This window comes from Orussus abietinus, unplaced genomic scaffold, assembly GCF_000612105.2.
Source record: "Orussus abietinus isolate OABI.00-Male unplaced genomic scaffold, Oabi_2.0 scaffold484, whole genome shotgun sequence".
Classification (NCBI taxonomy): Eukaryota; Metazoa; Arthropoda; class Insecta; order Hymenoptera; family Orussidae; genus Orussus; species Orussus abietinus.
This window is the reverse complement of record NW_019394654.1, coordinates 1-63,083: the sequence shown is the minus strand read 5'-3', so window position 1 is coordinate 63,083 and position 63,083 is coordinate 1. Positions and strand designations below refer to the sequence as shown.

General features: G+C 51.4%; 2 protein-coding genes and 1 long non-coding RNA gene across 3 annotated transcripts; 1 reads left to right on the top strand and 2 right to left on the bottom strand.

Moving 5' to 3' along the window:
• Window positions 1-15,325: 15,325 nt before the first annotated feature.
• LOC105704277 (neural Wiskott-Aldrich syndrome protein-like) lies at window positions 15,326-16,682 on the bottom strand. The gene is made up of 2 exons (XM_023432948.1): window positions 15,934-16,682; window positions 15,326-15,572 (listed from the first exon to the last, which is right to left on the bottom strand). Exons 1-2 carry the CDS (start codon window positions 16,680-16,682, stop codon window positions 15,326-15,328), a joined length of 996 nt encoding a protein of 331 aa, XP_023288716.1.
• An 18,998-nt stretch (window positions 16,683-35,680) lies between these two features.
• Window positions 35,681-37,273, top strand: LOC105704276 (putative nuclease HARBI1). Its single transcript, XM_023432947.1, has 2 exons — window positions 35,681-36,653; window positions 36,731-37,273. The coding sequence occupies exons 1-2, from the start codon at window positions 36,608-36,610 to the stop codon at window positions 37,105-37,107; spliced, it is 423 nt and encodes a 140-aa protein (XP_023288715.1). The 5' UTR covers window positions 35,681-36,607; the 3' UTR covers window positions 37,108-37,273.
• A 63-nt stretch (window positions 37,274-37,336) lies between these two features.
• On the bottom strand, window positions 37,337-40,680 carry LOC111674046. The gene is made up of 4 exons (XR_002762242.1): window positions 39,321-40,680; window positions 37,785-39,233; window positions 37,583-37,676; window positions 37,337-37,481 (listed from the first exon to the last, which is right to left on the bottom strand). It is a non-coding gene; the product is annotated as an uncharacterized LOC111674046 (long non-coding RNA).
• Window positions 40,681-63,083: the final 22,403 nt, after the last annotated feature.

Genomic DNA, 63,083 nt, shown 5'->3' with positions numbered 1-63,083 from the left:
GCGGCCTCTCCCTACTCCTAGACTTCCTCCTTCTTTTCGCACTTTTCGCATCGCCTATTTCTTAGGTTATTGCGCACGCGTCGATCGCCGTCGATTTCGCTCCCGCGCAAGCGCTCCCCCTTCGCCCCGTTACATTATCTATCCCCTTAAGTAAAGCTACCACTCGACCCCGCTTCCAATCACATGGAAACACCCCACGACTCACACACTCATCCATCAAGGCTTTAATACATACTGAGATCGCACACCATACATACTTAATCATCCGTACTGTAATCCCATCCAAACCCGGGAGTTTACGCATTTTAGACTCCTCTATCGCACTTTCTATCTCTTCATACGACCATTCAACCTCATTCGCAGAACCAGCCTCATTCATATCACTCACGCTATCATTCAACCTATCCCCATCAGCCTCGGGGAAAACCGCATCCAAAAGGGCATTCGTACATTCACTCCAGGTACCCAGCACGCGTTCTCCTATCCATATTCCACCTAAATCAATCTTCCTTTTTCTACCCCTACAGTATTTATACACGTCACTCCAAGGATTTGCATTCCCAACCCTGTTCACAAATTCATGCCAGTCATCCTCTTTTGCTTTCAAAATTAATCTCATATCTTCTCGCTGTTACTTTCCATTCCCTCCATGCTACCTTACTACGCTCTCTGTCAATACCTCTTCTTAACCGCTGGTACCTTTTCCTCAATCTTCTCATTTGTCTTCTACAAACACCCAGCTCCTCAGTCCACCACGTTACCTTCTTCAACCTAATGCGCATCCTTCTCATACACTCATCGTTCGCTTACCTTATCGTTACCTTTCCACACTTTTCCTCCACAGAACATTCCAAATACCTCACCAGCCCAAAATCCTCCAATTTCGTTCTCAACACTTCCATGTATCGCTCCCAATCCACCTCATTATCGGTCCATCTATCACAAAATTCTTTATTCATCACATTCATTCTCCTCTCATGCACATATTCCAACTCAATCACATTATGATCACTCAAATCCCAGTCATTCCTGACAGACCATTCAAACCAATTTCTATCATTCTCATATTTACAAAAAGGTACATCTATATCGCTCTGTCCACGTCCACCACTAAAGGTATACAATTCACTCGGTTCATTTAGCACAATCAGATCATTCCTCATTAGCCATTCCTCCATAATTTCTCCTCGTTCACCAGTCACTCTTGGATAACCATACCTAGTCTTACAAAACCATGCCCCAGATACTGCATTCGCATTGACACAAAAAAACACATTCTGACTCCTTACACGTTCCAACACATCATTCATGTATTCCAAATAACTCTCAATATTCACAACCCACCTACAATAAACTGAACATGCATACATAGACCCAAATTCTCCTTGCAGCCATACGCATGCACCCAACTAATTCACATTACTCAAAAATACACATTCTAAGTTCCTGTCACACACAATCACTGCCACACCATCATTCACACTCAAGAATACTCTCATCCAGGCAGGTACTCCCTGAACCACACCATCCCTCACATTCGGTTCCTGCACATGGGCCACACTCACTCCTCTTTCGCACATATTAACACACAAATCACACACCACGGAGTACGACTTGTGACAGTTCAGTTACACAATTCGCAGCTTCCTCGACCCGATTTCGTTATCATCTTCGTTGAATTTTAGTCGTACACAATCCTCGCCCTCATCCTGTCAAGCGCCTAAGAGTACTCCGGGCATCCTACATCTATCACCCCATGCTTACTAGTTTCACCTCTAAGTCTACAATTCCTACAGATTGCTGCTTGCGGCCGCCGAGGCGGTCGCTGCTTCCTCGCCCTAGGGCATACGCTACCTCCTTCCCGCCACTATCCGCGTTAACCGCCGCCAGGGGAGATTAAGGCGAGGAAAAATCCAGAGGGCGCCCATGGGTTCGTGTCATGGATGGAGCGGTTTAGCCACGGGGCAGTTGGCGGGAGGCGCATGCGCCCCCCGTCCCCCGCTCCGCGCCCACGGGGAACCTCGGGGAGGCCCGCTCCTTGGTCCCGCCCGGACCTCGCACCTGTGGAAGTAGGGATTCTTGTCAGGATGTGGATGGGTGTGGTTTGTAGTGGGGTATTTATCTGGTGGCTTTGGAAAGTTTAGGAGGAGTTCGCCTCTGTCAATTCGTGTCCTGTTCTTGTCGTTCGTCTCGTCGGTCCTCTCCTTTAATGTATAGACACTCCCGCCAGAAGTCCGTGAGTGTCTTGTACTTGTCTCTGTCCCCTAACGTTTTCCTTATCCTATCCCCCCAGTCTTCGCCTTCCTCGATTATGTCCGTCAGTATCTCCCTTTGTGCCCTAAATCTTTCGCACTCTAACGTCATGTGCTCTGCGTCGTCGGTCCCCCCGCATTCGCATCTATCGTCTGCGGTCAGGTTGAATCTGTGTAGATTCTTCCTGAACTCGCCGTGTCCTGTAAGTATTTGTGTTGTGACGTGTCCCGGCTCTATCCATTTCGTCTTAAGTCTGTCTTCGATGTTTCTAAATATTTTCCTCGTCTCTCCCCCTCTTTGCGTTCTGTCCCATTTGTCCTGCCATATCTTTAGACCCTCTATGCTAATCTTGACCCTCGATTTCTTGTCACCTGCCTGTATTTGTGTTCCGTTGAGTTGCGCGTCCCTTCCCTTCCTGATCTGATACCTAGCTTTCTGTTCCTGTAAGATTATCTCAATCGGTTTGTTCCCGGAGATGACGCATAGCGCTTCCCTAGCGCTGCCGTCCTATAAGCCGCGCATGCTCCTATCAGTGCGTTCCTCTGTACCGTCGTCAGTTTTTGTGTGTCCTTTTTGGTGCATAGGTCCGCCCATGCCCCTGCCGCGTATGTGAGCTTCGGGATAAATGCACCTCTGTATATCGTACGTATCGTCTTCCAGTTTAGTCCCCACGTTATCCTGGCTATTTTACCGAGTCTGTCGAATAGTTGCCCTCCTTTTTCCCTGATTTTTTCGCAGTGCGTAGTCACTTTAAAACCCTCGTCTATGCTAATCCCCAGGTATGTGACTGTCTTTTTCAGCGGTATGTTTTTGTCCCCTATTTTAATCCTCGGCGGTCTCTGTGTCGTTTTCGTCTTTCTATTCCTCGTTTTGCGTTTCCTGTCCGGTCTGGCTCCTCCTCTCCTTCCTATCGGTAATCTTGCGACTTCCGACGTTTTGAGGAAGATTGCCTCTGTCTTTGTCCCTGATAGTCTGAGTTTAGCCCCCTCGCACCAGTCCCTTACTATGTCTACCACTTTCTGTCCTCTAGTCTCTATTTCCCGTCTGGAGTTCCCCTTGATTATCGCGATCAGGTCGTCCGCGTATGCTATCACGTCTTCGCCTATCTCCCTTTCGAGTCTTCCGAGGAGTTCGTCGAATACCACGTTCCACAGGGTCGGCCCGAGAACGGATCCCTGAGGGCAGCCCTTCGTGGCCTTTTTCATAATTTCCCCGTCTGCCCATTCTATCTTGACCTCTCTGTCCTTAAAGTAATCTGCCATGATTTCTATCGTTTGTCTATTGCACTTAATTTTCCTTAGCCCCTCGGCAATTAGGGGCCACCATACGTTGTCGAACGCGCCCTCTATGTCGAAAAGTAGTGCTAGTTTGTACCTGTGATTGCCCTCTTTTGTCCTGTTTCTTAGTTCCTGTATCGCGTCTTCTGTCGATTTTCCTGTCGTGAACCCGTATTGCCTGCGAGAGAAGCTCTCGGCCCTGCGGGTTCTTTCCTCGATGTGTGCCTTTATCATTTTTTCTAGCAATTTCCCGAGAACCGGGAGCAGGCACACCGGCCTGTATGACCGCGGGTTCTCTGGGTCCTTGCTTTCGCCCTTCAATATTAGTTTCAGCGTCCCCTTCTTCCACTCGGTCGGGAAGACCCCATGCCGGATGCATCCGCCGAATATCCTCGCGAAGACTCCCGGGATTGCCCTAGCTGCCTTTTTGAGTGCCGCTACCTCTATTCTGTCCGGACCGGGAGCTTTTTTAATGCTCATTGTTTTGACCGCTCTTAATACGTCCGTCTCTGTGATTGTCAAGTTTCCGCCTATTTCTAGCTCGTCCGTTGTTTTGTTCATCCTATTTCTAATTTCCCTTTGTTCTTCCGTGTCTTCCGTCTCGTCGTCGTCCGGTACATGTGTGTTTATGAGTGCTTCTGCTGTTTTCCTTATGCTGAATGTCTCGTGGTTTCCGTGCCTTATGGTCGTTAGTACCTTGTCTATCTTGAGTTTACCTGCCGCGTTTTTGTATACGAACCCCCATGCGTCTCTATTACCCTCATTGCTTACAAATTTTTCCCAGCTTTTGGTTTTTTCTGTCCTTATCGCGATGCTATATTCCCTTAATTGTTCCCTATACTGTCTCTTTTTAATCTCCCTTTCCGCCCTGTCTTTCTCCTGTTGATATGCCCTTCTTTTTCTGTATGTATCTTTTTTAAGATTTGTTATTGTGTGCGTCCACCATGGGTTCGCCCTTCTGTATACTTTTCTCTTCGGGATGCTGTCCTCGCTAGCCCTAATCAGTATTTCTGTCAGTTTGCCGGCTGTCTGTCTCGTCTGTTCCGCATTCTGTGTCGCTGTTTCCCGTATTTCCTCGTTTGTTAGCTGTATGACCCTGTTCTCGAATTTCTCCCAGTTCGCTTTCCGAATATTATATCTGCCCTTTGCCCTTGTGTCTTGAGTTCGTGCTCCGCTCATGTCTATATCCATTACAATCATGTTGTGATCACTACTGGTTTCCCCTTCCCTGACGTTCCATTGTTTGACATTCCCCTTCAGTGCCCGATTCGCGAGGGTGACATCGATATACGATTCCCCCCTCGAGGATCGGTACGTCGGGGGTTGTTCCGGGTCGTTCAGGATCTCAAGCTGAAGCGACCTGATAAGCCCCTCCAGCCTCTCTCCCTTCCGGTCCGTGGTTCGTCCTCCCCATAACGTCGATTTCGCGTTCGCGTCCAGCCCTATTATAATTTTTTCCCCTTTCAGTCCCCTTATAACCTTTTCCAGTTGGGCTAAGTGTCCCTCGATTCCGTCTTTGAATTTAAAATAGTGCGAGACAGCATAAAACCCACCGGTTCGTGTCCTAATCTCTGCGCATGCGCAGTGTTCCGTGCTTAGCTGTGGTATAAATGCTATATCCATATTTCTGTTACAGAGCGCTACGGCGGCCCATGGTTTCCCTGTTCTTGTCGCCGCGATTTTTGTCGTTATTCCTGTGCCGTAAAAAGTGTACGTCCCGTTTTGTTTTCTGGTATACGGTTCCTGTATTAAAATTACGTCCGCCCTTTCTTTACGTATGATATCCCTGAGTTCCCCTGTGACCTTCTGTGAGCGTCCCATGTTAATTTGTATGATCTTGACTTTACTCGTTTCTGTCCTTCGTCCGTCCGTCGTCTTGGAATTATCCATAGTTTATGTATTTTGCGGCTCTTTGCAATGACGCCAGGTACGCCGGGCACACTCTGCTATTACTCGAGTGGTCCGGCTGCCTGCCTGCCCTTTTACAATTGGCGCATGTGGAGACCTTGTCTTTTCGCGGGCAGTCCTTGTAGGTGTGTCCTGTCTTTGCGCAGTGTCCGCATGTATCCTTATCCTCCCTGCAATACTTGGCTACGTGTCCGTGAGCCTGGCATTTAAAACATCTAGACGTCTGCAGGAAGTCCGCTGCCTTGCAAGAGCTCCAGCCTATATATAACCTCCCTTTTTCTAGCATTTTTTCTCTGATCTTGGGTGACGCGTCCACGACTACGTTTACCGTGTCCCTTTCCCTGTTCCCTGTTCTAAACGCTATTCGGATTTCCTTTTCGAATTCTCCTGCTTGCAGGTCCCCGAAGTTCTGGGCCCTGGTTGCTTCGATTATTTCGGCGTCGGCGAGGGTCCGGGGGACATCGTATACGATGACCCTCGGCCTCTCCCCGGTCGGTCTCTCGGCTCTCAGTCCCGCGGCCCCGAGGTCCTTGTTCGCGAGGAACCTACCTAGAGCCTCCGGTGTGGCTGTCTCTACATAAATCGCCCCCTCTTTCCCTTTCCTTACTGCCTTGATACCTATCTGTGCCGCGCTTGGGTCTATTGCCTCGAAAATTTTCCGTTTAGTGTCCTCGCTATTCGCGTCCTTGGTCGGGATTGCCGGTTTAATCATAACCTCGTTACGTTTCGGTGCGCTCGCAACGTTTGCTATGATATTTGCGGTCCTAGTTGCCGACTTTCCCCTTTTTATTACATCCGCGAAGCTTTTCGCGCCCCAAGCGCCCTTGCCCGCGACGCTCGCCTCGGTTTCCGCGGTTTTTCCCCGCTTTTCCGCGATTCTTCCAAGTGGATCGACTATCGTCCATTTACCCTCCGTGTTTTCCTTAATTTTCCCTGCTGTACCTTTTTTCGTTTCTTCCGCGTGCTTTCCCGCGGCTAATTTTCCCTCTAGAAAGCTATTTCTTACTAGAAGGTCCCTGACTGTCCCGGAAATCGCCATTACCCTGGCCATAATGTATGCTGTCTGTGCCTTTCCTATTTTCCTCGTTTCGTCGAGACAGTAAGCGAGAATCTCGTCCGTCAGTATTCCTGTTCTAATTCCTGTTTCCCTAATAGTCCTTGTCTCTTCACTTTTCCCTGTATCAGTGTTTTCCCTTGTATTGTCTGCCGTATCATATTCTGTGTTCCTCGTCGCGTTTTCTGTGTCAGTCCCTGGTGTTATTGCTGTCGTTTCCGTGCCTATGTTTGTCGTCTGTCTTTCCCTCGATAGTCTAACCGTGAGTATTTTTTCCTTGTGGAGTGCCGCCCTTTTCGATGTCGCGTCCGTGTCTTCTGCACTCGCGTCCGGCGAGTGCGCCCTCTTCGCGTTTCCCTCCGTGTACTCCATGGTCTCGCCCTGTCTGTCGTCCGTCTTTTTCTTCGTTACCCTCGGGAGCTTTATTTCCCAGGATTCCATTTTTCTTTGTCCTAAACTTTTTCCCCTCCCGTCTGTCTTCGTACTCTTTCTCTTGCTATCGTCGTCCCCGCTCGTGGCGCATTCGTCAATCTGATTTACCCTCCTGATCCACTCCTCTTGCCTTAATTGCTCCTCTCTTATCCTCCTCTTTTCTTCTTTCCTTCTCCTCTTCTCCTCGTTCACCGACGAGTCCGATGACGGTGAGCCCGCTAGTTCCCTATCCCTTTCTTTATTCCCTTTCGGCTCCATATCCCTAGGCTCCTCGCGCTCAAGGTTCCGGTCGCGCGACGTGTCGCGCGGGTCCGGGCCTGACTTTCCTATCTTGCCTACCCTGCTAATTTTTCCCTTTTTTTCCTCCTCGCTGTTCTTACCTATCTCGCTCTGTGCGCGCTTCAGAGCCCTTTAATTTGCCCTATTATTCGTATTTTTACGACCACGCAGAGCGGAACTGCGATCTTATTAATTTTCGCGCGTCCCTCCGGCGTCTTACCGCCGCGGGGGTCCTGCCAGTCGCGGTCCTAACTTTTTTATTTTTTAATCCTCGCGGTTGTGGCTAGCACAGCTGTGTGCGCTCTTAAAAGCCCTTCAATATGCCCTATCGTTCGTATTTTTCCTATTCCTCTAGCCTGTTCTATCTCCTTTACTGTCCCGGACGCCCGAGTGGCGTACGTGACCGGACGCGGTGACGTCACCGCCCGGTTTTCCCCCTGCCGCGCGCCGACGCGCGCGGCAAGTGAAGAATCGGTTTTTTGCCCGTATCTCGCGAACCCCTCTAGCTATCCTAACCAGCCGTAGCTCGTTCTACTCTCCTTTTCGAGCCGCGTCGAATGGCGTATAGAACGCCTCCCCTCGACTTCCGGGTCGATTTTTAATTCACTTTCCCGATCCGCGTCACTCCGATTGAATTTCTATTTTCACAAAAATTTTCCTAGAATCCGTTCCCGAACTCGGATTTTGTTCAAATTCACACGATTATCTGCGCTAGAATCTGCCGCTAATTCTAAGCCTAAGACCGATTTCCTATCTCCAACCGTTTCCGAGAGAATGCAGTTTGAAACTCACCGAGTTTCTCCGGTCGGCGTCCCCGCGCATGCGCAGTGACCGCTTGGCCGCGTCTCCTCGGCGTCCTTTCGGCGTCCTCGTTTTCTGCACTTTTTCATTATTCACTTTATCCAAATGAAAGATACACCAGTCGATTCAGAATTTTATCCCGCACACGAAGGTACCGAATTCAAACCGACTCGACCAAAAATTCCGTACGAAGTCCTCGAAAAACACGGAGCGTCCTTCCGCACGTCCGCTCGCCTCGAGTGCTCGCTTGGAACTTCTACAATTCCTACAGTCTACATCCTTTCGGCACTCCTTCTCTTAATGACCCGGCTCACAGCATTTTCTACACAATTTTTCCTTCAGCCTGCAATCCCGAGCCATATGCCCATACCCATGACATACAATGCATATCCCACATACACTCGTCTCTCATTCATCAGTTTCCTCAGCACACTACCGTTCACCTCAATCACAACATTACTCACATTCGAGTCCTTCTTTCCCATTCTATTGACCACTCTAACTCGCGCTTCGTACTCACTCCTATCTATTTCATTCTTCACATTCCTCTCATAAACTTCCTCGAGCAATCTCTCTGTCGTTAATTCACAAGGTACGTCGTATAATATAATCTTAGGCCCAATCCTCTTCGGCACCACCGCTGTTAATCACATTTTTGCCATCCTAGCGCTACTCTTAACCCTTTCACACTCTTCCTTGGTCGCAGCTTCCAAAACCACGCCTCCACCTTTCGCACCCCTGATCATCCATACTCTGACGTTCCTATCCTTCATGACTAGTCCCTGCACTTTTTCCTTCACTTCACCATCATTGTCAGCTCCATCCTCACTCTTAATAACAACAGCGTGTCCCCTAGCCAAACCTCGATCAATGAAGCCATCCACACCTCTCCTCATACCACTAGACATATCTACTCTGCTACCAGCCACAACCGACGCATAGGTTCTCACATTCGCTCTTTCACATTCATCCATTCCCACATTCGTTCTCATTCTCTTTTCACCCACTTTACTCACATATTGCTTGCACTCTTCCAGCCTCCCTCTCAATCTCGCATTCACACACAAAACCTCATTAAAAATTTTCTCATACTCGGCTGCTTTGCTCAATATTATTTTACAACCAACCTTGGAGACTTTACTAGATTCATTCAAGACATACGCTCACAATTCATCACTAACTGCACTTATACGCTCTATACACGTTTTCTCATTCATTCTCTCCTCCTCAGCTTTATCACCCTTCTTCTCCACCTTTTTCCTTTTCTTCCTCCTCTTGTCTCCTTCATCAATACCTCCTCTCTCACTCAAGCCGGTAAAACTCAGTGCACTAGCTGTATCCCCAGCCGACACACTCCCAAAAGTCGTGCGGCTGCTCGCCGGCGTGCTACGTTTGCCCAAACCTGAGTCAAGCGAGGAGTCGAGCTCCATCGGCGAGCGGAAAGATCTGCCCGTTCCCGGAACACCCGACCCACCGGTACATACCACTCCTACCTCCTCCTCTCCCGACCTCCCCACCTTCCCACACATTCCCCTCCGAAACCCCAACTTTATTTTTATTAGTATTCATATTCATATCCGGCCCCGTTTTACGGGGGCCTCGATAAACGGGACGAACTACACAACACCCCGAGGGTAACGCCCTTTTCCCGGGGAGGGCCTGATACAACAGGGTTAGCCAGGTGCCATGAGATTGGCCGCTAACGGCCGGGTTACCCCCCGACCATCCATCCTTTCGTCACGCACCATGACTTAGGATTGGGGGTAATTTTCTATAGAGGTTTTCTTCCTCGCGGCCCGGGCGTTTAAGCCTAGCCCCCCCCCCCTCCCTCTTCGCGTACCCACCGCCGCAGGACCCCCGACGGACTAGCCGCCGGTAGACCCGGCCCACGACGGCGAGATCGTTGCTAGGAAGGGAGGGATTACGGTATGAAGGCTCGCACTTTGGCTGTCATCCCGTGCCTGTCCGGCATGGTAGTACCTGCCAGCGGAACAAGCCCCCCGCCGGTATAGCCACGGGAATCATACAAGCACACAAGCCCCCCCCCCCCCCGCGGCAAGGCGGCGAGCATGGGGGGGGAGTATATAGGGACATTAATTCCACCTACCCGGCACGGGGATTTTAAACCCGCACCGAACGTGCGTCACCTCGCGCATTGGGCATAGACGCAGCCGCAAACGACATGGTTCTCCCCCCACCATCCAGCGGCCACCGCTTCCGGGAACGGATCTGGAAAAATCAGGAGCGCACCCGCGGGCGCACGGATAGGGGTGACTTCGCCGCGACCGCGCCCACGGGGAACCACGAGGTACACCCCTGGCGCTCCGATCTCGAGCGCTTGCGCGAGGTATGCGCGGACCCGGGCCCGGCCCGAAGTAGGCGGAGCTCGGGTGCGCGCATTGTAGTTGGGACCGCGCCGGGTCCCCCCTAACTGCCCGAGACCACAGGTGGCTCGCGAAGGTTGCGGGCCCTAGGCCCCGCTCCAGCCGGGACCGACGTCCCGACGGGCTAGACGGTCCGGTGCCATGAAAGGTCTAGTCGTCCTTTAGCCAAAGGACTTCTTTTGCGATGTCGGCGAGCAGGGCAAAGGCCTTCGGCGTCGCGACCAAGAGGCGCGCCGCCTCGGGCCAGCCCGCCCCACTGACGAGATCCGAGAGCGCTTCCCTCTGCGGAGCGAATCGCGGGCAGTGGAGCAGGACGTGCTCGACGTCTTCGACCCTTCCCCCCCCCCTCCCCGCAATCGCAGTCGCCCTCCGGGGCCAGGCCGACCGCGGCGTGTCCGTTATGCGCCGTGTCCGCTGAGGAGCTGCGTCACGTAGTAGGAGGGCGCTACCCATCGAGCCCGGAGCCTAGTCTCCACGTCCGGGAAGAATGAGTGTGTGACGCGGCCCTTGATGGATGAGTTCCACTGGCCCTGCCACAATCTGATTGAAGCAGCCTTCAGTTTGGGGACGGCTTTCCTGCTCCCTGGCTGCACGACAATATCACCGTGCGCGGCGACCTCTTCCGATCGGTGGTGCAAGAGCGCCGCCCTCTCCTTAAGGAGGATCTCTATAGGGGAAGCCCCCGCGGCCACGCATAGCGCGTCCCTTGAGGCGGTGCGATAGGAACGCACCACGGGGATCAACGCCTGGCGCTGCAGGGCCCGAAGGACGCGCAGGTCGCCCTCCGTGCACAGGTCCGCCCACCCCGCCGCGACGTATGCCACGATCGGGGCGAGCAGCGAGCAGTACACGACCGAGTACGCCTTCCATCTCTGACCCCACACGGCCCCCGCGAGCTTATCTAGCTTGGTGAAATATGAGCCGACCTTCGCGCTGAGAAACTGGCAATGGAAAGTTGCCTTCGCCATGCCGCTATCAAGGTACACGCCGAAGTACCTTACCTTGTCCCTAAACTTAACGGTCGTCGCGCCTATCCTAATGGTCGGTGGTCTACGCGAGAGGTCCGTCTTAACCGCGTCGACGATTTTCCTCTTTCTATCGAGTCTCACTCCTCCCCGTCTACCTATTGGGGCCCTCCTCACGGAGTCGCACTTGAGGGTGTTTGCCTCAGTTTTGCGTTCCGAGATCTGGAGTTTGGCCGATTTGCACCAGTTCTGGACGAGGTCCACGACCTGTTGGCCGAGCACCTCGAGCTCCCTTCGGGTATCCGCACAGAGGACAACCGCGAGGTCGTCGGCGTACGCGATACAGCAATTCCCAAGATGGGCCTCCAGGAGCCTAAGCAACCTGTCGAAGACGAGGTTCCAGCATACGGGTCCGAGTACGGAGCCCTGAGGGCACCCTTTCGTCGCCGCCTTGCTGGCCTCGCCTCGACCCACGCGAGCTTGACCCTCCGGACGTCGAAGTAGCTCTTGGCCACCTCGAAAGCATTCCTCGGGCAGCCGCGCGATTTGAGCGAGGAAAGTACCAAGGGCCACCAGACGTTGTCGAAGGCCCCGGAGATGTCGAAGAACAGGCCCACCGCGTACCTCTTGTCGGAGGCATCCATGAGCTGGCGCAGCTCGACGATGCCACCCTCGGTCGACCTACCAGCCCTGAAGCCGAACTGCCGATCCGAGAGCTTCCCCGGCGCCATGACCGTCTGGTCTAGTCGAAGCTTGAGGAGCTTCTCGAAGAGTTTCCCTAAGACGGAGAGGAGGCAAATCGGGCGATACGATTTCGGGTTCTTCTCGTCCTTGTCCTCTCCCTTCAGAAGAATTCTGAGGGATGCCTCCTTCCAGGTAGAGGGAAAGACGCCCCAACGAAGGCACCCGTTGAAGAGGCGCGTAATTTCTAATGGGATGACGGCAAAGACCTCCTGGAGCACTTTGATCTCAATGAGGTCGGGCCCAGGGGCCTTGCCGTTCTTAAAGGACAATAGAGCACGGCCTTCTTCCTCCTCCGTGAAAGGGGCATCGGCCGTGTCCGGTGCGACGCGTGCACCTCTCCTGACCTCGATTTGGTCAGGAGTGTCGACGCCTGGAAGATCGTCTGGGACGTGCGCATTCAGGAGGGCTTCGGCTGTCTCCCTAATGGAGTGGGTGTATCCCTCGCAACGCCGGATCGTGCTGAGCACTTTCTCAACGCGGAGCTTTCCAGCCTGGAGCTTGTATGCGAAGCCCCAGGGCTCCGCGTTGCCGTGCTACGTGACAATGTCCCGCCAGCTCTGGAGCTTGGCCCTCTTCACCTCCCGGCTGTACAACCGCAGCGAAGTACGTTATTTGCGCAGAATCGGAAGGCGTTCGGGCCGTCCCCTTGCCCTCTGGTATGCCCGTCTTCGACGGTACGCAAGCCTCTTCAGGAGGGTCAGTTTGGCAGTCCACCATGGGTTGGACTTTCTAAAGCGCCTGACTCGAGGCATCGACCTGTTGCACGACTTGATGATTGAGTCGGCCAGGATCTTAGCCAAGGTCTCCACGTCTTCCGCGGACTCCAGGCCTAGGGGCACGAGGCGGGCGCGCGCAACCTCTGCGAGGGCAGCAGCGAACCGCTCCCAGTCGGCCCTCCTTACGTTGAACCGCCTGGTCGCGACATCGCCGCCATCGCGGCACCCCCCGGGAACCCGCAGCCCGATGTCCATGGTACCGTGGTCGCTGGTGGTCCAGTCAGCCCGGACCTCCATGAGCTGACATATTCGCCCATGGCAGGAGTTGCCAGAGTCACGTTGATGTATGACTGACCCCTCGGCGTTCAGTAGGTCGGGCCCTGGCCAGGGTCGTTGACCGCGGCGAGGCCATGCGCCTGGATGAATCGCGCGAGAGTGCGGCACCTTCCGTGCACCCTCTGGTCTTTGCCCCGGAGGGGGACTTGGCGTTGGCGTCTAGCGCAATGAGTATTCCCTTCCCCCTCAGCGAACGGAACACCATTTCGAGGTGGCTGAGGTGCTTTTCGATCTCCTCGCAGTGATGGAAATAGTGCGACACCGCGTAGAAGGAGAAGCTTGGGGCCTGCACTTCCACACAAACACAGTGTGCCGTGCTCAGCTGGGAAAGCATATTCCCTCGAGTTCAGGGTTGCGGACGGCTACCGCGGCCCAGGGGAGTTCCCGGCGCACGGCAGCCACCCTGACTCGGGTCCCTACTCCGTAAAAGGTGTGGCTGTAACCCTGCTTCCGGACGTACGGTTCCTGCAATAGCAGGACGTCCAGTCGCTTTTGGGAGATCAGCTCACTGACCTCTCGCATGACTCAAGCTGAACTTGCCGCGTTCAACTGGAGTACCCTAATTCCCATTGCTTTTAGGGACCTACCCATCGCGGCAACGGTTTCTGGGCTGTCGGAGCCGGCGCGTTCGCGCCCTGGTTGCGGGTCGCTGGGGCAGGGCTTATTTGGTTAACGGGGACTTTCCTCTGGAATTTGAACAGCACGACGCCTGACGAACATGTTGCCCACTGTCTTCTTATGATGTCTATCCCCGTGTAGGGTCACCGTGCAGGACTTAGCCGGATTTACCCGGAGACCGCACTTCGCTAGATGGTTGTTAGCGTGGTCCAGAAGATGTTGAAGGCCTGCACGGGTGTTCGCCATTAACGATAAATCGTCGGTGAAGGCGGCTGCGTTGGTGGTATGTATGCCAATTGTAGCCCCCACCTCCTCCGGAAGTGATCGGAGAAGACTATCCATCACCAGGTTGAAGAGGATCGGTGAGAGGGGGTCACCCTGCTTCACTCCTCTGGTCGGGTGGAGGGGTGTTGATTCCCCCCCCCCCCCGCAGATGGTCGTCTGACCTTCTCTGTATGACCTGGTGATGTAGTCTCTCAAGAGGGCAGGGACTCCTGCTGCCCCCATGACCTCCCGGAGGGTGTCGTGAGAAACGGAGTCGAACGCCTTGGCGACATCCAGACAAGCCAGATGCAGGGACCTGTGGGACTTGTGACGGTCCCGCAGTAGCGTGTCCAGGAGGAGGACGTTGTCCCTGCAGCCATCGACGTGTTGGCGGAAGCCTCTCTGACGTGGGTCCAACTCCAGACCTCCCTCCATCCTCGTCGCCAGAATCTTGTGAAGGACCCTGGCGAGTATGGACGGGATGGAGATCAGGCGGAAGTCCCCCAGCAGAGCGGCCCCGTCCTTCTTCGGTATGAAGATCGTCCTGGATATGGCCAGATGGTGGGGCAGCCTCCCTCCGACGAGTATCAGGTTGAGGATCTTTATGATGACCTCTCCCGGCATCGCCCTGTACATCCGTGGCGTCATCCCATCAGGGCCTGACGGCACGGATACACAGGGGCGAGCCGCCTTGATCTCGTCGATGGTGACCGGTCCCCAGAGTCCGAGGCGTGGTTCCCCCTGAGGAAGATTCAGGGGGGATCCCGCCACGGGTCCTGTGAAGACTTCTCTCCAGAACGGCTCCATGACCTGTCGTGGTGGCTGCTGGTACTCCGTCACTCCTTCGAAGATTGCCGCCAGGCATCTGGATCTGTTTTTGGTCCACACTTTCTGCGTGAGAGCACACGCCGCTCGCCTTTGTTGGCGGCGGTTTGGCTCTGGTGGTGGTGGCCGCTGACGTCTTAGACTCCTCTGTCTAGGTGGTGGAAAGACTTCGAGGAGGTAAGACGTCAGTCGTGCTCGTGTGACCATAGGATCCAGAATGCCGGCGGCGTCCACGATTTCCTGCAGCCTGCGAGCCTGAAACCCTTCCGTTTCCAGAGGTGAGAGAGTGCAGGGCCGCCACAATCGGGAGATGATCTCCCTCAGGGGGCTGCTCATCTACCTCCTCGGGGTTCGGGGGTGGTACGGCTCGGGCTGCTCGGAGTTCGCGGACTCTCCTCTGGACTGCTTCCCTGTATTCCGGACGCTGCCGCTGCTTCTTTATGGCCTCCACCGTTCTGCCAGGGAAGCGCTAGTGAAGTTCCATGTTGAGGTGGCGGATCTGTAACATGACAAACTCTGCTTCCCTGGTGGCCATGATGGTGATCTCCTCCTCCGTCCAGGGCGCTCGATGGTGTTGAATGGCCGCCACGGTACGCCTGTCGTACCAGTCTGCATGCGCCCTGCGGTGGTGGACTCCTCGGCCTGTTGCGCTGGTGAAGACCCGCTCCCACCCTGGGAATTCGCAGGGGTAATCGGGCAGGGAGGGTAGTTCGGCTCTAGGGGGTTGGGGATTCACTGGTTGTGGGCGCCCAGTGGGACGCCCACGTTCATCCGAGGCATGGCTGCTGCGTATTGGGCCAGTTAGATTAAGGGTCGGAGGGGGTGGCAGCCCCTGAGACCCTTTTCCGGGACCTCTTTTAGTGCCGAAGGCACTGGCGAGCACCCAGTGGGTGAGGTCCCGGTGCATGGGAGCAAGGCAGCGAACCTCCCATGCTGCTCGCCCCCCCAACCCCCCCGAGGTTTCGTTGCGCTGATACGCTCGGAAAAATCGGGGAGTAGGGGGATCGTGGTTGTACCCTGGAGTTCCCGGTGGGGGCGAGGATCCCCTTAACGCATCGGTCCCGATGCTTGGCCCACTCGCGCTGGATGCGCGCGTAGGCTGCCCTTCTGCGCTGCCTCGAGGTGGCCGCTTCCCGTTCCTGAGGTGGTCTGCGAGGCATTCGAGCTGGCTGCCCCGGGAAGTAACGGGTCAGAAGTAACCCCAGACGCAGGAGGATCGTGTCCTTCGATGTGGTTACGGCGTCTCGGCAGATGTCCTGTAGGTCCAGCGCTGCTGAATGGTCCGGTAGGTCCTCGCGGACCCACTCGAGGAGGGCGTCCACGAGACGTCGATCCTCGTCCGGTGGCTGGGTAGGGGCCGGCTGCTGGCTGCTGGTAGGTGGCGATGGTCGTCTCCCAGGTTGTCCTCGGTCCGCTAGTCGTCTCGCCTGGGATCTGGTCCAAGGTCCGGGCGGCGGGTTGGCGGCCGTTGATGGTCCCGGCCGCGGGTCCGCTTGCTGTCCATCCCGGCTGGTTGTGGGCCCGGGCGGCGGATTTGACTGCGACGTTGGTGGTCCGGGTCGAGGATGCCACACGTGGTGAGGCGGTCCCGGCGACTCAGGAGGCGCCGGAGGAGGTGGCAGCGGCGATGGTGGTGGTGGTGGCTGCGGATGTGCTGCTGGTCGGCCTAGTTCTTCCTCGGCGAGTTGCGCCACGAGAGCGCGGTACGCCGGTGCTCGCCGCTTCCCCTTGATGGCGTCGGTACTCCTATGTGGGAAGGCTTCCCTTAGGGCTTCGTTCATAAATTGGGTGCCCTGGCGTTGGAGTTCCACTTCTCGACGCGCCATCATTCTCGTCTCCTCGTCGGTCCATCTCTGCCTGGCCGCGGGAGCGGCGACGATCTCCCGCGCATCATACCATTACGGGTGCGCTCGGCGGTGGTGCTGACCTCGCCCGTTGGCAGTGGCGAAGTCTCTTCGGCACCCTGGGTATTCACATCCGTATCGGTTGCGTAGGTCGTCAACAAGTGTCAGGTCAGCCCGGCCTGAGGGCCGGGCTCTTTCATCCGAGGCTATGTTTCGTTGGCAACCCCCAGGGCCCGAGGTGGCCGACTCCGAATCTGTCACCCCCCTAGGGGGGTGTCCGGCGGGACCACGAGGAGGTTAGAGTCGGCCCGCGGTGGGAGAGGCTAACCGACCGAGGCCATGCAAAAGGTGCCTAAAACGCATCCACACCCCAGCAACCATGACTTCTCACCACTATCCATCGCATGTCGGCGCCCCGCCGTCGAGCCGTGTCATAAGATCAGAGTGAGCTACGTCCCGGTTGGCCGGTAGGCCGCACCGGCGCGGCGAGAGGAGATCGGGCAGGGGGGAGGCCTAGGAGGTAATCCGGCCTCGCGCATTGTTTGCTTCAATGCTCGCATTGGTTGCCTCGATGCTCGCGCATTGATTTCTCGTTGTGTCAGGGCATAGTCCTCCCTCTCCGCGCGCATGGGGCCCCGGCGCCAGTCGGCTGCTCACCGCTCCCGCCTGTGGATCGTACCAGGCTGACACTAACAGCCCCGGCCGCGGGCTCTCACGCTCCTTAATACTTCCACAGGGACGGGGCAGACATGAACACCGTCCAGCGGCAGGATGGTTCCCCATGCACGTTCACAATCTCCTCTCGTCACGCAAGCGTACCCGCCACCTCGGGTCGCTATCATCCAGTGGTCCATGCCACGGCCAGGTGTCCAATCCCTAAGGCCAAGTAAGTATTAAGCTTCTGTTCCCTTGCTCGACAAACAGAAAGAAAAAATAAACTCGAACAGGACTATAGCAATACCCTTGTCCTTCCAAAACGAGACGCTCGACATTTGTACGATAGATAGTAAGCAAGAGAGTCATAGTTACTCCCGCTGTTTACCCGCGCTTGCTTGAATTTCTTCATGTTGACATTCAGAGCACTGGGCAGAAATCACATTGCGTTAACACCCGCGAGGGCCATCGCAATGCGAGCGTGCGCGCGCACGCGCACCCCCTCGCGGGCGATGGGCCGCATGATCATCGGCGGAGAGTGGGACCTACCCCTTTCGGGGAGGCGGCTGGGTTAGCCGAGACGCCCCGTTACCAGCGGGGGCCGCAAGTAGGCGGAGCCGCCGGCCGAAGCCCGGTCCTTATCAGGGTTAGGCATAGCCCTTTTTCGTCTAGGCAACGCTGCACCTGCAAACCACAATAATAAATCTACGTCCTCGCCTGGAAGATGGTCTGGGACGTGCGCATTCAGGAGGGCTTCGGCTGTCCCCCTAATGGAGTGGGTGTATCCCTCGCCACACAGGATCGTGCCGAGCACGTTCTCACCGCGGAGCTTTCCAGCCTGGAGCTTGTATGCGAAACCCCAGGGCTCCACGTTGCCGTGCGACGTGACAAAGTCCCGCCGGCTCTGGATATTGACCCTCTTCACCTCCCGGCTGTACAGCTGGAGCGAAGTACGGCATATGCGCAGCAACGGAAGGCGGTCAGGCCGTCCCCTTGCCCTCTGGTACGCCCGTCTTCGACGGTACGCAAGCCTCGTCAGGAGGATAAGTTTGGCAGTCCACCATGGGTTGGACTTTCTAAATCTCCTGACCCGAGGCATCGACCTGTTGTACGTCTCGATGATTGAGTCGGCTAGGGTCTTAGCCATCTCCACGTCTTTCGTGGACTCCAGGCCGAGGGCACCGAGGCGAGCGCGCGCAACCTCTGCGAAGGCAGCAGCGAACCGCTCCCAGTCGGCTCTACTTACGTTCAACCGCCTGGTCGCGGCATCGCCGCCATTGCGGCACCCCCCGGGAACCCGCAGCCCGATGTCCACGGCACCGTGGTCGCTGGTGGTCCAGTCGATCCGGACCTTCCATGAGCTGACATATTTGCTCATGGTAGGAGTCGCCAAGGTCACGTCGATGTATGACTGATCCCTTTGTGTCCAGTAAGTCGGGCCTTGGCCAGGATCGTTGACCACAGTGAGGCCATGCGCCTGGATGAACCGCGCGAGAGCGCGGCCCCTTCCGTCCGCCCTCTGGTCCTTGCCCCAGAGGCTCGCCAACTTGGCGTTGGCGTCTAACGCAATAAGGATTCCCTTCCGCCTCAGCAAACAGAGCACCATTACGTGGTGGCTAAGGTGCTTCTCGATCTCCTCGCAGTGCTGTAAATAGTGCGACACCGCGTAGAAGGAGAAGCTTTGGGCCTGCACTTCCACACAATCACAGTGTGCCGTGCTCAGCTGGGAAAGCATATTGCCCTCGAGTTCAGGGTTGCGGACGGCTACCGCGGCCCAGGGGAGTTCCCGGCGCACGGCAGCCACCCTGACTCGGGTCCCTACTCCGTAAAAGGTGTGGCTGTAACCCTGCTTCCGGACGTACGGTTCCTGCAATAGCAGGACGTCCAGTCGCTTTTGGGAGATCAGCTCACTGACCTCTCGCATGACTCAAGCTGAACTTGCCGCGTTCAACTGGAGTACCCTAATTCCCATTGCTTTTAGGGACCTACCCATCGCGGTAACGGTTTCTGGGCTGTCGGAGCCGGCGCGTTCGCGCCCTGGTTGCGGGTCGCTGGGGCAGGGCTTATTTGGTTAACGGGGACTTTCCTCTGGAATTTGAACAGCACGACGCCTGACGAACATGGGCAATGCCCCGTCGCGGCTGCCGTCCGAGACAACCGCCAGCGCTGGGACGCCCGATTTGAGAGAGAGGGCAAGTGCCCTCGAGACCGACCGGGTGCACAGACGTCCGACAGGGGCTGCGACGTCGCTGGCGACGGCTCCGCAGCGCACCGACCCTGAGGAACGGGCCGGCGCACGTCCCCCCCCCCTCAGCGCTGGTGCTGAAAAGTAGTAAGACATTTTTATTAGTAAATATCCATTTTCGCCCCAGGGCGTGCCCCGGCCTCCACGGACCGTCAAAATGGCACCCGACAGTGGCCCCGGCCCCTGGGCACGGCGGCGGTGCCGGGTGAGGAAATCGCCCCGAGGTATAGTCCAACCGCCCGGTCCGGTTGGGTGTCTCCCCCCTGGCACCTATCCCCCCACCAGACGAAGAATCAGTGCTCTGGGGGGTGTTCTCACCCACCTCGCCGAGCGAGTAGGCTCGCCCTACGGTCGACGGCCCTTATGAAAGCAGGGCTTGTTAGGCCACGCCACCGAGCTGATTGACGGGAGGAGGGCTATTCCCCCCGCCGCCCATCTAGCCGCATAAGGGACCAAAGAGGTGTGTTGGGTACGGCCCGCCGCAGCGGACTTTCCCCTCAACCCCCAGGATCCCCGTCTCCAACGACACGGGTCGCCCCACACGGCAAATGTGGAGGAGGGGTGCACAGTCCCTCCGGATTGACGTGCCGCGCCTGGAAATAAGAATTTATTAGAGGGGGGGGGTAGCTGAGGAGGTATTAGGGTAGGCAGAGTGGGTAGGGGCGGGATGAAGGTAGGGGAGGTGTTTGTTGGGGGAGTTGGGGTGCTTCGCCGCGCCGGTCCAAGCACAGCAGGGGTCGGGCCAGCCCGGGCAGAGGGGGGGGGGTTGTGTGGTTGGCCTTGGTTAGGGTTAGGTTGGGTTAGGGTTGGTTTTGTGCGAGTTAGGATTAGGTTGGGTGCGGAGCTGTCGCTGGAGGTCCTGGAAAAGGGAAAGGTATATTAGATACCTGAAAAATAAAAAGGGTGATTACGCGGGGGGTCCCGGTTCCCACGCGGGGGGCCCGAGACATTCGAACGGCTATGTGTTGTCTTCACCGGAGTCATGCTCCTCGGATGCGTAACATTCCGCATGGGTCGCGTCGACACGGCTGCGGGCGTGAAGGGGAGCGGTGATTAGCCTTGCCTGTTAGCCTACCCCAGTCCCCTCCCGCAAGGCGGGAGGGGTCCGGGGCGTTTTCCGGCTCACACCACGAGGAGGTAGGCATAGGCACTTCAGGCGAGGTCTACTCTCAAACGAATACTCACTTGACACTTGCCCGTTCGTGAGCCAGTAGAGACGGACAGAGGGAATCTCGTTAATCCATTAATGCGCCTCACTAATTAGATGACGAGGCATTTGGCTAAAATTCGTCTGCCTTCAGACTCCTTTATTGCCTGTACAATTTCGTTTCACTTAATCCTAGAGGAAGCCGCGTCACAATCTCGTACAGGGACCCGGGAGGAGGGCTAACGCGTTATACCTGTAGGGCAGGTGGCACCCGGAAGGAGGGAGTCAAGTCACCCTTCCTGCCTAACCTATCCCCGCTCTTCCCGGTACGAGGGGTCTTACGACTGATGTTGTGTTGGTGAAGGTCCGGAAGGCGGCGTACGTTTCTATGAGGACCCTGGTGGGGATGACCGCCAAGACCCTGATATCGATGATTGCTCGTCGGCGCAGGTCCTCGGCTGAGTTTCTACTCCAGACTCCCCTCCAACTCAGTGTGACCGGGAGGTGGTCCACCGTTTCGGCTCCTGTGAGACGACGGACTTCGTCATCGAGCCCAGGGGTGTCAGCGTAGTACCTCCTCTTGATTCTGTTGGCAGTATCAAGGGGGGCCTGTTCGCTGACTATCTGAGCATCGATGACCACCGCCTGTCTCCCCAGGGCCGCCACGAGGTCCGGCTTTCTGAGTCTGGAGGGGGTCCGGAGGTGGGGTTCCTCATGGTCCGTGTACCCCTGACGTCGGAGGTTCCTTGCGATGTACTTGGTGATGGTGTTGTGCCTGGATATCCTGGCTCCGTGTGTTCGGTGGCAGTGCTGCACCACGTGGTTTACGGTCTCCGAGTGGAGGCATCCCCCACGGCACAGCCTGTCCTGCCTCCTTCCACGGGTGGTTCGTACCAGGGTGGGAAGGGCACCAATCCTCGTCTTAACGGCGTGGATGTAGTCCCGCCCATGGAGGAGGCGTGTTCCATCACCAAACTACCGATGTTGTGGAACGGAGGATGAGTCCTTCAGAGCAGCTCCGTCGACCGATGTGTGCAGCCTCTCCGCCCACATCCGATGGAAGTCGTTGGAGGTGGTCCGAAGCTGTCCTTTGTCCATCAATCTTCTCGTACATCGCAAGACCTCCGCTGTCAGGTAGTTGTCGTCCGGAGCAACGCCCGACATCCGCTATGGAATGATTCCCATCCCTCCCCGCAGATGGTCGTCTGACCTTCGTCGTAAGACCTGGTGATGTAGTCTCTCAGGGGAGCATGCACTTCTGCTGCCCCCATCACCTCCCGGAGGGCGTCGTGAGAAACAGAGTCGAATGCCTAGGCGACATCCATACAGGCCAGATGCAAGGATCTGTGGGACTTATAACGGTCCCGTAGAAGCGTGTCCAGGAGGAGGGCGTTGTCCCTGCAGCCATCGACGTGGTGGCGGAAGCCTCTCTGCCTTGGGTCAAATTCCAGACCTCCCTCCATTCTCGTCGCCAGAATCTTGTGAAGGACCCTGGCGAGTATGGACGGGATGGAGATCAGGCGGAAGTCCCCCAGCAGAGCGGCCCCGTCCTTCTTCGGTATGAAGATCGTCCTGGATATGGCCAGATGGTGGGGCAGCCTCCCCCCGACGAGAACCAGGTTGAGAATCCTGATAAGGATCATTTCCGGAACCGCCCTGTATATCCGTGGCGTAATCCCATCAGGGCCTGACGCCACGGATACACAGGGCCGGGCCGCCCTGATTTCGGCGAGGGTACTGGCCCCCAGAGTCCCGGGCGTTGTACCCTCTGAGGAAGATTCAGGGTGGACCCCGCTACGGGACCCGTGAAGACCTCTCTCCAGAACGGCTCCATGACCTGTCATGATGGCTGCTGGTACTCTGTCACTCCCTCGAAGATCGCCGTCAGGCATCTGAATCTTTTCTTTGTCCACGCCTTCTGCGTGGTGGCATATTCCGATCGCCGGCGTTGCCGGCGATTCGGTTGAGGTGGTGGTGGTGGCTGACGCCTCCGGCTTGTCTGCCTTTTTGGAGGAAATACCTCTAAGAGGTATGACGTCAGCCGTGCCCGTGTGATCACAGGATCCAGAATGCCCGCGGCCTCCACGATTTCCTGCAGCCTGTGAGCCTGAAATTCCTCCGTCTCCAGAGGAGGAAGCGCGAGAAGGGCCGCCACAATCGATGATCTCTCTCAGGGGCTCTTTCGTCTACCTCTTCGGGGTCTGGAGGTGGTTCAGCTCGGGCTGCACGGAGTTCGTGGAGTCTTCTCTGGACCGCCTCCCTGTACTCCGGACGTTGCCTTTGTTTCTTAATGGCCTCCATCGTTCGGCCAGGGAAGCGTTCATGGAGCTCGAGGTTGAGGTGGCGGGCCCTTTGTAGGACGAGCTCCGCTTCCCTGGTTGCGAGGATATATGTCTCCTCCGCCGTCCACTGCGCCCGGTGATGATGTGTGGCCGCCATGGTACGCTGGTCGTACCAGTCCGGGTGTACTCGTCGGTGGTGGACTCCTCGTCCGGTTGTGCTGCTGAAGACCCTCTCGCAACCAGGAAACTCGCAGGGGTAATCGGGCAGGGCGGGCGGTTCGGCTCTAGGGGGTTGGGAATTCGCTGGGTGTGGACGTCCTGTGGGACGTCCACGATCATCCGAGGCTTGACTATGCGTTATTGGGCCAGCTAGAGTTGAGGGACGGAGGGGGTGGCAGCCCCTGAGACCCTTGTCCGGGACCTCTTTAAGTGTCGTAGACACTGGCGAGCACCCATTGGGTGAGGTCCCGGGTGCATGGGAGCAAGGCAGCGAACCTCCCATACTGCTCGCCCCCCAACCCCCCCGAGGTTTCGTTGCGCTGATACGCTCGGAAAAATCGGGGAGTAGGGGGATCGTGTAGAGGGGCCTGAGTGCTTTATCGAACCATAAGAGTGGGGGATGAACCCCCCCCCCCCAGCCGGGAATCGAACTCGGACCCCTCAAGTAGGGAGGTAGCACTCAGACCACTCGACCACGAGCTGTAAATCGATATATTTCACCCGCCCCCCCTGTACAGTGGTGTTATATATAGGCATATTCCATATTTACATGGGGTATGGATCTATTGTACATTGCCCTAACTCGCGTACAAGAACGGGATGAAGTTCGTATGCCTGAGGCGGCAGGCAGCACCTGGGAAAGCGTTGACATCCCTTACAGCCGATGCCGATGCGGTCCAGCCGGCGTTGCGCCACCGCCGTGGAGCGGTTGAATCGCCTCCAGATGGCAAGCCCTCCGATAAGCACCTGGGTGGATAGGAGGGGCAGGTGTTTCCGGCGCAGAACTCCGATGTTCGTTAGCTGCGCAGCAGACGCCCCGCTCCATACGCCTCGCCATGACAGCGTAATGGAGCCGAAGGTGATGGTCCTGCAGTGAGGACTCGCTCGGAGGGTCCCGATGACGTCGTTGTTCGATGAGTAGTAGGCGGCCTTCCGAGTGTGGGCCCGGTCTAGGTCCACCTGGTCGCCTACCACCTGGGCGTCGAGGACCAGCGTGGTCTCCCCGAGTGTGGCCACGATGTCGGGTTTCCGGACACCAACTGTAGTCTTGAAGACTGGTTCCTCGGCGACGGAGTATCCGGCGCCTCGCAGCCTCCTGGCTACAAACGCAGAGACCGCGTTGTGTCTCTGAACCCTGGAGTCATGGGTTCGATGGCAAGTCTGCAGGACGTTCTGGAGCGTCTCCTGCGTTGAGCACCCTGCCCTGCAGAGTCGGTCGTGCAGGCGTCCTCTGGCGGTTCTCGAGAGGACTGGGATGGCTATGATCCTCATTTTGGTGGTATTGAGGAATTCGAGGCCAGTTAGCAGGCGGGTTGAGTTGGTCAGCCACCTGTGCTGGCCAGCTGTTCGGGCCGACTCGCGCAGGCGCGCTCCATCCACTGATGTCCAGAGCCGCTCTGCCCATCGCGTCCGTAGATCCGCCGCTGAAGTCAGGGTTCGGTTGTAAGCGGTCAGCGGGCCCCGAGTGTCAGAGGATAAGGTCAGCTGTTCACCTGTAAGCAAAGGTCAACCATTTCCCCGGAATCCCGCCGGTAGTCACTTCCCGAGGGACAGTGCAGGTTCTTGACCGGAGCCTCAGCTATCGGACTTCTTGGTGACCTCGCGACAAAATAATAATGTTCTTGAATGAACCACGGACCTTCCCGTGAATATACGCACTTTATACTCTTTAAATTTCAATCGCCGTGTAATTAGCGAATGCAATAATTATTCTCGGAGCGGTCGAAGGATGTCGTCCCTCGGTCCTGTCGCGATGTCTGCACTACTAAGCCTTTCGGGTACCAGATGATCAGCTCGCTTGGTCCCGTCACGGATCTTCCCGTGAAAGCACGAACTTCTTTTCCTTTGAATATCGGTCGTCAGGTATTTTGACCTAATAAACACCAAGGTGTAATTTCTTCTTTAACTCGACTGGTCCACCTTCCGACTGATCCGAAGTGAGAGGGTCCTCGGGTGGCCAGGATATACTCTCTCGCGGATAATTGATCTACGCGATTCTCATTAACTCGTTTATTCAATAACAATTGGATTCAAGGTCATCAACAATTAAATTCTTACGCGGCACTCGCGTACAATAACGGCGAACTTCCACGGCGTCGGATTGCGCGACATTTCCTCGCGTACTGGTCGCTTAATACAATAAGTCGTAATCTCGACTACAATTAACTCTCGGTTAATTAACAATGACGAATCTTCCACGGCGTCGGACTGCGCGACGTGTCCCCGCGTACTGGTCGTTTAATTCAACAATATTACGGATATGCCGGATCTTCCAGCAGTGATCCCACTTTTAATTCTCCGCACAATTCTTCTCAACTTTATTAACGATATATTGGGAGTTCCGACAGTGATCGACACTTATTATTCAACACTTTCTCTTATTAACTTTTTCCCCCGTATTGAGTCTGTCTGACTCGATCCGCGGCACTTAACGGCCCGGGGTCCAGCAGGCCACGCGGCGCAATGGGCCGCTCTCGACTGCTACTGGATGCGAATTCGTTGTGGGTGGCTCGCGGCCCCCTGTTTATACCCGAGGCGACCTGTCAACTTGATTGATGGGCCTAGCAACAACTAAACCGCTGATCGTACAATTTTCGTGATCAGGTCAAAGTTCACCACGTGCCCTGCTGGTTCTTTTCCCCTTGGCCGGAAGTTCGGGGAGGCCCTCGTTTAACAATGGTAACTTGTACGGGCCCCCCTCCCCTTCTTATAATTAATTCAATAATTCGCAAACGCGGATAGATACTGATATGTCGCAAACGGGGACCAATATGTCTACCCGCCGCGCTCCGAACGCACTATCTCGCTAAATCGAACATGACCGTATTCTGGGTCATTTGTTAATAATAATTTCATTAATTTCATCAGAATTTACTCGGCGACTAGGGCGTTCGTTTACATATGCTCTTATGTATCAAGCCTTAAATTTATAGAGTCGCTGGTCCAATAGTTTAGGATTTGCAGGGTCATAAATCATGACACCTGTCATCGATTTCTCGTTTAACAAATGATATCGGAGTCGTTCGCGAGGGCATTCTGTTCTCCTCGCGACGCTGAACAATAATCCGAAATTAGTTTAAAATTATCTCGACGCATTCGCGAAAGAATCGCATCGGAATGTCTGGTTGCACTATCGAAGCTTCTAGATGTCCTTGAACGGCACGTGCCGGTCGCCCCCCTTTGGGCCCGACTGCAGCGGCACGTGCCGACCTGTCAGCGCGTGATTGATCGATTTTTATTAACTCCGTTAATAATGATCGCACGACGCTCAAATTGGTCGGGTTTTACTCGTACCGGCTTGATTAATCGTATCCGCCACTTTTGGGCGCGGTCAACAATCTATCTGATTTTTAATTAACATTTAATTGCCTATATCGGCTAACAGTGCCTTAATCGCGAGACTAACGAGCCAATCGCACGGCATAAATTCGCGGGTTTGAATGCGCACGGGTTCGCCCCGCCGCGACCCTTACATTAGTTATAAAACGATTATTTAATACTCACGGCGCTCTCTTATCCGCAGGTTCAAGGTCTCTAAGTGCGTGGGCGAACAGGTTCCGGGATTACTCGCGCGTGGCAGCAGCTCCCGGACGCGGCTTGGTGCGTCGGTATGCTGCGCGCTTCCTAATATAGTATTCGGCCGACAGATGTCGTCACCGCTAGTTTCGCCGGCGAGCGGCCGCGGCATGCGCGCGCACGGCGGCTTGGGCTCTTTAAATCTCGGTGCGCCGGCACCACGTGGTCTCGGGCCACGCGGTCCGCTTCGTCCCTTTCCCCGGGCGCGTCCCCTCTAAGGTCGGACGGCCTTCTGCGCTACGCTAGTGAATGGGACTGACCTGCGCGCGTGCGACTCACGGCGCGCGGCAGACCCACTCCGATTAACTCGCGGTGAATGGAGCGCGCGTATACTCTACGCGCCCCTCGCGGTCTGGCTCATATCGGCCTACTAATATCCCTTTAAATCCGCGTGTATGCGTATATATAATCGCTTGCGGTTCTTACACCTGTTCTCTTTACCTGCTGCTCGAGGGGCTCCCAACGGAGCTCGCCCTCGGTCCTAGCTAATTCGCATCGCGTATCTGACGCGTGCATATTTTTATTTCCTTCCAATCGGCGCGCCTCCAGCGGGGCCGACGCCCTGTAATCTTCGTCGGCGCGTTCCCTCGGGCTTCGCGTCGCAGATAATTAATGATTTCGCGGCGTCTCGGAATTAAACCGTCGAGAGCCTTAAACGCTTATTTTCCCCTTACTATATATAATACCTTCCTCTTATTGGCTAAAGGAAGTAAGGGTTTTAACTCACATATTAATATATATGATTCGCTCGGATGTAATTTATTATATATGATTTGCTTCATATGTATTGCGACGGGGTTACCAATCCCCAATCGGCAAACCGTCCTACGCCCGGGATTTTCGGCAAGAAAGGGGTCGAGCCCGATCGTCGGCCCTTCCGGGAGATCGGGACGACGGCGCTGCCGCTGGCGGGAAATGACCCGTGCTGTCACCGGTGTGGCGGTCCCTCTGGCAATGAGGATCCCGCCGGAAACTCTTCCGTCGGACGCTCTCCTTCCCCTGGCGGATCCTCCGGAACTTCTCGGTGGTCCGGCCTGCCATCTTGTCTGGCCTAACTGGGTCACTAGGCCACCCAGTTAGGACGGCCGCCGATGGATGGCAGCAGGACCCCCTAAATTCGGGCCCCGCGCGTTTCCGCGAGTCTGAACGAATTAGTGTTCGAGCGCCGTGCGCGCCGATGCGCGTCACGCCGGCGCACGCGGCGAGGGAACCTTCGCATTTTTACGATGATTAATTTATTCTAAATGCTTAACCTACTGATCGCCAGAGGGACTCCCCCGACATTCCGGCACCCATACTTTCCTGGAGACGGTTCCAAATTGTGCCACGTCACAGTATATATATATATTTTAAATAAATCTTTTGTTTTCCTTAAAACTGGTCCGGGCTCCTCCCGGGTTGCTCCCACGGGGGGTTGCCTTCCACCTGGCGGATGATCGCGGCCAGGGCCCCCGGCTCTATTTCGACGAGGCCGGCCCGCTCCGCGTCTCGGCCCCACGGTGGCTGGCTTCCTTCAGGGGCGCCTATCCTTCGTGCGGATGACGCCGGTTCCACGGTCTCCATCCCTGAGTCGGCGTCTCGCCCGGAGGATCTCCGCCGCTATGAAAGAGACAGCGTCCGCTGCCAGGGGAAAGCGGGCTCGGCGGAGGTTCTCCAGTCTGTCCGCACGTAATCTGGGCATGTCCCACCGGAGAGCCGGGACTCCAAGGTCCCCGTCGTCGACGTGTGCGTGGAAATAGGTGTTGGGGACGTCATGAGGTAACGCCAGCCAGCGACGTATGTACGTGCGGACCACGCAGTCCAGTTTTCTGAGGGCTCCTATGTGGACCTTCCCCAGGATCAGGCGGTGGTGAACTCTGGGCAGTAGATGCATCCGCAACGCGTAGAGTCTCTGTTGCGGTCGAAGGGGCGCCTTCGTGAGCGCCTCCAACCCGGGGATGATGGTGTTTCCCGGGGTGATTGCCCTCCTGCCTTCCATGGAGAAGGGGACCCCCAGGTAGGTCCAGGACTGTGTCCGGGGTATCGCCGGGAGGGGCCCTCCTGTGGACCTGAAGCGAGTAGTGGAGTCGGCGACATACTTCTTCCGATGCCCGAGCCCCACCATGGCCGTGGTGAAGCTCTTGATTGGATTGATATGCATCCCTGCCGCTTCCAAGGCTTCCTCGGTCAGGTCGATGAGCCGCTGCAGACCTGTACGGGATCAGGCATACAAAATGAGATCATCCGCGAAGGCCGAGGCGTTGGTTCGGCCTTCACAAGCGACTGCCCCTATCTCTTCTGGTAGCTGCGCCAGGACGTGGTGCATGACGCAGTTGAAGAGGGTAGGAGATAGAGGGTCCCCCTGTCGGACTTCCCGGCGCGGATGGATCCATCCCGATTCCCAGCCCGGTCCCTCTAATCGAGTAGCCCCGGTTGCGTATACCTCGGCTAGGTAGGCGACCATGGGCGGTGGCACCCCCAGACCTGCGATGGAGGTCAGCAAAGCTGGGTGCGATACCGAGTCGAAGGCTTTACATACGTCAACCGAGGCTAGGTAGAGGGATCGGTAGGTCTCCTTATGTTCGCTGAGGATGGTGTCCAGCTGCAGGATGTTCTCTGCGCAGCCGTCCGCAGCGATGAACCCGCGCTGCCTAGGATCAAGGCGGAGCCCCTGGACCAGTCGCCATGCCAGGATTTTATGGAGCCCCCGGACCCAGATGGACGGCATGGATATGGGCCGGAAATCACCCGGCTGGACGGCGTCCATCTTCTTCGGGATGAAGATCGTCCTTGAGTGCCGAATCGACTCCGGAAGGCGTTGGCAGTACATGATGGTATTGAGCACTGCCGCCCTCATGCCGGCTGGTAGGGCCTTCCACGTGCGCGCTGTCATTCCATCTGGCCCGGGAGCTGACGTTGAAGGCATCCTGAACTTTCGGATTTCGAGGTCCGAGATGGGCGCCAAACTCCCTGTAGTGTGGTGTCGGGTGCTGGCAGCTCAGGATGGACGTCTGAAGGTTGATCCATGACGGCCGTCCAGTAGGGCTCCATGACTTCTCTTGGCGGGACCCGGGCCTCTCCTGTAGGTGTCAAGATCTGCGCGACCAAGATCTCTACCTACTGGGGCCCTCCTGACGGAGTCGCACCTGACGATGGTAGCCTCGGTTTTGCGCTCCGAAATCTGGAGTTTGGCCGACCTACACCAATTCTGGACGAGGTCCATGGCCTGCTGGCCGAGAACCTCGAGCTCCTTCCGCGTATCGGCACACAGGACGACCAAGAGGTCGTCCGCGTACGCGATGAAGTTGTCCCCAAGATGGGACGCGAGGAGCCTAAGAAACTCGTCGAAGGCGAGGTTCCAGCATACGGGTCCGAGTACGGAGCCCTGATGGCACCCTTTCGTCGCCACCTTGCTGCCCTCGGCTCGACCCCACGCGAGCTTAACCCGTCGAGCTCTGAAGCACCTCGAAAACATTCTTCGGGCAGCCGCGCGCTTTCAATGCGGAGAAAACTAGGGGCCACCAGACGTTGTCGAAGGCCCCCGAGATATCGAAGAGCAGGCCCACCGCGTACCTCTTGTCAGAGGCATCGATGAGCCGGCGCAGCTCGACGTTTGCGCCCTCGGTCGACCTTCCGGCCACGAAGCCGAACTGTCGGTCCGAGAGCTTCCCGGGCGCCATGATTGTTTGGTCTAGTCGAAGCTTGAGGAGATTCTCGAAAAGTTTCCCAGACACGGAGAGGAGGCAAATGGGACGATAAGATTTCGGGTCCTTCTCGTCTTTGTGCTCGCCTTTCAAGAGGATTCGGAGGGATCCCTCCTTCCAGGCGGAGGGAAAGACACCTCATAGAAGGCACCCGTTGAAAAGCCGCACGAATTCTGTGGCGATGACGGCGAACGCCTCTTTGAGGACTCGAACCTCGATGCGATCGAGTCCGGGCGCTTTGCCGTTTTTAAAGGACTTTAGAGCACGGCCTACATTCCCCTCCGTGAAGGGAGAGGCATTGGCCGTGTCCCGTGCGATGAGTGCACCTCTCCTGACCCCGCTTTGGTCAGGAGTGTCCTCGCTAACCAGGTCGTCGGGGACGTGCGCATGCAGGAGGGCTTCGGCTGCCTCCCTAATGGAGTGGGTGAAGCCTTCGCCACGTCGGATCGTGCTAAGCACTTTCTCAACGCGGAGTTTCCTAGCCTGGAGCTTGTACGGGAAGCCCCAGGGCTCCGCGTTGCCGTGCGACGTGACAATGTCCCGCCAGCTCTGGAGCTTGGCCCTCTTCACCGCCCGGTTGTACAGTCGCAGTGAGGTGCGGTATTTGCGCAGCTGCGAGAGGCGATCGGGTCCTCTCCTCGCCCTCTGGTGTGCCCGTCTCAAACGGTACGTGCGCCTTTTCAGGAGGGTAAGATGGGGTATCCACCACGGGTTGGACTTTCTATATTTCTTGACCTTCGGCATCGACCTGTTGCAGGACTCGATGATTGAGTCCGCCAGGGTCTTTACCATGGTCTCGATATCTTCCGCGGACCCCAGGTCATGGGGCGCGAGGCGGGAGCGAGCGATCTCCACGAGGGCAGCGGCGAATCGTTCCCAGTCGGCTTTCCTGACGTTGAACCGCCTTGTCCCGGGATCGGCGCCATTGCGATCCCTCAAGGGCACTCTCAGCCCGATGTCCACGGCATCGTGATCGCTGGTGGTCCAGTCAGCCCGGACCTTCCATGAGCTGACGTATTCGCCCATGGCAGGAGTCGCCAGGGTCACGTCGATGTATGTCTGACCCCTTGGCGTCCAGTAAGTCGGGCCCTGGCCAGGGTCGTTGACCGCGGCGAGGCCAATGCGCCTGGTTGAACCGCGCGAGAGCGCGGCCCCTTCCGTCCACACTTTGGTCTTTGCCCCAGAGGGGGGACATGGCGTTGGCGTCTAGCGCAATGAGGATTCCTTTCCACCTCAGCGAACGGAGCACCAGTTCGAGGTGGCTGAGGTGCTTCTCGATCTCCTAGCAGTGATGGAAATAGTGCGACACCGCGTAGAAGGAGAAGCTTGGGGCCTGCACTTCCACACAAACGCAGTGTGCCGTGCTCAGCTGGGAAAGCATTTTGACCTCGAGTTCGGGGTTACAGACGGCTACCGCGGCCCAGGGGCGTTCCCGGCGCACGGCGGCCACCCTAACCCGAGTGCCTACTCCGTATAATGTGTGGCTGTCTCCCTGCTTCCGGACGTACGGTTCCTGCAATAGCAGGACGTCCAGTTGCTTTTGCGAGATCCGCTCGCATACTTCTCCCATTAATGAATGAGCTGAACGAGCCGCGTTCAGTTGGAGCACCCTATGTCCCGTGGTTTTGGAGGGCAGGTCGCGCGCGGTTTCGATTTCTCGGCTGTCGGAGCCGGCGCGTTCCCAGCCCTGGTTGGTTTGCGGGGACTCTAATCTGGGCTGCAATTTCGTTTTCGCGACCGCGGGCCTGGTGGTGCGGGCGTACCCCGCAACCGCTGCCGCAGGGGTTACCGGGACCGCGTCATCGCCGCGCACTAAGTTAACGTGGACAGCACGAAGGCTGACGACCTTGGGCACCGCCCCGTTGCGGCTGCTGTCCGAGGCACCCGCCGGCGCTGGGACGCCCGATTTGAGGGAAAGGGCAAGGGCCCTCGTGACGAAGCGGGTGCACGGACGTCCGACGGGGGCTGCGACGTCGCCGGGAACGACCCCGCAGCGCACCGACCCTGAAGAGTGGGCCGGGTGCCCCCCTCACCCGTTGGTGCTGAAATAAAGCGATACATTTTTATTAGTAAAAACAGATTTTCGCCCGAGGGCGTGCCCCGGCCTCCACGGACCCTCAAATGTCACCCGGCAATGGCCCCGGCCCCGTGGCACGTCGGCGGTGCCGGGTGAGGACATCACCCCGGGGTATAGTCCACCCGCCCGGTCCGGTTGGATGTCTCCCTCCTCGCATCTACCCCCTCTCCAGATGATGAATCAGTGCTCTGGGTGGGTTCTCACCCACCTCGCCGAGCGAGCTGGCTCGCCCTACGGTCGACGGCCCTTATGAAAGCAGGGCTTGATAGGCCGTGCGACCGAGCAGATTGACGGGAGAAGGGCTATCCCCCCCCGCCGCCCGTCTAGCCGAATAAGGGGCCAAAGAAGTGTGTTGGGTACGGTCCGCCGCAGCGGACATTCCCCTCAACCCCCAGGATTCCCGTCTCCGACGACACGTGTCGCTCCACGCGGCAAACGTGGAGGAGGTCCTCAGCCCCCCTGGATTGACGTGCCGCGCCTGGAAATAAAATAATAGATTATTTGGGAGAGGGCGGCGCGGAGGGGGGGGTATTGGGGTTGGGAGAGGGGCATAGGGGAGGGATAGAGGAGGGATAGGGGTAGGAGGATGCTTGTTGGGGGAGTTGGGGTGTTTGCCCAGGCCGGACCAAGCCCATAAGGGGTCGGGTAAGCCCGGGCAGAGGGGGGCGGGGGGGGTGTTAGTTGAGTTGGCGTTGATTAGAGTTAGGTTGTGTTAGGGTGGGTTTTGTGGGAGTTAGGATTAGGTTGGATGTGAAGCGGTCGCTGGGGGTTCTGAAAAGGGGGAAAAATATATTAGTTTCCTGAAAATAAAAAGTGATTACGCGGGGGTTACCGGTTCCTTCGCGGGGGGCCCGGGACACCCGAACGGCTGTGGCTTCCTCCCCCGGCCCGCGGGCGGGGTGACGAAGCGGGACACCGTTCCGAAGGGGATGGGTTATGGGGGAGGGTAGCTCCCCTACGCCCTGTTGCCGTCTGTATGCCCGCCGCGACTACGGCTATGTGTTGTCTTCATCGCAGTCACGCTCCTCGGATGCGTAACTTTTCCGCTTGGGTCGTGGAGACACGGCTGCGGGCGTGAGGGGGAGCGGGAATTAGCCTTGCCTGTTAGCCTACCCCAGTACCCCCCACCCCCGCAAGGCGTTATGGGTCCGGGGCGTTTTCCGGCTCACACCACGAGGAGGTAGGCATAGGCACTTCGGGCGAGGTCTACTCTCAAACGAATACTCACTTGACACTCGCCCGTTCGTAAGCCAGTACATAGGGACATTGCATTGATATAAGCTTGCGCCTCCCGTACCTAGGTCCGATGCACCTCTATCGGCTCCCCCATTTCTGGGGGATTAATAACATCCATCCGCCCCCAGCGCCCCCACTACCAGGGGGGTCTGGAGGCCCATGACGAGCTCGGAAAAATCCGAATGCTCCGGACCGATCGACAAACCCTGGGGAGGCGCTAGCCGGGTCGGGGCCTCCGCGACGCACTCCCCGAACGGAGGCCGCTTGACCCCGCCCGTTGCCCGCGGGGAACCTCGTGGATGTCCGTCCCCTGCACCTGCGTGGTGCGAGCATTCGTGCAAGACGCCAGCTGAGACGTAATGCTCCAGCGTGGTTTGGCGAGCTTTCCCGGCTAGGTCGGATGAGAACCCGATCCATCGGCCAAGTTAACCTAGCGATTATTCGGATCGGTTATCCTATCTATCGGCCCGTACTAGCTCGCCGGCCTTCTTTTTACGGCCGGTGGGGCCGGCCCCCAACCTGCACCCGGAAAACTGTGACGCGGGACGGGTTACCCAGCACACCTCCAGCCGTCCGGTCGAGGAGTATTCCCATAATGCGGGCAACCTGTCGCCGGTAACTCTAGGGGGAACAAGAGTCCGGTCAAACTCCGCAGAGCAAGCATCTCTCATGTCGGTCGCCCGGGATACCCAGTAGCCATTTGCCGTTTCGTTACGGACCCATATAGAGGGTCCGCATCTGGCCTCCACCACGAGAAGGTTTATGGATCGCTCTTGGTCGCGTGGGGGCCACCGTCCCCCACATCGTTGCTTTTCGGAGGCCAGTAGATAGGGACAGAGGGAATCTCGTTAATCCATTCATGCTCGTCATTAATTAGATGACGAAGCATTTGGCTATGTTCGATATATTTCACCCAACCCCCCCGTACAATGGTGTTAAATGTAGCATATTCTATATATCATGGGGTACGGATCTTGTGTACATTTGCCCTAACTCACGTACAGGTTTAGCAGGGTGAAATTCCGTATGCCTGAAAAGGTAGGCAGCACCTGGGAAGAGGGTTGACGTCTCCATCAACCGATACCGACTCTATCCCGTTGTTGCGGTCTTCTTGTGGTGAGACGGTTGAACCGCCACCAGGCAGCTAGTCCCCCGATGATGGCCTGTGTCGATAGGATAGGCAGGTAGTTGCGCCGTAGGACCCCTAGCTCCATTAAGTGCGCCGCTGAGGCTCCAGTCCAAACTCCTCGCCAGGAGAGGGTGATGGAACCATGGATGACTTGATCGCATCGTCCGTCTCCTCGCAAGGTCCGTTCAATGTCCGCGTTGGATGAGTAGTACGCGGTCTTGCGCCGATGGGCCTCATCCAGGACGACCTGGTCTCCGACCACCTGTGCGTCGAAAACCAGGGTAGTGGCGCCCAGGGTGGCGACAATGTCCGTTTTGCGGGGGCCTTCCGCGGTCCTAAAGACAGGCTCCTCCGCAACGGTGTATCCTTGTCTTCGCAGCCTCCTGGTGACAAAGGCTGCAATAGCATTGTGTCGCTGGACTCTGGCCTCACGAGTCCGGTGGCACCTTTGGAGCACGTGTTGAAGAGTCTCCTGGGCCGCACAGCCGGCTCTGCATCGTCGGTCCCCTGGACGCCCCCTGGAGATCCTGCAGCGCACTGGTATGGCCCCAGTCCTCATTCGGGCGCAGTTCAGGAAGTCCGACCTGTAAGCAGCTTAGATGGATTTGCTACCCACCTATATTGGCCAGTAGGCCTATTCTCTAACTCGTAACGACAGCTATCGTTATCGTTAGTCTACCGACGCGCCACCGTAACGACAAAACCTATTCTATAACTTTCTTGAAGCGACAAACGTCGTTAATGTAGCGACAAATGTCGTTATGGGTATCGGTAGTTTATCGAGCCCTACAAGACCCCTCGCTAAGAACGTAACGAGTAACGTCGAAGCGTTAACCACTGGGAATCCAAGAAAACCTCTTCTCTCATTGGTTCTATCGTGACGTTTAAAATATATACAGAGACTCCCAACCAACAAGCTTTAACTAAACGCAATTTATGAATTTAACCAAACAGCAAATTCAGTTTTCGTAATTATTTATGTGGGTATTAATTTTGAGTAAGATAAGAAATATAGAAGCAGTAAATTCTAAGATATGTATAACCTCTGTGTGCATGCAAATCTTTAAGAGTGAGGTTATGTCTTCAATATATCTTAACATAGTTTAAGTAACAAATATGGTGTATGTATGCACTTTCAATAAGTATGCTATTTTTCTATTATTTTATAGAAATAATAGCGGAACATTTTCTCGAGTGGGAACTTCTAGTATTAGAAAATCGAGTACGCCAATTAGAAAGACGAATAGAGATGAGACGTCTAAGAGATGCACAAAATCCGTTAGACCTTGACCAAGATTTCTTACGGCAATGGATTCGATTTCCCATGACACCAAAGCAAGCACTGACAGCATTTACAAATGCAGCCCAACCTTTCGAATGAGCTATTGGAGCAATTGATTGTACATACATTGAAATTCTGGCGTCAAGTGAACATGAGGAAGCGTATGTGAATCATAGAAACCATTCTTTAAACGTTCAAGTGGTATGTAACTTTTTTACTATATATTTGATTTACAAACGATTAGATAAATACTATAAATTTTATTTGTTGATTTACAGCTAGTTGACCCACGATTAAAAATTTTAAATATAAATGCTCGGTATCCAGGAGCTAGGAATGATGCCTATATTTGGTCAGCTTCTCCAATTCGACGTGCAATGGAATTCCATTACAATCGTGGAGAAAGGCGAACATGGCTTATTGGTATTACTTTACATTTTTATGTAAAAAATTAATGTTTTACCTCTGCATTCCGTTTTTAAAATATGTGTATTTTCTAGGTGACGCAGGATATCCGTTAGAACCTTGGCTTTTGACTCCATTGCCACATTATCCACAATGGAGTAGGCAATTTCAGTATAATGAACAATTATGTAAAGCCAGAAGTATAGTAGAGCGATTTTTCGGCGTTTGGAAAGGAACATGGAGATGTCTATCGTATCAAAGAGTTTTAATGTATGATTCTGGCATGGCTGGTAAAATATGTAACGCATGTGCTGTTCTCCATAATATGCGATTGCATTATCGTTTACCCATAGAAGAAGATTGGAACGAACCAGTAAGAGTACCTGCTAACGACTTAATCAATATAAATTTAGATGGATGTGTCAGAGGGCTACGCGCAATTGCCGATCGCATTCAGAAACTGATCTTTTAAATTTTCTATTTAGCAATTTATTGTGTCACCTGTTGTTTAATTCCCTATTTGCAAATATTATTGTGTCGGCTGTTGTTTTACTTTTCCCTTTACAATTATTATTGAGTCAGGTGAGTTGATTTGTGTTCGGATCAAAATTTGTTACCACTCAGACGTAACAAATACTTGAATACAATAAAAGAATTCGTATGTTTTTGTGATACAATACTTACTATTCTTTTTTGGTTTAGTTTTTATTTTTTTCGTTTCCTGCTGTTTTTCCTGTTTGCTTTGCAGATTTTCTTACTCGATAGCTTTTTTCTCTGGTAGAGGTTCTACCTACTGTTTGGCTTCATTTACCAGAAAATCAGGCGGCACTTCATTTTCTAAGTACTCTAAATTTGAAACATATGATGCGATAGTTTAAAAAACAAAACAAGAAGTATTATTAATCTTAAAAGGTTTATAACAATTTCTGTTGAAGCTATGAACATACCTAACCACTGTTCAGCTTCATCATTAAATTGGATACAAGTTGGTGACATTTTTAGAACTGTAGTAACCCCCGCAGTTAATTCTTCTAAAACGTTCTACAAATAGTATATAGAATTGTAATTCATATTATTGTATTCAGTTGACAATAATATTAAAATAGAGTACGTTTATTTGTAGCTGGTACTGAATAATTTGTAACTTACTAGGTGTTCTTCCAGAAAGGCATCCGAGCATGGGTCTACGCCTGAAGCATATTGGTGGCCTATGATTCCTAAGACACGTTTATCCAAATCATTAAGAATAATGTCGATGGCTTTGTTTCCCGTCTATGCTCTATTGCTTCTTAATTTCCGCACTTTCTCGGATATTGTTACGTCTGGGAGGGAAGAAATGAATTGATTATTTTTATGAGGTAGATAAAGATGATTTATTTCACTCTATGGTTATAAGAATTGGCTTGGAGTTTCTGGGGTCCCCTGGTACCAACGCCTGGGCGTTATAGTCGCTAGATTCGGGAATATCTATGGGAATAAGTTCCCAATTGGGGGTACGGACTTCGACGCTCGTGAGTCGATGAGGTTTGGATCGAGGAACTGTCCTCGGAGTGGAGGTTTTGAGGAGCGCCTTGGTGATTTCGAGGCGCTCCGGAGAAATTGAAAAAACCCTCTCTGGAGGTGAAGGGGGTGCTGCCGGGGGTTGCTCTTAGGCCTTTTTCCTCGATCCTCCGTGTGGACGCCTACAGGTTGTAAATTTAGGCCTACCCCCTGCCTTGGCGAAAGTTACAAGGAGTTGGTATTTTCTCCCAGATCGTCTGACCATCTGCGTGTTAGGTAAAAGAAGGCTTAATACTAGTACGGTTGTAATATATAAATTATAGGGGAAACTAGGCCAAGGCCCGGACTCCTTTTGGAGGATAATAGGAATTAGTTGAAGAAGGGAAGCTAGACTAAGCCCCGCGCCCTCTTATATCGAAGGAATAGTAAAAATTGGATATTGTTGTTGCTTCTCCTTTCAAAAGGGAGAAGAAAAGAAAAAGTTCATATAAGTGTGAATGATTGATTTATTAAGACATAGAAAAAATATGGTACCTCGAATAATAAGAAGACTGGTTTTTCTTCCGCGCTCGTACTTGTAAAAAAACTGGAACTCTGCGAGACGCTCGTCTTCTATCGATAAATTGTTACTGAACTCAACTGAACGCAAAACTGACACTAAGCGAGGGTGCATAGGTGCGTCCCTTTTTATACTGTTCCTAAACTGCATTGTCTCCAAATTTTTTGTAGAGGGAGGACACTGCCCTCAACTTAACATTATCCACTTTTATCAGTTTTCTTACTTGTTTTACCAATGTAGGTTCGAAGCCCTAAGTTGGGCTACCACTGGTCCGGGCCATCGTTGTCCTAGAGGATTAAGAACAAGGGATTCTCGTTCTTATCACCTTTCGCATGGTGACGGTTACCTATTTTGAGCACATTGCTAACACGTGTTCGGTAGAAAATTGACAGACGAGCGAGGACGATATAACACGATATTAGTAACATAGTATTTGAGAAAAGTAATAATTACGACGCTTAACTTAATTAATATATGTAGTTGGAGGGGTGACGTTACGTGGGACGTAACAATACTTTTGTTTTATAATCTCTCCATGTCTGTAAATAAAATCAATTATGTTCCAACATGCATAGCCATTCTTTTTGCTCTGTGAGTGGACATTTGTGGATTAAATTTACACGCACCATTTTCCAAAACTTAACGTCCTTCACTTTGGTGTCATTTGATAACGAGTTTAAATAATCGGCCATCGCGATCCAACTCCATTTAATATTATCTTTGCCATGTAGCGTCGTAAATTTATTTCTTGCTACATGGGGATGTTTTTCCATGTAGTCTATCATGGCATTGATTTGTCGAAGATTGGTTCTTCCTTGCCGACTTTTCTTCACTGACCTACAAAATGAATTACATACGTTTACATATTTTAAATAAATAGTACAGTTGCATTCACATTAGTATTTATAAGTTAGTACATATTATATATAATCATGCAATAATTACTTACAATTCCATTTCTTCTTTTTTTTTTTTTTAAGAACACTAAAAAAACAGTCAGAAATTTATCTGAAGCAGCAGTAATGTTAAGTTTAACACGAATTCAATTAATAATAAATAGAAGAATACTACTGTCAAAAACTATTCTAGTATTAAAGTACTGCTGTAAATAAAAACTAAATAGGTAATGTAAAAAAATTACTACAGAAATTAATACCAATATTCTGTGATATAGAAAAAAAGCTTCTCTATTGTTCTTTGTTCTCTAGACGCTATTCTATTGTTAAAATGCTACTATAGCTAACCTGTTAAACCTATAAACTGTAATGAAATTATTTTACTATTTAAGTACAACTAAAAGAAAAGACTATTTCAAATACTAATATAAGATACGGTTACATTAAGTAGTGTTGAAACTGCTTTTTAATAAAGAGCTATTGAAAAACTTTGAACTTCGCTGCTGTGAATCACTATTTTTATTGGGTACCTTTCAGTGTTCACAAACTCATCTTAAGAAAACGTAAAATTTCATTGGTTGAAAACAGTTATGCCGAATAGGGCATTGTCGCTAGCGTAACGATGTCCTTAGCTCGTTTTGTATCGATAGAGTGTCACTAGGAGCAGTTACATAATACGCCATTCGTTAACCTATCGGTAGAACAAGCGAGGACCATCGGTAACGTAACGATAACGACAATTGCCGTTACGAGTTAGAGAATAGGCCTACAGTAGCGGGATTCTGTACTTCGATATCGGTACGTATCGATATCGGTAACTACCGACAGTTGTCGCTTGCGCTAACGACACTAGCGAGTCGGTGCAATTCTGTACTTGCAGTTTATCGAGACTTATCGATGCAAGCGACAGTGTCGACGAGTTGATACATTTTACGCGAAACTTGACAACGCTGTGCACTGCTACCAATCAAATAGATAGATACTACTAGATACTGTGACGAATTACAAACAATGGTCTGAGGAACGAGGTGTCGACAACGGACACTAACCTCGGGGGGGGATTCCGGGCCTGCAGCGCCCGGACGATTGCTCGTCACCTTCGCCCGATCGTCTAGGCGGATCCGTTCGAGCCACTCAAAATTATTTCCCGGTTTCGGGAACGAGACTCTAACAAGGAAGTTACCTGAGGTGTCCCCCTCCGATTTTGTTCATTTTTAAATATGTTATAGTGGACTAAAATCTAAGGGACCCGTGTTTTTTTTTATCGGCGGATAAACACTTTTAGGGGGTGAAATCAGGCTTCAAAGTTTGCCGTGAAAGGGGGTGAGTTTGCTATTTCATATAGAAGCATTCGACCAATTTTCATGGAACAACCGTCAAAATGTAGGGAATGAAGAATTATGAAACATGCATTTGGAATTTTTCGAAAAAATTCAATTTNTTAAAATTCGTTTTTCGAAAAAAACCAAAATATGCTTTTTTTGTATTGTCCTGGTCAATAAATTAACTAAGTTTCATTTGGATAGAGCAATTACTGCTCGCGTAAGGGGTAAAAGAAGTATTCAAAGGGGTGGTTCACCCCTTCAAATTTAATTTTTTCGAAAAATTCCAAATGCATGTTTCATAATTCTTCATTCCCTACATTTTGACGGTTTTTCCATGAAAATCGGTCGAGTGCTTCTATATGAAACAGCAAACTCACCCCCTTTCACGGCCAACTTTGAAGTCTGATTTCACCCCCTAAATGTGTTTACCCGCCGATAAAAAAAACACGGGTCCCCTAGATTTTGGTCCACTATAACATATTTAAAAATGAACAAAATCGGAGGGGGACACCTCAGGTACCTTCCTTGTAAGTTGGGCGCCAGGCCTCCCCGGAGGCCAAAAATACTCGACGGCAAACTCTCAACTCTCGAAAATCTCAACGACTCGACAAACTCAAAATTTCGGAACTCTCGAACAAATATCGACAAACTCAAAATTGACTCCAAGGACTAGGCTCGAACGATCTCCGCCTCGACGATCGTCGCGGCGCGGCCGACTAGCTCAGAGTGCGCACGCGCCAAGGTTCGGAGAGGGCGAGGGTAAGACCAAGATGCGGGGGAGCAAGGGGAAAACCTCAACAAATTTGGGGAATTTATCATAGGCTCGGGGGAAGAACAGGGGAATTCAGCCACTTCGGCTCAAAAGAAAAACCAATTCGAATGTCGTACCAATTTTTAACAAATTTATTCTAACAATAAAAGAAATAGAAAACAATTAGATTAACAAAATGACGTGAGAAAACAGAAATGTGGCAAGAAAATAGGGTTCGGCGGAAGGCCGCCCAAAAGACAATTAAGTTAGAAAGGTAACTCTCGCGAGACAATTAGGCGAGAGATAATTAAAGCACGAAATAGAAAATCAATGGAATATCAGATATCTTAGGAAAATGACTAGCTTTCTCGGTTTATCGCTGGGAAAGACAATTTTAACGCGAAATATTCAAAAGGGGCTCCGATCAACGCAAAGTGGGGAGTTCGTCAGCTCCCAGAACTTTCTATCTCAACGGGCTCCGATTGGCCACAATTCAAGAGCAATTCTATAATTCAAATATAATTTGCGCTCGCGTTCATGGACTAATTAACTCAAAATTACACGACATGTTCTCGACTCTAAATTTCCACAACGCTATACAAGTATTTTCGCGACTCGACGGACGAGTCGCGAAAATACTCTAAAAATTATTCGGCAAAACAAACTTAAAAATCGCAATTCCCGCAGGCATGGCCACCAGGGTGTAACGGGGCAAATTGGGAGCGCTTGCGCGGGAGCGAAATCGACGGCGATCGACGCGTGCGCAATAACCTAAGAAATAGGCGATGCGAAAAGTGCGAAAAGAAGGAGGAAGTCTAGGAGTAGGGAGAGGCCGCGAGACTCCAGGAGACTCCAGGCAGAATTCTAAAAGCCAGAATAGGATGAGTTCTCATAGAGGACAGGCGTAGATAACTAGGAGAATAAATTCAAATATCACAAAATTTGATAAAACTAAAATAGAGTTAAGTCCCAATTGGACATCAATTTAGAAAGTAGCAAGTCAGGAGTCAGCCAGAGGCTAACCATTTATGAAATAAAGTTTATAGGAGAAGTTTAGGAATTAAATCCCAACCCCAGCGATCTCTGCCATTGAGGTAGCCGTCGCATCCCTAAGTTCGAAATCCTTTTCAAACCTAATCCTGGGACTGTGCTATGGCAGCATTTCCCAAAAACACGAACAGTAGATCGTGAAAAGAAAAAGAAAAGTGAAAGAAAAGGAACCATACCTTCGATTGACAGAAGTCAATCGAAGCAGGTTCGCAGAAAAAGAATACAAAGAAAGTGTAGATCCGTACCTTCAGCCTTGTTAATGCGACAGCTCTGAAGCAGGAACTCACACTATTTTCGATTGTGAAAGACTGCTCGGACTCAATCATTGAGATTGCCTTCGATCTGCCGAACTTTCACAGTCGATTAGAAGAATCGAAGCACAAAGAAGTGTAAAAACAAAGAACCCAACACAACATATCCTCTCAACCCTCAAAAACCCTAAGACCAGTGGATAGCCGAAACTGGATAACCTAAATTAAGTTAAGACTAACACTTGCAGAGCAAAACTCCAGGGAGTGAATCAATTCAGTCAACCAAATTCAGGGATTGATCAAAACGGAAATTAAGAAGTTAACACGTTGAGTGCGGCGCCGATTTTGCTATACTTTCCGCTCAGGCGGCAGCGCGTGAGCACTTGATACCAAGGGCTCTACCAGGCCGTGCGACGAGGACGATCAGCACTTCACTAGACTGAAGAGTATAAACAGAGGATTACTTTATTTCACTGTTTCCTTTGACGTTTAGACTGTGAGAATGGTGCAGCCAATGCACATGTATATAATGTATAAACATAAGATAATGGGGCGGGAATGCCAGAAAGGCAAAAGAACGAACACCAGAAGAAGATCAGTCGAAAAAAGCCACGGGATTATAAAGATTCTTTGCGGCAGAGAGCATTTAGTTCTGAATGTTACAGCATGAATACAAAAATGCTTGGGCGCGACATAGCGAAGAAAAACACGAAAAAAGTAGTTACCTACTGTGATATGTGCCAATCTCACCCACATTTTTGTTTAAAATGTTTTAATAAACTTCATTAAATTTTAACTTAAATTTTTTATTGTCATTTATAATTTAACCCTTGACAATATCGGTCTTATGCACTGATGTCGATCAAACGAGAATTTCGCAGTCATTTCTAGAATCCACACCGCTTAAACGAAAAATCGACTGCCGGTCCCTGGGGACCGGCGGCGGCTGAACGGAAAGTCCACTGCCGGTCCCTAGGGACCGGCGTAGCACTCAACGTGTTAATAGGACTCCGAAATACTAGGAAACCAACCCCATTGCACCTATCCCTTGAATCCTTTTTAATCCGTATTCAATGATGAGCAGTTGGCGTTCTCTCATGAGATAAATCGCCAGTCTGAGAATTCAATTCCAACCCACAATAAATCCATCACTACAAAGTAAAACAGCTAATTACTCATCAGACCGAGTTGTTTAGGAATCTCGGAGTATTTGAGATATCGAAACACGAGATCGAGTAGGAATTGCGGACCCGATCAGCTGAGCGAGCGACGCTTAGACTTATAAGAAACAGAAACATTGTCTGCGCGGCACGAGACCTAGCGATCCTTCTCTAATTCGCACGCCTGCCTCTCTCTTACTCGGGTCTTCGCACCTCGGAAACCGGTGATTTAATTTTCCCGGAAAATTCTGACGCGGCTCGGACTCACGACAGTGTGGAATAGAAGGTGCATATTGCACAACCTAATCCGTACTATTACAATAAGGACCGTGCCAGTCCAGGATCATATAGACCAATAACTCTTCTTCCGTGCCTAGGTAAAGTTCTGGAAAGATTGATGGGTAAGAGAATGAATGTCTGTGTAAAGGATAAATGGAATGACTGTCAGTATGGGTTTATGAGAGATAGATCGACTGAGGATGCACGGCATGGGGTGAGGGGGTTGGTGAATGATTCGAAGTGCAAGTATGTGATGGGATTGTTTGTTGATTTTAAAGGAGCATTTGATCACCTTCTGTGGAGTAATATTGTCAGGAGCCTTGTGGATATGAGATGTAACGAAATTGAGTTATGGAAAAGCTATTTTAGTGAACGTGAGGTGTGTATGGTTGGAGTGAATTAAGTCGTGTGGAGATTGGCGTGGCGGGGTTGTCCGTAGGGTTCTATTGGCGGTCCGTTTGTCTGGGATTTATGCATGAACGATTTATTAAATGTTCTGTGTGAGCGTGGTTTTAAAGTGGTGGCATTGTTACGTAGGTACCTTCCGTACCCTAACATAGGTAAAAACCCTATTTTTCAATCACCGGAGCTAGCCATGGAAATCCGAGTACAGAAACGCGATTAGGAAACTCTTGCGAATCCAACGAGTTCATCGGCCAGACAGCTCCAAAAGTCATCGACCGACCCAGGGCAAACAACCTGATGACTCCGCAGCGCATCAGCACGACTCAGAAACACTATCCTCACCTGGGCTCTAGGAAACCCCCACCAATTGGAACATCCTGCTCATAAAACCAGCAGTCCGATTAAGACGGCAATCATAATGTCATTAGTCGAAAGTCTTTTAGTCAATTGTCAATAAGTCAACGTCAGTCGTCATCGAAACTTCGAGTGGTGCTCCTGGTCCCCGGTACTCCGTCCCTAGCGAGTCAGAGACCGAGACCATTGGACTCCCTGCCAAAGACCACTATCCTGCGAGCTGCAGTAGCGCCATCCGGTACTCCAGCGATCCAGCCACCGAGTCAGGACTAGACGGCGGCACTGCGACTTCCGTTGGACGGGAGGCTTCTAGGAGACCTCCAACCCTAGGACACGCCACGGGACGAAGGTGTTCACGCAGTCATCCGACCGTGTCGATCAAAAGAGATTGTCACCGATTACGGCCGCTGAACAAGCCAGGTAGAGGATCCTTCGCAAGCTCGATTCATCCTCATTTTCATTCTAGTTTATTTATTAACCCTTCATCTCCGACCAAAACCGAATTCTAACCATTATCGCGATTTCCATGCCTTGCTCCGGTTAACCGGATAGATTAAGAATCCATCGACTTCCATTAAACAGCTGAGCTCGAATCTCAGCATCGCGAAATAGAATCACGCGCAGACCGCCATTAAAATAGTAAGAATTCCCGCGTCAGCACACCGGCGTCCAGTAACCTGCCGCCGCTAAAGCGCGCTATCGCGACACCCGAACCGCTGCGACGCGGAAGTATATTAATCTAGAGAAATCAGGTCAAGGCACCTCGGGTGCCCTTCCAGCTGACTGTAGTTCAGACCCCACTACGAAGAAACGCAAATAGTAATACAATAGCCACATAGCCATTCGTCCGCACCCCTTTTTATTCCTCACTCCCCTAGATCCCACCAGAGGAATTGATGTAGCCGCTCGGATCCATCTCCTCACAAACTTAAAATAATCGTTACGCGCAAGATTTGGGTAATCTCCATTCGAATTACCCCGGCCTCGCATCCGCTCGGCCGCCCTGTAACAGCATATGCGGACGATCTGACCATAGTCGTGGAGGGTATGAGCAGGGACATGATTGAGGATAAAATCAGGGAGTGTATGAATCTGATGTATGCATGGGGTGATTCGGTTGGGGTGAGTGTATCTAGTGACAAAACGGTGTGTATGCTGTTGAAAGGAAAATATGATTTGAAAAACATTAGAGTGTGTGACACTGAGATTGGCATGAATGTAATTAAATGTGTGCGTGAGGTGAAATACTTGGGTGTATTGTAACGGGTCAAGTGGTTAACGAACGCCACTGTACATTAAAACTAGTATTGGAGCATGCGCTGTAATATTCGGAGTGAGTGGGAGGACACGAGGAGAGGAGGCCAGAGACCGCGAACGCGAAGCACCGCGGACAGGGAGCTCTCTTAGATCAGGACTCCGGAAGCGCGCGTATCGAGCAACCATAGTCACATAGATTGTAAGAGTTTATCGGGTACCCGCGACCGCGATTAAAACAAACGTTGAGGAGTAGAATTCGGAGTTCTGGCAAACCACCTCGTTAAGCAGCTGTTCGTTCCTCGGTGACCGGGCATTGCCGCCCACGATTCGAGCCGGACCGTGCGCTGGCGAGAAGTCGCCCTTTAGAGTTTTGTCCCAAATTCGATGACCGAGCATTGCCGCTCACGATTCGATTACGGAGAAAACTCTTAATAAGGGTGAATGCGTTTGATTTGTTTATTTTCAGGTCCGTGTTCCAGTGGGTCTGGTATAGCGACCACACCCACATCCTATTTTCTCAAATCCTCGTCTATTATAATCCTACCTTTGTATCCTCAAAATCGCATGTTGCGATTGATAGCAGAAGTCCTAATCCTCAAAACCTTCACCCAGCCAATATCCGCGGCTGGATAATCTAATTTAAGTGGTACTAAAACCCGGAGGAATTAACTCCGGATGAAACATAGATCCGTAGTTGATTTAGTCCGCGAAACCAATTATTAGTACAGTTTTTCAAGTAGGGCTGATCAGCCACCCGAATTAGGTGTTAATTTCTCATACGTGTTGTTAATCAACAACATCGCCTTCCAATTCCACCAACGGTTAGAGTTTAACTCAAACGCGTCAGTAAGAAGTCGACACGTGGGGAAAGGGGACGCGGACGTCGCGTAGACGGTTGTTAATTCCTATTTGAATTCTACCCCAAACCACCCGTTCCATATAACCTTTACATCCCATGTTGCCATATTCCATGTCGATTCTATGATGAACGAATAGAACGCACCGATAATGGAATAAGTTGTTCTTACTGAGGATCAATTCCTATCCTATCCTCTCCTTCTCGAGTTCAACGTATGAGTCAGGGAAAACCCCTTTAATCCAATTAGGACTGCATCGACTGTAAATTGAAGGTGCCGAAAATCCGAGCATTTTCCAGGAAATTTAAATCAACGAATTTCACTTAGACGGGACGGCGCCGGAGCGCTTAGCCTTAGAAAAACTCGCTCGAACGGGTTCTCGCGGACAGGCCTTTCCGAAATCCACAATATTGACGCGCTCAGCTGATCGTTCGTAAACGCTCTCCTCGCTCTCTCGCGTCTCTTTTCCTTTCTTATCTTTAAAATTTAATTAATTTCGGTCTCAGGAGTCGTGACGCTCGAACCCTCCACGGATGCAGTTTCTAGGTGAATAAGCATTGACAAAATTGCATACCATTACAGTATGTATGGCTGAAAGAATGACATTTAGGGTGCATCTTGAATATATGAGGAATAAGTGTATGAAATTGGTATGTATGATAAGGAGGGTCATGAGGAAAGACTGGGGAGTAAAAGGACGTACGTTGAGAATATGGTATAAGGGGTTATTTATGGCGTGTGCTTTGTATGGAGTGAATGCGTGGTGTGACGTGCTCAGGCATAAGTATGGTAAAGAGTTGTCACTAAGAGTTCAGAGAATGATCTTGTATGTTTGTTTGCGTGTGTGTCGGACCGTATCTACGGTGGCGATGCAGGTTCTGGCCGGGGCGGTGCCGTGGGACTTGGAATGTATGAGAAGAGTGAATCTATTTAAAGTACGCAAGGGTTTAAGCACGAATGAGAATGATTGGTTACATGGAGTGAATGTCAGTGATTTGAATCCGAGCGAATGTGGGCGATTGTTGCAGTCACGAATGTATCAGAAGTGGCAAATGAGACGGATGAATGAGACACATGGTGCTGTGACAAGGAGGTTTATTGGTAAAGCGAGTATGATTGAGGAGCATGGGTTGTATGATTTTGGTGTGTATGAACTGTTTCTGCTTACCGGACATGGTAGTATGAATGCGTTTCTGTATGAAGGGGGACTATCTGAGAGTGCTGCGTGTGATTGTGGAAATGCTAGTGAGGATTGGATGCATGTGTTGATTGAATGTCCATTGTACGAGTTGAAGCGAAACTTGGGAGCTATGGATGTTGAGGTGAATGATCAAAGGAAGGTGAATGTAAGTCGAGTGCTGGAACGGAATGAGAGCCGCAAGACCTCTCGGGAGTTTGCCCACTTCATCTTTATGGAGCGGGGTAGAAGGCGGCGGCTGAGAGATGATTAACGATAAGGGGGGCACTTTTGCCTCCGTGGTGAATTCCCCTCCAATGGGAACAAGCGAATTGTATCATTACAGGCTGGAGAACCTCTTGTGGGCCTGATTATGATTTAATTGGAGGGAAGCATATGTGTGGGCAGTAATATATATGAATGTGTGTGATTGTGTGTATGAGTGTGGGATTGTATGAATGTGGTGAATGGTGTGTGCTGGATTGTGTGGGCATGCCAATGGGGATGTCTGTTGTGTGTGGCGTGTGTATGTGTGAGAGAGTGGAACTGTATGTATGGAGGGTGTGGTGTGTCTGAGGTTTCGCAGGGTGGCCGGACGGACCGGTTAAAGCCCCTCCTTGGGGGGGGGGGGTGATTCCGGTCCTAGGCTATTGGGGTTGGCGACCCCACGATCCCGAGCTGGTCGACCAGAGCCGAGGGAAGCGAGACCCTCATCTGGTAGCGGTGGAGTGATCCGCCGCGAAATCCAGACCCAGGGGATAAACGGGTACCGCGGGGGCCGGGGTTCCCGTGGGGGGCTTTTCCCCCCACCCCCGGCCGCTGGGAACGGACTCACGGGGGCAGTGGTTACTAGCCCATATTGCGGGCTAGGGCGAAATGGGCCCGGGCCCCTGGCCGCCGATCGGGAGGCGCACTCGCGCGCCCGTCGGTCGATGGCTGGGGCTGGGGACTGCGCCGCCCGCCGTGTCAGCTGCGTTTCAGCTCGGGCACCGGCCTGCAGAGCCGGTAGAGGTTTAGGTAGACTCCGCCCCGACCGGTGGGGTCGGTCGCTCTCGCAAGCGACCGGCGTACCGGTAGTCTCCGCTCACGCGGAGACGCGCTGATTGAGCATATCTCAATCCCGCGCCCATGGGGGCCGTGTGGTAAAGCCGAAAGGCAGGAACCACACGTAAAATAAACAGAGACTAATGTCCCTATCTACTATCCCAGGATTTGACCATTACCCCCAAATTAATACTAACAACTTACCGCATTGGGCTTCTATCATCGTTCTTAATAAGGATGTCACGGTGCTTACGCTTGAGCACCTTAGTTCTGACCATTCGGTGTGTATACAGGTGACGAACCCGACGGGATCGTTCTATCTGGTTTCCACTTATTTCCAATTCCGCTGTCCGATCGAACCTTTCTTGGATCATCTGGACCGCATTCTGAGCGCCCTGGGAGGCAAGAGAATAATTATCGCTGGGGATTTTAATGCGAAGTCACCGCTGTGGTTTGCGCACTATACTACACCTAAGGGGCGAAAGGTGGAAGAATTTTTAGCTTCCCATGGATTGGTCTGCCTCAATCAGTCTAGTAACCCGTCCACTTTTAGTGACCCTAGGGGGACCTCAAATATTGATTTAACTATCGCGTACCCCGTCATGGCCCAACGGGTAACTGGGTGGCATGTGGTCCCGGACTCAAATTCTGGTGACCACGACTTTATAGTGTTCTCCATTGCATGGAACCTGAGCGACTTCCAGATGCCTGGCTCCGGGTGTTTTGACCTCTCCCGCATTGAGAGGAATGAATTCTTGGGCCCGATAATGGTTGATTTAAGAGAGCTGCTCTCCCAGATGACCTGTGGGCGTCTAACCTTGGAAGAGGTTGCCGCTGCCATCACAGAGAGAATAACCTCGAACGCACCGAATCGCGCCTCCGTACGCTCTAGAAGAACTAAGGGTGCTCCATGGTGGAATCCTGACCTTGCGTCAGAAAAGAAGATTGTACGTCGGGAACGCAGAAGGATGTAGGGCGCGCGTGCACAAAATGAAAGGGAAACCTGTAAACTGTGATACAAGGCGGCCCTTCGGGCGTATAAAGCTAAAGTTTATGCGGCAAAGCTGAAAAGCTGGAGAGTTTTTGTTACGGAGGAGGGCAACAAGGACCCCTGGGGCCTTGTGTATAAACTGGTCCGTGACAGACTTTATAAAGCAGAGCCGCTTAGTGCGTTGAGGGTTGGCGGAAGGATCCTTGATGACTGGCGGGAGGTCGCGAGGTGCCTACTCGATGTTCTCTTGTCTGATGACCCCGCTTCTCATTAATATGAGCAATTTACCATGGAACTACGTGCCTCTGTCGATGCCGCGCCTGAGACACCGAGTGAGCCTTTCACCCCGGAAGAGATTTCTCATGCTTTCGGCAAAATGAGTAATAAGAAAGCGCCAGGACATGACGGGATCCCGGTGGAGGTACGTAAGTCCATAGCTATACGCGATATAATGATATACACAAACCTGTTCAATTGTTGCTTACAAACCAGGCTCTTTCCGAGAGCGTAAAAGCATGGAATTATCCGTGTCATTCTTAAGTCACAGGTCAAGGATAGGATGCAGCCTCGGTCCTATCGGCCTATATGTCTCCTCCACACTATTGGGAAGGTTCTGGAGAGACTTATATTGTCCAGGCTGGGACCCACTGTCGCCAATGAAAATTACACGGCGAGTACACAATTTGGATTTCGGCCGCACCTGCCAACTGAGGACGCAATATGTAGGTTCAGAGGATACCTAGCGGATGCACGGGGCAGATACTTTATGGCCATCTTGTTTGACATCTCTGGTGCGTTTAATACCATAAGATGGGTACATAACCTTGGGGCCCTACAGAGGAGGGGGTGCCCGCCCGACCTCTTGGAACTCGTTGCGAGTTATTTTGAAGGGCGCACAGCCGAGCTGCAGAAGGGGACACAGAAGTACCTTAAAGAGACCACGCAGGGATGCCCTCAGGGGTCTGTGCTGGGGCCCACTTTCTGGAATGTCATTTTCGACGAATTGCTCCGCCTCCTTGAGGAGGGTGGCATACTACACGTAGCCTATGCGGATGACCTGGTGGTGATCATCTCTGGAAATGCCCGTAGGGAACTAGAAGAGGGGGGCCAGCGCCTGGTTGGCCTTATCGAGGGGTGGTGTCGCTTACGTGACCTTGCTTTATCTAAAGCTAAATCGTAGGCGATAATTCTAGGGGGGAGACTTTTTGAAGCGCGACCACCGATTATAAAGATCGGGGATAGACCCCTAAAATTCAAGGAAACCGTTACCTACCTGGGTATCAGATTTGATGGAGGTATATGAATAATTTCGCAGGTCCACCACGTCTCTGATGAAGTGGTTGCAGTCTTCGGAACTTTGTCTGCGGTCATCAGGGCAAATTGGGGCCTGAAGCCTGGTATCGTTGGCATACTGTACAGGGGACTCTTCCTGCCGATTGTTACGTACAGAGCTGCTGGATGGCACGACCTATTGCAAAGGAACACTATTAGTGCGCATGCGCGTGCGCAGAGGCAGTTCTTACTGCGCGTAACCAAGGCGTACTCAACCTGCTCAACAGACGCATTGCAGGTGCTTGCATCTGCTATGCCAATAGACTTGGTAATACAGCTCGCCGCTAACAAGTACTACATCAGGAAAAGACTTACTTTCACCCTTAGTGGTGACGTACATACATGAGAGAATAGAGGCGGCCCCTGCGGTGATCTTTCGTGAGGTCCGAGCTCGCATCCTTGGAATGTGGCAGACCCGCTGGGAGAAATCCCCGAAAGGAAGAATTACGTATGAATACTTTCCGAGGGTCAACAGGAGGTTAAAGATGTCGTGGGTCCGCCCCGGATACTACATGGCACAAATTCTCACTGGTCATGGGAATTTCCGGGACCGCTTGTTTCACCATCAGCTGACAAGGAAACGTTCCCAAGTGTCCGCCCCCGATCTTATTTATTTTCACATATGTTGAAGAACACAAAAATCTAAGAGACACGTGTTTTTGTATATCTGCAATGGTCCACATTTAAGGGGTGAAACAACCCCCTGAAGTTTGGCGAAAATTCGATTTTTATAATAATTTTAGTAGAAGCAGTTGAGAGATTTCGACGAAACTTGGTATAAACGTATTCTGTATAAGGACGGTGAGAATACAATGTTGTCCAGCAATCCTACACCCCCCCAAGGGGGTGAACTACCCTTCAGGTGACATTTTTTTGCAATATCTATTAAACAAGCACTCCAACTTAAAGTTCCACTTACGCGATGTGATTGCTCACAAAAAATGAAGAAATACATGTTTCTTGCTTTTTTCCAATAAATATTTACACATCGGTTGTAAACAATGAATGTAGATGGTATACGGGTATATAACGACTAGCTTTATTGGGTAAACCTTGTGAACGTGCTAATTCCTCAATATGTCATTGGTTTTCATCACCCACCATTTGTGGGCCTCGTGGCACATCGAATATAGATGTTACCCTCGCTGACCCGATTACGGCAACATACATACATCGTTGGGAGGTAAAGCCTGGCCTCAATTCTGGTGATCATGAGTTTATATATTACCAATTGCATGATCGCTGCAGCGACTCACCAGGTATGGATTCCACAGCTCTTCCTGCAAGCGGAAAAAAAAAATTTTCATAAAATTAAATGGACAAAATTCCTAGCGTTTACGACTCCGCGTCTTGAGCGGGCGTTCAAATTACACGACAATGAGGAACCCGATGCTCACCGAATTGCGGAGATTTGGAATCAGACCATATGTGAGGGAGTCGCCGTCTCTGCGCCGCTGATACGTCGTAGAACTCGTCCCCCGGGGCCCCGATGGTAGAACTCCACGCTCGATGCTGCTAAAAAGAAAGTAAGACGCCTAACACGTCAAAAAGATCTGGCTGTAAAAGAAGAGTTCCTGAATGCATATAAAGCTGAGCTACGTAAATATAAAACCTTAGTCCACAATTCACGAACGGACAGCTGGAGGCATTAGGTGAATAAGGAGGGAAACCGCGACCCGTGGAGATTGATATATAAGATTCAGCGGGATAAACTGCCCGCACAAGATATGCTTGCAACCCTGAAGACGGGTGATCATCACATGGAGGATTGGCGGGAGGCCGCTGCCGGTGCGCTCTCTATTCTACTGGAGGACGATCCGTCGTACGACCCACAGGATCTCATACCGCATCGGTTGCCGAACCCATCTACAGAAACTAACGACTTACAGCCCCTCCCTCTTACGGAGGGGAAGCTCATTACAGCACTAAAAGCAGCTAAGAACAAGAAAGTCCCGGGGCGAGACGGCATCCCTGCGGAATTCTATAAACAATTCGTAAAAGAAGCCTCCTCGAATTTAATACTGCGCATTTTTAATGTATGCATGAAGTTGGAAATATTTCCTAACCAGTGGAAAATTGGTGTTATTAAACTCCTGAAGAAATCACCTGATCGTATTATGAGTGACCCACATTCTTACCGGCTCATCTGCGTTCTCCCGACCATAGGGAACATTTATGAGAGGTTAATCCTGGCTCGACTACTGCCTATTGTTACCAATAGGGAGTATGCAGCCGCAAGGCAGTATGGATTCCGGTCTAATAGATCCACGGAGGATGCCCTATACGAGTTCAGGCGCAGCTTGGATGAAGTACAGTCTAAGTATGCGGTTGCGCTCCTGTTCGATATAAAAGGGGCCTTCGATAATATCATATGTGTGGATGTGGTTCGGGAGTTAGAAAATAGATCCTGCCCAACCTACCTTATAAACATAGTGAAGGATTATTTTTCAAATCGCGTGTCCATTTTACAGCATGGTGAACTTATGGTGACTAAGGCGATGACTAAGGGCTGCGCCCAGGGGTCAATCCTGGGCCCCGTCTTCTGGAACGTCGTATTCGATGGCCTGCTAAGTCCCTGGAATAAAATCATGTGGAATATATAGCATTTGCGGACGACTTGATAGTGATTGTTCAAGGGGCCTCCAGATTGGAGCTGGAGAGGGATGACCAAACTTATACCGATATAATCTCCGACTGGTGCAATAGCAAAAACTGAAGGGATCATTTTGAAAGGCACCCTCTCCACCTCGAGACCACCTACAATTAAAATCAGCGGAAAATCGATTAAGTTCAAAAGTCAGTGACCTACTTGGGCCTAAGATTTGGGGAAAGATTTAACATCTACGAGCACGTGCACTACTTGTTTAATAAGACGATCAAGATATTTAATCAACTCACCAGAGTTGTCCATGCCAAGTGGGGCCTAAAAGCCAACATTTTGAATGTTCTTTATAAAGGACTCTTTCTGCCCATTATTACATTGGGGCGATTGGCTGGTCGAGGAATCTTAAAAAGACTAACGTAATCTCCATAACTCGGGCACAACGACAGGTACTGCGCATAACTAAGGCATACCTAAGACAGACTGATGCGCATAACTAAGGCCTATGCAACAACTTCAACCGACGAACTTCAGGTGGCAGCAGCTGCACTTCCAATTGATCTGGAAACAATGCTAGCTGAAATAAGATAGAAAATCCGGAATTGTATTCCGTTTAGTCTATCGCAAACGGAATTTATTGCAGAAATAATAGCCGCGTCACCAAAAAGAACACTAACTCATGGCAAAGGACTCTTAGTTCAACTATGGCAGAATAGATGGAATAACTCCACTAAGGGAAGACTTACCTTTGAATACTTTCCTGATATCGCAGAGAGACTGAAAATGAATTGGGTGCATCCCAGTCATTACATGATGCAAATTCTGACAGGCCATGGCAACTTCGCAGCCAAGCTTCACTACCACCGTCTTGTCGAGTCCCCCAATTGTCGATGTGGGGCACCCGACGATCCTAAGCACTTGATATACGACTGCCCGGATATTGAGGAAGCACGGACGGTGCTTAAGCAAGGACTGGCAGTGTCTGGAATTCAATAGCCTCTTTCCATAAGTGAATTAATATCTGAAAATGGATATGCTAGCTTTCAGGATTTCACTCTCCTCTCTCTGGAGAAAAGAGAATAGGCATAAAGTATAAACCTATCTAAACAATGAAACATAACTTAAGGAAATTTACTTACCTAACTGGAAATATACATTGGAAAACCCTGGAGCATCAGAACCTATAAACAAAAGATAAAAAGAGTTAATTATATACTACGCATACCACTCGCAGGATTAACATACTCTGATACTTACCAATGCTCGGAGGAAGAAGTGAATACTCCTGGGTTGTTTGGGTGTCATCCGTGTGCCCGTTTGGGTGGCACGGTTTTATGAAACATCATAGCTGTGACCTGCAACACAGGGGCCGTAGTAATTAGTGCTACGGTTTGCAGGTACAACTTCGCTTATGCGTAAACGGGCTTATGCCCGACCCTGATAAGGACCGGGCTTACGCCGGCGGCTCCGCCTCCTCGTGGCCCTCGCTGGTAACGGGGCGTCCCGGCTAAGCGAGCCGCCTCCCCGAAAGGGGTAGGTCCCACTCTCCGCCGATGATCATGCGGCCCATTGCCCGCGAGGGGGTGCGCGTGCGCTCCCCCCTTGCGGTTCCATGGGCTGTATGTGAGGCGGGGGGTTTTTCCAAGCTGCCGCAACAACATCGCGGGTCCCTTGGCGGTGGTGGAGCTGGTGGTGGATGGGCGATAACCCTCCAGAGATGGGGGGGCCGGTAAGGGTCTATGCCCTAGGAACGGTGGGCCATGTGGCCTATGTTACATGTCCCTATCTACTACCTTGCGCAGGCGCTCGAGATCGGAGCGCCAGGGGTGTACCGCCTCGTGATACCTCGTAGGCGCGGCCGCGGACGGCTCGGGGGACTCGTCCCCCGGGACAGACGCGGTCGCAGCGAAACCAACCCTACCCGCGCGCTCGCGGGTGCGCTTGTGACTTCCAGATCCGTTCCCGGAAGCGGTAGCCGCTGGATGGTGGGGGGGAACCATGCCGTTCACGGCTGGGTCTGTGCCCAATGGGCGAGGTGACGCACGCTCGGTGCGAGTTTAAAACCCCCGCGCCGGGTAGGTGGAATTAATGTCCCTATCTACTCCCCCAGGGGCACAGCTGCGGCTGTGTACGGGGGTGGCGAACCCGGGGACCCGAGCCGGGGTTTTTCGGAAAGTGCAGCCGAGCCCCTAATGCCGTAACTCTCTCCCGCGCTTCAACAACCACCACAATACGCGGTGGTGGTATGTCGTGCGGGCAACGGCCGGGGGTCTGGGTTTGACCGCCTGGACCGCGAGGAAGAAAACCTGTCTCATAAATCACCCCAATCCAAGAAATGGTGCGCGCCGAGGGATGCATGGCCGGGGGGGGGGGGGTCCCGAGCGACCAACCCCTGGGACAATGCCGAACTCAGGGAGTATGAGGCTTCCCCCGGCTAATGGGGGCTCTGGTCGGGGCGACGTTTAGAACCCGCCATACTCGTGAGAATAACATGACAAACATAGATAAAAACTAAAATAAATATATAGTAGCGGGAGGAAGAGGAAGGGAGGAAAGGGAGGATGGGAGTAGAAGCAGGGGAGATAGCTCTGGGGAGGAAAGTATGGAAATAGAGTGTGGGTCTTTGAAAAGAAGGAGCAACACAAAAACGGAAGAATTGGAATGGGCTAGGAAAATGAAAGCGAGATTGATAAGAAAAGAGAAAGGAAAAAAACAACTAGGAAAAGAAAGTGAAAGGGAAAAAACGGGAGGAAGAGAGAAGAAAAACAGGGGAGGAAGAAACAGAAGGAGATAAAAGTGCAGAACAATTATGTGCAGAAAGTGAACAAGGAGACAATGGAAGGGAAAGGGAAATAGCGGAAGAGGCACAAGAAATAGAAAGGAAAGTAATAATACACTGCTTGGACCCGGCAAATAAACTTAACAATGAAAACGCAACTTATCTAATAAATTCGACGATGGAAATGGGTAAGCTAGTACAAAAATTACTTGTTGAATATAGGTACCTGGAAGGAAGAGCGCATGCTTTGAATATGGAAATGTTGGGCTTCCAAACAAAAATGATATCGGAACTAAAAAAGGCGGAAAAAACGGCAGAGCTAACAAACGAAACAATAGAAGAAATAAGAAAACAAGCTGCGTCTACATATGCGGAGAAATTAAAAATAAACACAAAGATTATAAGTACAAAGGCAATAAGACCGGCTAAAAATGTAATAACTATCTTCTCGGAGGAAGGAAAAGACGAAGATGCAAATAAAACAATGAAGAGAATAAGAGAAATAATAAATCCGAGGAAAGGTAAAATTAGAATAAATAGTATAAGAACGATTAGGAACGGGGGAGTGATAATAGAGACAAGTGATACACAGGACGCACAAAACATTTTAAATAACGAAAAGCTAAAAAGTGAAGGCATGAACATAAATCTGCAAAGTAAAAGAAAACCAAAAATGATAATTTACGACGTACCGAAAGATATTGACGAAGGAAAAATAATAGCATGCTTAAGAAAACAGAATGGGAATGAATTAGAGGGAATAAATATAGATGAAAAACTAAAAATAGAATATAAAACAGGAAAAAGAAACGAAACCACAACACATTGGGTGATAGAAGTGAGCCCTGGACTCAGAAATAGATTAAAGAACCTGGGGAAGATATATTTGGACTGGTCTGCATATAGAGTACAGGAATACATAGTGGTCGCCAGGTGCTTTAAGTGTCAAGCTTTTGGACATGTAGCTAAATTTTGTAAAAGGGAAGAGGAGACGTGCGGATACTGTGCGGAAACAGGACACCAATTCAGGGAATGCCCAAATAAAAATAAACAGCCAGAATGCATAAACTGCAAGAAAAGAAATCAACCAAGCGCACATGGGTGTGAGAGTAAAAATTGTACGGTACAAGAACAAGCGATATGGAATTTACTAGATAGAACGGATTATGGCTAAAAACGAATTACACAAGACGAGAAACGGAATAAAAATATATCAGCTGAACATGAGAAACGCGTGCGTGGTGACGGATGAATTGAGAGATATAGCATGCATGAAGAAAATAGATACTTTATTTATACAAGAGCCCTATAGCTTTAGAGGTAAGATTATAGGATTAGGAATGCATGCAAAAGCAGTATATACAATCGACGAGAAAAGAAGAACTTATGCGGCAATTGTGGTATTAAATAAAAACATAGAGGTAACAAAGTTGACGCAGCACTATACACCTCACTGTTGTTACGTAGGTACCTTCCGTACCCTAAAATAGGGAAAAATCCATTTTTTTNCTCCGACGTCCAGTAACCTGCCGCCGCTAAAGCGCGCTATCGCGACACCCGAACCGCCGCGACGCGGAAGTATATTAATCTAGAGAAATCAGGTCAAGGCACCTCGGGTGCCTTTCCAGCTGACTGCAGTTCAGACCTCACTACGAAGAAACGCAAATCTTAATACAATAGCCACATAGCCATTCGTCCGCACCCCTTTTTATTCCTCACTCCCCTAGATCCCACCAGAGGAATTGATCTAGCCGCTCGGATCCATCTCCTCACAAACTTAAAATAATCGTTACGCGCAAGATTATATAATCTCCATTCGAATTACCCCGGCCTCGTATCCGCTCGGCCGCCCTGTAACAGCATATGCGGACGATCTGACCATAGTCGTGGAGGGTATGAGCAGGGACATGATTGAGGATAAAATCGGGGAGTGTATGAATCTGATGTATGCATGGGGTGAATCGGTTGGTGTGAGTGTATCTAGTGACAAAACAGTGTGTATGCTGTTGAAAGGAAAATATAATTTGAGAAACATTAGATTGTGTGACACTGAGATTGTTATGAATGTAATTAAATGTGTGCGTGAGGTGAAATACTTGGGTGTATGTATGGCTGAAAGAATGACATTTAGGGTGCATCTTGAATATATGAGGAATAAGTGTATGAAATTGGTATGTATGATGAGGAGGGTCATGAGGAAAGACTGGGGAGTAAAAGGACGTACGTTAAGAATATGGTATAAGGGGTTATTTATGGCGTGTGCTTTGTATGGAATGAATGCGTGGTGTGATGTGCTCAGGCATAAGTATGGTAAAGAGTTGTCACTAAGAGTTCAGAGAATGANGAGAGACAGATGTGGAGAGCTTAACTAATAACATAGAAGAGGTAATCAAAAAAGCATGCATGAAGGCAATCCCGAGGAAAAGAATGATAGGAAACACATCATCGTAGTGGACAAAAGAATTAAATAAAGAAAAGAAAAAGGTCTGTCAACTCAGGAAGAAATACCAAACAAGCAGAAGAAAAGAAGAAGATAGAATCAGAGTAGAGGAAAATAAAAGGAAGTACTATGAACAAAGAAGAAGATACCATAAAAACATTAGGAAAGAGAAAATTACGAGCTGGAAAAGATTGACAACAGTCGAAGGACACTTGGAGCCTGATATATAGAATAGGAATGGGCAAACTAAAAATAGAAGCAGCAAGATCAACAATAAAATACGAAGGAAGATACACCAAAAACTTAAAAGAGACTATTGAAAGGATGATAGATGGATTGATAAAAGATGACAATACAGAAACAGATACAGAGAAGCAAAAAGAATTAAGAGAAAGAGCTAAAGAACCATGCAATTTCGCAGATGCGCCTCCGTTTACAGAGGAAGATATTGAGAAAGCAGTTAGACACTTGTAACGTGGTATCGGGGCATAGGCCACGTCGCAAGAGTTCGGGCACTCGGGGCGGGGATTTCCTCGAGCCGGGCCGCCGACGCGGCGCGAAGGTTGCGCGGTGGCGCGCGGACCGATCGGGAATCGATGGGCGCCAGGCGTCCTCGCCGGGGACGCCGATCCGGGTCGATTTTCCGGGGGCCGAACCTCGGCTGGCTAAACGCCGGTCAGAGGGGCCGGGTTCGAAAAGGGCTCGCCCGCGCTCGAGCGGGCTCGCGTCTCGGAGGGGCCGAACGGGGTAGGGGGCAATTAACAACGCACTTACTTGGTCTTCGAATAGGATTCCTTTTATTTAAATCCGGGAGTACGGAGCCTCCGGATGTCGAGGGGCGGCGGTAATCCTCGGTCGAGGCGGCAATAATCCTCGGTCGAGGCACACGCGATTGATCACTCGTGGACGAACAAAACAAGAGAGTCTCGAAACGACGAGTTGGTGAGTGACGGTCTCGAATACCGGTGTTCCGCCTCGGTTGCCGGTCGACGAACGAAGAAGGGCCCCGCTGGCCGAATTCCCGCGAGGGCCCCCCCGAAAGCGATACGCGCGGGGTGCGAGCGGCGCCAACCGTTGGCGCCGGTGACCCCCAAATGTAAACAGAGCGACCGAGGAGAGTCTTGTCGACTCTCACTCGATCGCTCGAACATTCTCGTCACACACTTTAAGTGTGGACAGAGTCCAGGACATGAGAAAATAGAAATTGAAATAATCCGTGAAAAATATAGCATACTTAAAAGAGAAGTTAAAATAATATACAATTCATGCTTAAAATGGGGAATATTCCCCAAAACCTGGAAGAAAGGAATAATAAAAGTATTGATAAAATCAGAAGATAAAAATGAAACTGAAATATCATCCTATAGGCCGGTGTGCTTGCTGCCGATATTAGGAAAAGTGCTGAAGAAGATGATTCAGAATAGGCTGTGTAATGGTACGGATTAGGCCGTGCAAAATGCACCGTCTTTTCCACACTGTCGTGAGTCCGAGCCGCGTCAGAATTTTCCGGGAAAGTTAAATCACCGGCTTTCGAGGTGCGAAGACCCGAGTAAGAGAGAGGCAGGCGTGCGAATTAGAGAAGGATCGCTATGTCTCGTGCCGCGCAGACAATGTTTCGGTTTCTCATATGTCTAGGCGTCGCTCGCTCAGCTGATCGAGGCCGAAATTCCGAATCGAACTCGTGTTTCGATATCTCGAACGCTTTAAGATTCTTAGACAACTTTGACTGATGATTATTTAACCGTATTTACTTTATTGTGCTGGATTTAGTTGGGATAGGAATTGAACTCTCAGATTGACGTTTTATCTCATGAGAGTACGCCAACTGTTCATCATCGAATCCGGATAAAAAGGATTCAAGGTGTGGGTGCAATTGAGTTGGTTTCCTAAGTATTTCGGAATCCTGTTAATTTAGTAATCTCTGATTTTAGAAAATTCCTGAATTTGCTTTGAATTAATCTATTGGGTTCCTAGAGTATTGCTCTACAGGTGTTAATCTCAACTTAATTTATGTTATTCAGCTTCGGATATCCACTGGTTTTAGGGTTTTGAGGTTTGAGAGGATATGATGTTGTAGGTTCTTTGTTTTGCACTTCTTCGTGCTCCGATTCTTCTAATCGACTGTGAAAGTCCGGCAGATCGAAGGCAATCTCAATGATTGAGTCCGAGCTGTCTTTCACAATTGAAAATAGTGATAGTTCCTGCTTCAGAGCTGTCGCATTAACAAGGCTGAAAGTACGGATCTACACTTCCTTTGGATTCTTTTTATGTGAACCTGCTTCGATTGACTTCTGTCAATCTAAGGTATGGCTCCTTTTGTTTCACTTTTCTTTGTCTTTTTACGACCTAATGTTCGTGTTTTTGGGCGATGCTGCCATAGCACAGTCCCAGGATAGGGTTTCAACAGGATTTCGAATTAGGGATGCAACGGCTACCTCGATGGCAAAGATCGCTGAGGTTGGGATTTAATTTTAGTATTCTCCTGCCTATAAGTATTATTTCATAAATATTTTGTGAGTCCGTTTGACTCCGCCTTTTTTTCTGACTATTCTAAGTTCCTACTTTTGACCAATTGGGACCTGAATTTATCCTACTTCTATTAAATTTGCGTAATTCTGCGGTTATTGCGCACGCGTCAATTACCGCCGCTTTCGGTCTCGGGGAAGCGCTCCCAATTCGCTCCGTTACAACTGAGACCGAAACTATATGAAAGCGAGTTAGGATCTGGTAGACAATTTGGATTTAAACCGGGAAGATCAACAGAAGAAGCGATTGTATGTGTAAGAAAGATTGTAAAGGACATGCTTAAATAGTATGCGTTGGCGATATGTTTTGACATTAAGGCGGCATTTTATGGGCTGTGGTGGTCGGATATATTAGAACAACTAAGAAGAAGGGAATGTGAGGCGAACATGTATAAACTAATTAAACGCTATTTAGGAGATAGAGAGGCGGTGATCGAAACGAAGACAGTAAAAGCAGTAAAGAAGGTGACGATAGGATGCCCTCAAGGCTCTATATTGGGTCCTGTATGCTGGAACATAGTCTTTGATACGCTGCTTAAATAAATAGAGATGATCCCAGGCGAAGTGATAGCATATGCAGATGATATAGTATGCGTTCTAGAGGGAAACACAAGAAACGGACTGCAAGTAGAAGGACAGAAAATAACAGATGCTATAGTAAAATGGACGGAAGAACACAAACTACAGATTTCACAAGAAAAGACGGAAATGATTCTATTAAAAGGTAAATTGCAATTAGGAAGACCACTCGTCATAAAGGTTTATAACAAATCAATAAGAATGAAGAAAAAGCTAAGATATTAAGGAGTACAACCAGAAATGGGAATGAAAATTGGAGAGCATGTTAAAACGATATTAGATAAAAGCACAAAGACGATAACACAACTAAGAACAATAACACGAAAGACGTGGGG

Coding starts and splice junctions, on each gene's coding strand:
- LOC105704277 (XM_023432948.1), bottom strand. CDS start 16,682: ATGGCGCGTCGAGAAGTGGAACTCCAACGCCAGGGCACCCAATTTATG. Junction 15,573..15,933: donor TACGCGCGCATCCAGCGCGA/GTGGGCCAAGCA, acceptor CCAACCCCCTAG/AGCCGAACTACCCTCCCTGC.
- LOC105704276 (XM_023432947.1), top strand. CDS start 36,608: ATGGAATTCCATTACAATCGTGGAGAAAGGCGAACATGGCTTATTG. Junction 36,654..36,730: donor AAGGCGAACATGGCTTATTG/GTATTACTTTAC, acceptor TGTATTTTCTAG/GTGACGCAGGATATCCGTTA.